Source organism: Peromyscus maniculatus, chromosome 23, assembly GCF_049852395.1.
Source record: "Peromyscus maniculatus bairdii isolate BWxNUB_F1_BW_parent chromosome 23, HU_Pman_BW_mat_3.1, whole genome shotgun sequence".
Classification (NCBI taxonomy): domain Eukaryota; kingdom Metazoa; phylum Chordata; class Mammalia; order Rodentia; family Cricetidae; genus Peromyscus; species Peromyscus maniculatus.
In genome coordinates this window covers 56,960,053-57,030,497 of record NC_134874.1, presented here as the reverse complement: position 1 = coordinate 57,030,497, position 70,445 = coordinate 56,960,053, and the positions used below count along the sequence as shown (strand labels likewise).

General features: G+C 49.5%; 2 protein-coding genes across 6 annotated transcripts; one reads left to right on the top strand and one right to left on the bottom strand.

The window, feature by feature from the left end:
* Positions 1 to 34,150: 34,150 nt before the first annotated feature.
* On the top strand, positions 34,151 to 56,190 carry Gtf3a (general transcription factor IIIA). Its single transcript, XM_076560372.1, has 10 exons — positions 34,151 to 34,199; positions 47,488 to 47,849; positions 49,574 to 49,674; positions 51,475 to 51,571; positions 52,164 to 52,252; positions 53,334 to 53,407; positions 53,804 to 53,884; positions 54,368 to 54,597; positions 55,664 to 55,723; positions 55,933 to 56,190. Exons 1-10 carry the CDS (start codon positions 34,151 to 34,153, stop codon positions 56,095 to 56,097), a joined length of 1,308 nt encoding a protein of 435 aa, XP_076416487.1. The 3' UTR covers positions 56,098 to 56,190.
* Mtif3 (mitochondrial translational initiation factor 3) lies at positions 56,140 to 64,104 on the bottom strand. 5 transcript variants are annotated; one of them, XM_006979635.4, is made up of 5 exons: positions 63,994 to 64,104; positions 61,920 to 61,966; positions 59,818 to 60,251; positions 57,350 to 57,507; positions 56,140 to 56,385 (listed from the first exon to the last, which is right to left on the bottom strand). In XM_006979635.4, exons 3-5 carry the CDS (start codon positions 60,248 to 60,250, stop codon positions 56,170 to 56,172), a joined length of 807 nt encoding a protein of 268 aa, XP_006979697.1. In that variant the 5' UTR covers position 60,251; positions 61,920 to 61,966; positions 63,994 to 64,104; the 3' UTR covers positions 56,140 to 56,169. The 5 variants fall into 5 exon arrangements, with proteins under 5 accessions (XP_006979697.1, XP_042123755.1, XP_042123758.1 ...); XM_042267821.2 differs by lacking the exon at positions 63,994 to 64,104 and adding an exon at positions 63,389 to 63,752; XM_042267824.2 differs by lacking the exon at positions 63,994 to 64,104 and adding an exon at positions 63,476 to 63,722.
* Between the last annotated feature and the right edge of the window lie 6,341 nt (positions 64,105 to 70,445).

The following is a 70,445-nucleotide window of genomic DNA, read 5'->3' as shown; positions in this document are numbered from 1 at the left end:
GAGAGACATTGGATAATAGAAAAAACTACAGAATTAAATCGGCCTATATACTTTAAGGATGTGCTGACCTCAGAATGGAAACCAGGGTATGTATTACATTGGGGACGAGGTTTTGCTTTTGTTTTTACAGGAGAAGATAAGCTGTGGGTACCATCAAAATTGATAAAGGTTCGATTTGAACAAGAGTGACCTCTTAATTGAGGAGGTGATAGTTCATCTACCAGCATGAACATCCAATTTAAACTAACTTGTATCAATAACACATGCCTTTTCATTTAATCAGATAATAACTTGTCAAAAGGAAACATCCCCAAAATTAGTCTTGGGGAAAGGTTTTTGTTTTTGTCTTTTAGGAGAATGAAGGTTAAGGAATCTGAAGAACACTGGACAAATGAGACAACTGAAGAAAAGGGACAAATCATCTATCCCAAGAAACAGAGTGAAACGATGTATGGGTATATATTATCTAAAAAATTTTTATGTCTTCCTAAATGTTTGTTTCTGCTTTTCTCTAAAGATTTAACACTATTGGTCTTCTAATAGTCCCAGTTCAATTAAAATTTAAAGCTGACTTTGGAGTTGGAGAATGGCTCTCTCCTTCTTTAAAATCAAGCATGTTGTTAAAAGGAAAATTCACACTCCCTGTATCATGCCAGAATAAAAGAGCCATCTTCTGCTATGGTACAGGACAAAAGCAAAATTAATTAAGGGACTATTCTATTACTAATCTCAACTCTTTGATTCTATTCTGATTCTTTAAACTTTTCTCAAAGTATAAATTTTATATCAAAATTTACAAGATTAATATATATATATATACATTTTAAACTTTGTTAAGATATGAATGGTCATATAGAGTACTAACTAATTCTAGAAAAAAGGCTAGCTGCATATATATGTTTTTGTGTTCGAGTCTCTTATCAGTTTTCTGCAGGAAATCACGGCCAGGCCTAACATCAACTGAAGTCTCCAGAAAGAAGATGGGGCCCCACAACAACAACAATTCCACGTGGACAATAATAATATCATTAAGCTGACAAACATCATCCACAGATCAGCTTTGAACTACAAGGTGCTCAGAGCAATTTTGAGATGACTAGCTGAGATGATCCAGTCTCAAAGACTACTTGAATAAGGACTTGAGATAAACCCTGAACTTCGGCATTATACACAGACTGGATAATGAAGCATATAGTTACCTTTCCTAGAATTTGACAATTAACCTAAAATTTTTCTTTCAGGATAAAGAAAACTTCGCCCATACCCAGCAGGAAGCATTTTTAAGACTACGACGCCCACATTCCCAAAGAGGTGGTGTGGGGCGGGTGGTTTTTTGGTCTTTTTAATGGGTTTTGGGTCTGGGATAATTTTCAGTATTTAGGGGGGTTGGTTACAAGTTATTGTCAAGGGTTAGGAAAAAGGCTAAGCAAAGGAGATTAGATTTAAGGTTCTTGTTTAAAAAAAAAAAGGAAAGAAAGAAAGAAAAGAAAAAGACAATTACTAGTTTTAAATACTTTACATTGTATTGAATTGTTTTATATTGTATACAAATTTGAAACTGATATTGTTAGAAAATGCTATATGTATATTTCTAATTGTATTTATACCATTCATTTAACAATGTAATACAAATTTCTGATCCTTGAATGTTATTATTACCAACTATTAGGATATAAAGAAATGAAAGTTAGTAGTTAGACATTACAATAGAACTTGTAGTCATATTAGATATGTTTTAAAAATTGAGCAGAGATGTTTTAGACAGGTCATCTTCAAACCCTTCAGAGATCTACAGAATATGGCATTTAAAATGTTTTAATAACTTAGAAAATTTTTCTTTTTTGAGACATGTCGGCTCCTGGCAGTACCAATCTACTTTAGAGAAAATATGGGCATTGAAGAAACTGCATATGGAGTCAACTTTCATTTTGGCAAAAGTTAGCCACTAGACAACAAAGTATCCTCGAATCAACAGGACAAAATGGACAGACAGAACACGAAACAAGGGACTACTGATCCTTGCCAAAACAAGTGTGGTTATGGCTTTATCAAAAGGCATCTTCTGAGGCCAGGACAATATGGCCCCATCCCTGAAGTGGCCTTTGCATCCGGAAAAGGTACGGTGCCCTTTTCTTCGAAGGCAGCTTAACAGGCAGAGGGCCGGTGGCTTCTGTTGTACAATGGAACAGCAGCTGAAAGCTCATGCCTCTCGAAAGTAGACTGGCATTTAATAGAGGGATGTGGAAAAGAAGGGGATGCTGAGATGAAGCCATATATACACAGCCAAGAAGAATGGACAGCTGAATTTAAAAACTGTCAACAATTTCCAGAATTTAAAATCCTGAATCATGACAGGACACTAGTGGAATTCAGGTGTTTCTGGTACATGGACTGCTCTCACCCAATGTGAGGTTGAACTGTTGACCTTGTGTACATCCTACATCACAAATGAGTCTGTCAGATACACTAAGCCTATAGGCTGAAGATGATGCCCCAACACTGCGGAGAAACCTCAGGTGACTGCCTAGGCAGCTGGCTGTTTCTGTCAACTCACAAATTTTTTGGAAGTTGCTTGCATGCACTTCCTGTTTTTATTTTTGTTAGCTAATATTATTCCCTTCTTGGGTCTCTGAGGGAGTTGAAGATTAGTTAGTTATGGTTGAAGATTAGTTAGCTATAGTTGAAAATTAATTAGGATAGAAAGTACATTAGATACATCTTGGAATTACCAAAATAGGATAGATAATGGAATTATTTTCTCTGATTTGTCAAATACCTGTTTAGGTATTTATTACTTGTATATATTGTATATAGTTATTGTACTTTTGTATATAGTTTTTCTTTTGTTAGTTATAACCTTTTGCTTTTTTTTCTTTTTATTAAAATAGAAAAGGGGAAATGTGCCGGGCGGTGGTGGCGCACGCCTTTAATCCCAGCACTCGGGAGGCAGAGGCAGGCGGATCTCTGTGAGTTCGAGGCCAGCCTGGGCTACCAAGTGAGTTCCAGGAAAGGCGCAAAGCTACACAGAGAAACCCTGTCTCGAAAATCAAAAAAAAAAAAAAAAAAAAAAGAAAAGGGGAAATGTGGTGGTAATCTAATTGTACTGAAATGTGATTTTGATTGTATGTTAATAAATAAAGTTGTCCGGGGGTCAGAGCTATTAGAGCCATAGCAAGAGTGTGGCGGTGGTGGCACACGCCTTTAATCCCATAGATCTCTGTGTCTTCAGGGATATAGCCAGCATTGGAGACATATGCCTTTAAGAACTAGGGGGCTGTACATTCAGACAGTGACGAGGCCGTCACATGTTTGGGTTTACAACCAATGAGAAGGCAGAACAATAATACTATAAAAAAGGCGTACAGACAGGAAGTAGCCCTCTTTTCGCGAAGCTGGGACAGCAGGAGGAAGGGTGAGATTTTAGCTCTGAGCTCTGACCTCTCGGCTTTCTCTTTTACATTGTTTCTGTGTTTCTTATTTAATAAGACAGTTAGTTACATCTATAATTGGCCATTCATTTTTAGACAGGCAAAGTAACACAGCTTCACAGAGTCAAACAAATGCAACATAAACAAAAGTTACCCACTTAAAATAATATCCCCCAAGCTGGGCGGTGGTGGCGCATGCCTTTAATCCCAGCACTCAGGCGGCAGAGCCAGGCGGATCTCTGTGAGTTTAAGGCCAGCCTGGTCTACAAAGTGAGTTCCAGGACAGCCAAGGCTACAGAGGGAGATCCAAGACAGGCACCAAAACCCTGTCTTGTAAAAACCCAAAAATATAATAATAATAATAATAATAATAATAATATCCAACAAGTAGGTGTGCCCAAATGCTGATCAAACAAACAAAAATTGTGTGCCATTTGTGAACAACCTTACAAGGTAGATAGCTTTTTTCTTTTTTGAGATTGTAATATAATTACATTATTTCCTCTCTTCCCTTTCCTCCCTCCAATGCTTCCCATGTTATGCCCGCTCCCACATTCTCTTTCAAATTCATGGCCTCTTTCCTCTTAATTGTTATTACATATATGTGTGTAAATATATAAATATCTTTAAATGTGAAAGTACAACCTGATCAGTCCGAATATATGGCCAGGTGGCGGCGGCGGCGGCGGCGGCGGCGGCGGCGGCGGCGGCGGCGGCGGCAGCAGCAGCAGCAGCAGCAGCAGCAGCAGCAGCAGCAGCAGCGGCACACGCCTTTAATCCCAGCACTCAGGAGGCAGAAGCAGGTGGATCTCTGTGAGTTTGAGGCCGGCCTGCTCTATAGATTGAGTTCCTGGACAGCTAGGGTATATGTATATAATGTGTATGCACACATGTGCATATGTATGTGTATATATATGTATATTTAACATGTATGATATATTAGTTATGTTATATATAACTCATAGGTTTGTATGTTTTCAGGGCCGATTTGCTGGATAACCTACCCTGGGAAGACGATTTCTCCTGCTTCCAGCATCCCTTAGTTACCGTAGTTCTTTATCTCGGGTTGGGGCCTCATGAGCTCCCCCAGGCTCCATCCACTTTAACACATCTATTGACGTCACCCTTGTTTGGGTCATATTTAGGCCGGCGTGTTGGTGAGACTTCATGGTGTAGCTTCTCCGACGTTTCTAGGAGCCACAGCCTCACAGCAGACTCCCTGTCCCTCTGGCCCACATAATGTTGATGTCCCTCTTCCTCAGTGATCCCTGAGCCTTAGGTACAGGAGTCGTGTTGATGTGTCCCTTGGGACGGGGCTCCACAACCCTGCATTTGGATTGGTTGTGATTTTCTGTAATGGTCTCCATCTGTTGCAAGGGGAAGTTTCCTGGATGAGGGGTGAAGGTAGGTAGTTTCATGTTGAAATGGGGGAGGGGTTCCTCACAAACTGGATGTAGCCCAAGCTGCCTTTGAATTTGTGATCCTCCCACCTCAGAACCCAAGAATGTTCAATCAAGCTAGGCATAGTGGCACACACCTTTAATCCCAACACTCAGGAGGCAGAGGCAGGTGGATCTCTGAGTTCAAGGCCAGCCTGGTCTACAGAGGGAATTCCAGGACAGCCAGGGTTCAGTTCCCAGCACCCCCATCAGGCTGTCCACAACTGCCTGTGTGTAACTCCAGCTACAGGGGATCTGATAATGTCTCTGACCTTTTCAGACACAGACACACACAATTCAAAGTCATTTTAAAAAATAAAAGTTTCCTTTTTACAGAATGAGCACGTGCTTTTTAGGGTCCCCTTCTGCTTCTTGGGGTCCCATGCTGCTTCTGTCAGTAGCCACAGAATGGGTCCGCGGCTGCTTCTAAACAGTCCTGCTTTCTCCTCCATCTTCCTCTTTTTAACCATATGTAGATGGCTAGGGCAAGCATCACATGATAACCAGACACCAAGTTTATTCTGAGCACGCTCAGGATCCAGTCACAGCCGCTCTTCTAAGAGTGCTCCTGTCCGTTCTGGTGACTGGTGTTTTTCCTTCTTGTGGTATTGAGACAGGGTCTCTGTGTCGCCCTGGCTGTCCTGGAATTTGCTGTGTAGACTACACTTGCCTTGAACAGATAGCCTCCTGCCTCCACTTCCCAAGTGCTGACATTAAAAGTGTCCAAATATTTTAGATAAGAGTGTTTTAGATGTTTACACATCCCCGACAAGGACATTGGTCATTTTTGAGTCTACAGCGCCACCTCGTGGCTTCACCCAACTGGCCTCACCTGCGCACAGGTTATCTTGGGACTCAGCGCTTCAGAGGCAGATGGAATTCTGTGAGTTCAAGGACAGCCAGAGCTTCACAGCCAAATCCTGTCTCAACAAACAAATGAATAATTTAGTTCTTGGGACGGAGGCCAAGGGCACTTCCTGCTCCTACAGAGCTTTATCCCCTGCAGCCACATTGTGTAGCTCACAATTTCCTATACCTCCGAGACACACATTTAAAAAAAAAAAAAATCCTACCATTTTTAAACTAAACACAATCTATGACTTAATTCCTCTGTAGCAAGCCACAACAACGGAAATGCTCGTCATCTCTGTCCCATTGGAGTTTCATCTGGGGCAAAGATGAAATGAAACCTTGAAATCGCGCTCCAGCAACATAAACAGGACATGTCTGGTTCTTCTGTATAGAAGTGCCCCAGACACACAATTGCCTGCTCAGCTCAGCTCCCACGCCTTTATTCTGTCTCCGCTGTACTCTGAGGTTTCCCCTTCCTCAAGGACACTGCTGTAGGCAAGGCCTTCCCCGACCTAGCTGGCTCCTTAGGGTTAGGTAGGAACACTCCCCACTCCCATCCCACACCCCAGGAGACCCCTCCACACCAGCCTCTGTCTATTAAAACACACACACACACACACACACACACACACAATCTCACATGGTTGCTTCCCTTCAAACAGTACAACTACCAGGAAGTGTACTTCCACTACATTGGCCTCACACCATTTACATTCCGAGAGCCTCTTTGCCTCGTTGGTATCATAGTGCCAAGACATGGAAGCCCTCGGCTCCTACTTGTTGAGTGAATCAATGAATGTCCGCTTTAAACACGATCTCCTCTGCGATGAGGCAGGGGGGCCCGTGCTGATGCCAGGTCAATGAGTACCTGGCAAGAGGCCATGGGACCACCAGGGATGTGGACTGGCTTGTCTGTGGGACGTTCATCCAACTTCATTTCCCAGCCCCCTGCACGGAATAACACCAAGGCCGGGTCTCCACTGAGTGGGGACAGATCTACCTCCTTTCCAGTAAAGTTCCAGGAGGGTCACCCAGAGCGGACCCTTTGTGGCTGGCCTCTACCAAGGTGTGTCGACACTGAGGTGAGGACCTTCACTGTTTGGTTGGTTTTATTTGGTTTTCGAGCTGGGGAATGAACCAAAGGCCTCTTGCGTGCTAAGCAGGGGCTGTCTTCACCCAGCGCACTCCCAGCCTGAGGAACGGTATTTTGGTAGGGACGCTTCATAGGTGATACATCCTGTTTTGAAAGCTAAAGGTGCCCAAGGGCAGGTGAGGATTGTGGATTAACCACCCCACCCCACCCCCTCGCTGTTGGGTGGACGCTGTTCTCACAGCTTTAAAAGTTTATCTACGTAGTAACAGTGTCTGCCAGTAGATGTCGCCAGAACCTAAGGGATGAAGTACCACTCCTGCAGGTGAACCTCGAGGGTAGCACAGAGCTGGGCAGGTAAAAGGCTGCTTCCGGTTTCAAGGATGAGTCCGTGATCTCTGGGAGCCGTCAGGTCCTGACTTTTGCTGTTGGAGGTCACAGTTTGTTTCGTTTGCTTCGTGTGGGCCTTTAGCATCCTTTCCTGCTCCATTTCAAGAGATCCGCATGCCGGTGCCGGTTGTCACTCGTTGGTTGGCACGGGACAGGGACTTCCGGGCGCTGCCCCAGCTGAGCTGTCCTGTCTTCCAGATGCCAGATCTGGGTGGGGCATGTCCCAGGGTGCTCCACTGCCACACACCTGTTCCTGGACCCCAGACCCAACGGGAGAGAAGATCTGCCCCGTGTCCACCTGAGATCAGTTGTTTTAACTCTACTAATCGATTCACAGAGCAGACCTCACTTAGGCTGAACCTCTCAGTGGCTTCCAGGGCCCCACTGGAGAACAGACATAATTTCCATGGTGTGTTTGCTGAAGTCTGTGTTTAGAGACAGCTAATTCTATTTAGGAAGCAATTCTATTTAGGCTGGTGCTCGATTCCACTTTTTCAATATAAAGACTCAATTTTGAGCCTAAATGAGGAAAAGTCAGTTTTCAATGAAAACAACTCAAACAGAAATAAAAAGTTAGTCGGGAGGTGGTGGCGCACACCTTTAGTCCCAGCACTCGGGAGGCAGAGCCAGGTGGACCTCTGTGAGTTCGAGGCCAGCCTGGGCTACAGAGTGAGTTCCAGGACAGCTAAGAGTTACACAGAGAAACTCTGTCTTGAAAAACCAAAACCAAAACAAAACAAAAACACACGAACTCAGACTGGGGAATGAAGCTTGATTGCAGAGTAATTATGCAAAGCCCTGGGTTTGATCCCCGGGACCCTCAGAAAGCAAAACTGTACTGGGAAGTAATTAATGAGTGGAACTTTAAAACATGGCTCCTACAGAAGCTGAGAATAGACTCGTGGTTATTAAGAATGAGCTGGGACAAAGCCAGGTGTGCCCAGCAGATTACTGATGGCCCCGTGGGTGGCTAATTATATTTGCATAACCTTTCAAGAAATGGCTTTGGAGCCAGCCAGGAGGGGAAAGTGCAACACTCGCTGGGTCCCAGCAGGTCCAACTCGCAGTACAGACTCCCCTGCCTCTTCCTCCAGTCCTTGAAAATCATTTCCAGTGTTAACAGGGCTGTCCATCAATCTCCCAATCACTGGTCCTGGCTGCGTACTGCCTCCACCATTGGAAATGACCTCTCAGACACTTCCCGAGGCTAAGGATATAATAAACAGCTGGATGCTGGGGAAGCCGGGCTGGCAGCTGCTGTGCCCAGGTGTTCCAGGTAGCTCTCCTGGGCGTGTTTCCTCTGGCTCACTGGGAAGGGGCTACCCACCCATCCAGCAGGTGCCAGCAAGTCCTTTTGGGAAGCCAGCCATCAGCAGCTGGCAGCCTGCCTGGGCCTCGCCAGCTTGGAACCTTTCGGGGTCTTCATGAAGCTGCACGCTGGCTTTGGCTCTGTTTAGTCTGTGAGAAAAGCCAGGGAGCCCCAGGAAGCTCCATCGCCAGAGCCCGGCTTACTGTTCCACCTGCTGGCTCCACAGCTCTGACCTGGAAAACAAGACACCGCACTTGGTCACGTGCCCGGCAGGAACAGGGGCTGTGCTGTGTGCAGCTCCGCTTTGTTTATCTTTTTGTTGCTTCAGAATCTGAAATGCAAATGAGCTGATTGACCATGCAACCCTCTCTCTGCCGTTAGTGAGCTTGATGGAGCCCAAATACCAGAGCCAAAAACAAAAACAAAAACCCTGCTTGTTCATTTCTGCTCTTGGTTGGTTGGTTGGTTGTTTTGAGACAGAGTCCCATTCTGTAGACCAGGCTGGCCCCAAAATCCGCCTGGCTCTGCCTCCCAAGTGCTGCGATTAAAGGTGTATGCCACCACCCCTGGCAGAAGTTCCTGTCAGAGCTGCTTTGGTCTATCAGATGACCTTGTCACCCTAGTGACTGAGAATAGAACACCTTCCAAATGACAATGCAGTCTGGGGTCTAGCTCAGGAATAGAGTGCTTGTGTGGCATGCACAAGGCCTTGGGTTGGTCCCCAACAATGAAAAGGGGAAAAAAGTTTCTAAAATCTGACAAAAGGATAAAGCAGACAGAGTGTGAATGTTGTAGGTAGATGGATGTGGGTTCATTTATTCACTCAACAAACCTTAATTGAGGGCTGCTGGATACACTTGTGCAGCCCACGTACTGGCTGGGCCACTCCCCGAGGATTTTGTGTCTGGTCACAGAGGCCTCTCGAGAATGAGGGAGACAGTGTTTCCAGGGGCTTCCACTGAGATCGGATGGCCACATGTCAGGGACCACTTCCTTCTTTGGGGCCCATGGCCAGGGGGCAGCTCTGGAGAACACCCAGATGGGTGACCCTCACTCGGGTTGATGAAATAAGCATTCTCGCACGCTTATCAGCACGCGGACGCAGCGAGGCCTTCCGAGGAGACTCCGTATCTTCACAACGTTGACTTTACCTGGGCAAACACGAGCTATCAAAGAAACAAACAAGAGAGCCACACAAGTTCAGTTACTCCAGGTGGAGTCAACTGGACTTAGCTGAAGTCATCAGGTGGCGTGTGGATCGTCAAGTTTTCATATGCCGAGGGGAGCGGGCGAGGGGCGGACTCCGATCAGCCACCAGGAGGTCTGGTCTTGACCCCAGCTGGGCCATGCTTACTCAGGAAAGCAAGCACCTTTGGCCTTAACCTTGTGGCCCAGGGATGTCCTTTTGTCTGAACAAGGAGGTGTCAAGCGTAGATGGGTGGTAGATGGTAGAGGACTTTTCTCTCCCTCCCTCCCTCTTCCCTCCCTCCCTCCTCCCTCCTTTCCCTGCCGACAGTGCATTCTCCCCCTGCAGCTCCTCTGCGTGTGAACCTATGCTGGACACTGGGGAAACTGAGGCCAATCAGAAACAAACGGAGCGCTCATTCTATCTAGCTGAGCTTTCTGTGCACCGCAGATGCTCGAAACCTGGTCTCAGGGTCAACCTCACGTTCTATACATGCTCGGAACCTGGGGTCTCATCCTCACGTTCTCCACAGGGCACCTGCTCAGAACCCGGGGTCTCATCCTCACGTTCTCCACAGGGCACCTGCTCAGAACCCGGGGTCTCATCCTCATGTTCTCCACACAGTGCACCTGCTCAGAACCCGGGTCTCACCCCCACGTTCTCCACAGGGCACCTGCTCGGAACCCGGGGTCTCACCCTCACGTTCTCCACAGGGCACCTGCTCGGAACCCGGGGTCTCACCCTCACGTTCTCCACACAGTGCACCTGCTCAGAACCCGGGGTCTCATCCTCACGTTCTCCACAGGGCACCTGCTCAGAACCCGGGGTCTCACCCTCATGTTCTCCACAGGGCACCTGCTCGGAACCCGGGGTCTCATCCTCACGTTCTCCACAGGGCACCTGCTCAGAACCCGGGGTCTCATCCTCACATTCTCCACAGGGCACCTGCTCAGAACCCGGGGTCTCATCCTCAGTTCTCCAAAGTGTACCCGCTCAGAACCCGGGGTCTCATCCTCACTCTTAGCTCTTCCCTCTGGCTGCCAGGTGTGGTGGTGCCCACATTTAATCCTGGTACTCAGGAGGCAGAAGCAGGCCGGTTCCTGTGAGTTCGAGGCCAGCATGGTCTACAATGCAAAATAAATCAGCTGTCCTATGGGGCCGGGGGGCGGGGGGAACGACAGGGAAGGACAGGTGCCTGGGAGGCCACAGGACTCTTTTGTGTATGTGAGGACCTCAAGAACACAGGTCTTAGGAAGCATCCCATCTCCACAAGGGCAGAATGACTGAATGGGCCCATTGGTCTACAGACTGGTCATCATGCCTTCTGCAAACTCCCTGCATCTCCTCATGCTGCAAGGACTTCGGGTACTCGGTCTCAGGTGACTTCCTAGTCTCTGGTAGGACACACGCCCTTGCTCGATCACTCAGTTTAAATTTAGACCACGGCCTTGATTGACAAAAATCTGCACAACATAAAGTCCACCATCCTATGTGTGCTTGAGTGTGTGCCTGTGAGTATGTGAGTATGCATGTGAGTATGTGTGCGTGCACAGGTCTCTATGTGTGCATGTGTGTCACTGGAGGTTCAGTCCAGGACTTTGCACATGTCACTTGAACCCTCTCCTAAGCTACGGCCACAGGTGTTTTCTCACTTTCATTTTTAAGAAGGTCTTTCTAAAGTGTGCAAGCTGGCCTTGAACTTGTAATCTTCCCTCTTCAGCTTTGAGTAGCTGGAAGTTCAGTCCTATTTTGTTTTCTCTACTAAAAGTTGTGCCTCCTCTGCCGGCCACGGGCTCCTCCCCTGCCGGCCACAGGCTCCTCCTCTGCCGGCCACGGGCTCCTCCTCTGCCGGCCACGGGCTCCTCCCCTGCCGGCCACAGGCTCCTCCTCTCTTCCACTCCAGCACTGGGGCTTGTTCATGGTGCCCGGAGCCACACGGCGTTGGTCTGGTAGGGTCAGTACCCTATGCTCATTCCACGAGAGGGAGGGAAGACTGGACAGACCCGTGGCATAGACCACAGACTGAGCTTGAGATGGTCCTTAGTTCCCGCTCCCAGAGTGGCTCTGTAGTCAGGCAGAAGACCAAGCTGGCCATGGAGAGGGGCAAATTTGATGTACAAGGGGCTACATCTGCTAAGCGGGCAGCATTAGCCCAAGGCCAGAGTTACCACGGAGACTCAGTTCTTAGGACCACCTCCATGGTCGGTCCACTAGGACAGAAAGGAGCAGCTCTGGAACCAGCCAACTTCCCGGGCCTCCAAGGGGACCTGTGCCTGCCGGCCCAGCACAGGTCACCCCCACATGCGGCCAATGCCTCCAGTCCTGGTGAGTGAGTGGTGTAGGAACCTGCCCTGGGAGCTGCTAGCCACACCAATGGCCTCCGTGGAAATCCTCCTGATGAATGGACCCAGTCAGTTCCCCCTCAGCAGGAGTGGGGTCTGATGCGTCCACACTGTTCGTCCCAGACCTTGGCAAAGGCGGACACACCTGTCCTAGATGGGGCTTGGTCACTCGGTGGGTGAAGGCAGAGCTTTCCGGAGTCTGAAGGAGGTGAGGTAGCTGGGCTTCGGAATCTAAGCCAAACTCCAGTTTGGGCTGAAGCCTGACCGCGGCCAGATACCTGGAGAGTAACAAAGCTTGGCGGCAGGGCACCGCTGCCTCACCCCACAGCTGAGACCACCCCCTGGAACTGGGAGAGTCAGTTACTGAGTACTACTGCCAGGCATTTCCAAATGTCAGGGTGCTGCTGATCAGGGAGCAGCGTTGCAGAGAAGGGGGTATGACCCTGCTACAAACACTGTGTGTTTGTTGAATGAATACTCGTGGATAATAAAGCTGAAACACTGTCAGCTGCCATTTAGTGAGCATTAATTCTGGACCAGGCACTGTGCTCTCTGGTTTTTCCCTGTAAAATTCCATTCCCCTTTGACAATTCTACACATAGACACAGGCACACACACACACACACACACACACACACACACACACACACACACAGACTATAAAGGGGGAAAAAAATGGATGTTTAAGTGATGTTCCATGCCTGCCTGGGCTCTAGGGTAGGGATGCTAAGCCTCAAACCTGGAAGAACTTGCGTTCCTACAAGGTGACGTAACTGTAAACAAACACTTAATACCTCCAGCAAGCTCCACCCCCTTCCAGCTCTCCCCCTTTCTGCAAATGGACCGTTTAATGCCAGAGGTGTCAAATGGCTGTGGGCGATTGTCCCGCCGGGAGCAGACCGCAGAGGCAAAAGCCGCACATTCCTGGGCCACTCCCGTTTCCCACTGGGGCCTGGAGACATGGTTCCCTCCAGGTCAACACTTCCTTGCGGCTTTATCGGTCCCGGGTCCCAGGCCCCGGCCGTATTTGTCCAAATTAGAGTCCGTTTACTTTACAAACCGCACTCAAGCTTCCCCGGACACCCAGCAGCTGCTCCCCTGACGTCCCCAGCAGGGCCCTTGTTTGCGATCAGCAAACAGACCGCCCTGAACAAGCCACTGGGTCGCCCGGGATGCGGAGATGGGCGCAGCAGGCAACCGGAAGAGCAGGCAACCGGAAGCTGGAAGCTGCCCACTGCTTTACACAAATAGACTGCTCTCTCTGTTCCCCCCCTCTCTCTCAAAACAAATAAACAAAATAAGAATCCAGAAATGAGGGAAATGTGCAAAGATGTCTACACAAAGCGGAAAGAGAGATCATGTAAAGGGTACCCACCGACCCATGTTACTATGGCTGCTTGGTTCTTATCCCATCAGGCCACGCCCTCACGTTCGCCTTAGACTTAAGTGGAATAGACAGCTTTTAACAAGCTTGAGCCAGATGGATGGTGTTGAGGTCCTGGTTCCCCTACAGGAGGTTTCCGCTATGTGCATCCAAGTGTCCTCATGTGTAGAGTGGCTATAAGAGCCGGGCTATGGTGGCGCACGCCTTTAATCCCAGCACTCAGGAGGCCGAGGCAGGCAGGTCTCAGAGTTGGAGGCCAGCCTGGTCTACAGAGAGAGTTCCAGGCCAGCCAGGACTACACAGAGAAACCCTGTCTTGAAAAACCTGAGCGAATTGGATCTAGCACCCAATCCACTCTCACTATCCGTTAGCATCTACGGCTGCTTCTTAAGCAATGACCAGACTGTGCCTCAATAAATCTACAGCACGTTGGCATACCGTAAGTGGAAAATACTGTGATCTACACACCCCGAAGAAACCCACAGCAGTGGCATGTAGCTGTGACCCCGAGTGACCAACTGGGAGCTGTGATTGCTGCTGTCCCCAGGGTCATGAAAGAGCGTCAGGTTGCATGTCACTAGGGAGAAGAGCCAGGTTCCAAACTTGAAGGAGAGTTTCTCCTGAGTGTGTCTGGCTTTCACCCCATCTGGTGGAGCCGCCCTCAAGTGGACCACTCTAAGTTAGGGACCAAGCTCTGGGGTCGCCTGTTACAAGGCTGGTTTTGGTGTGGGTGTGCTGTTAGGGATCCTTGCAGACAGGGAACTAACTGGTGGCTTGAGATGCCTGTCTGTACCTTACTCCGATGTGACGTGGAGTTTGACAGGAACCCAGAGAGGCTGAGCACCCTCACTCGGCTGCTCTGGGCCACTGCGGCCGAACGATCCCTCTTGGGGGGCTCCCTCCAGCAGACCCCACATGCTGTTACTTTGCCCTGTAGGGACGAAGACACGAAGGGAGTGTCTGTGTATCCCAGTATTCTTATATTTGAGCAGCTCAAGGATTCAGTGGCCCGTTTATTGTTTGGTTCCACCTGCAAAATGCCCACAGGTCTCCTCAGCCCTCCCCAGCCCTGACATCTGGACGTCTGACAACAGACACAGCAAGCTGAGTGGGAGTCACTGAATACGGCCCACCGGGATGATACATTGCTAATTAAGCTTGCATTGCCTGCACAGTGGCCGGCTGCCATCTCTGCCTCAGCCACCAAGATGCCTCGCCTACTCTGGAAAGCCCTGACTTGGTCACATGGGCCGGGTAAGGGAGGCCTTAAAACGCCCCTCCCTCGGCTCCTGAGAGTCTTCTCTGGAAAGGCTTGCTAGGAGAGGTGCCTGTCTGTGAGTCAGCGAGCAATAGGCTTGTCATAGCCCAGGCTCCTAGCCCGTCCCTAGACAGCCTGGTGCCTAGGAGTGTCGGTTCCTAGAATAATTAAGGAGAAGGCCACTTTCTCCTTGGTGTTTCTGATTCAGTCGGCTCTTGACCCCCAGAGCACACAGGCCCAGCCTCAGGAGAGAGTCTTGTCTGTGAGTCAGCATGTGACTCCAGCCTCCCATTTTATCGGATGGCTCCCGGTGGGCAGACATTTGTAGATGCAGCCAGTCCTTTGAGGTGTCATTATGCTCACAAGTCACGGGACAAACTCGCACAGCCACACTTCTCTCGTTCTCCTGGGCTGGGAGTCGACTCACCGCTCCTCCTTGATTTCACACCGGGCTGTTCTTTACTCCGGGAATGAGCAGTAGGTGGCGCTGTGTGGCCACAAACCGCTTTCCAGAGCTCTGTCGTCCAACCGCCCCTCAGGCTAGGGGACTGGTTTAGGGATCCTGCCCTCGGGGATGCTCAAGTCCCTTGTGTGACCCTTAAAGATCCAATACAATTCTCCCATGTTCAACCATTTCGGGATTTCTTGTAAAGACTAACGCAGTGTAAATAAAAACCAGCAAGACAAAATCTGTACACATCCAATATACGTTAATTTTATTATTGAAAGTTTTGTTTTGTGTTTGAGACAGAATCTCACTATGTAGCTCTATCTGTCTTGGAAGTCACTATATAGACCAGGCTGGCCTTGAACTCTCAGAGATCCACTACCTCTGCCTTCCAAGTGCGGGTTTTAAAGGTGTGCACCACCACCCCAGCTAACTTTTAAAAAAGATTTATTTCATATGAATAAATAGTTTGCCTGCATGTATGTATGTGCACCACGTTCATATCTGGTATCTGAAGAAGTTAGAAGAGGGTGTGGGATCCCTTGGAACTTGAGTTAGGTTGTAAGCCACCGTGTAGGTGTTGGGAATTGAACCTAGGACCTCTGCAAAAGCAGCCAGTGCTCTAAGCCCTGAGCCACCTCTCTCTCCAGGCTCTCCCCTTTTTAAATTTGAAATTGGTTGGCACAGATTTGGAACCCGTGGGGATGTTTCCCAGCTCCTCTGCCACTGGACAGACCCCCTCAGAGAGGCGGCTCGGAAGCCTGACTTGATCCTGGACCCCTCGCACATTTGCGTGAAATTTTGAGTCAACACCATTTCCCAAAGTCAGGGCAACCCTTCCAGTTCTATCTACTCTAATCGAAATGATCGATTCCTTTGATGCTGAAGTGACATTGATTTCATTAGCTAAATGATACTGCCACCAACTCTCCACACCACATTTCCTCAGTGAGTTTGAAACATAGTCTGTTTGCCTCAAACAAGCTTAGAACATAAAAGGACACTATCCTGTTAAAAAATAATCTCTCAGTTGGGTGGTGGTGGCGCACACCTTTAATCCCAGCACCTTGGAGGCAGAGGCAGGCGGATCTCTGTGAGTTCGAGGCGAGCTTGGAGTATAGAGTGAGTTCCAGGACAGCCAGGGATACACAGGGAAACCCTGTCTCAAAATCCAAAACAACAAAACAAAACAAACCTCTCATGAGAGTATTTTTTAAATAAATCTTTATTAACCCTTTAGAATTTTATACTATGTACTTTGATAATTATTTTTACCCTTAACTCCACCTGGACTCACGCTCACCTCCTCATACAGTCAACTTCATGACCTTTTTTGCCTTTTAAATTTAAAAGCCCATCAACTCTGATTTGCGCTATCCATATACTTCTGGGCGTGGGGCCATCTACTAGGGTGTGGTCAGCCTGCCTGAACCACAACATCTATCCTTAGAGAACTGTCTTCAGTAATCCTTTCTGTGGGGTTTGCTTCTTGGCAGAGGATCAAACTCAGGGCCTCCCACCAATTAGCTTCTGGAGAAGGAGACATTTGGCCATCGACGACAGTAAACATTGGGTACCACCAACGCCAAAAAAAGGTGTAAGGCAAAGAGGTGCCGTCAAACGATTGGTCATGTGCCCAATATACATTGGCACTGTTAGGAGAAATAAATGAGATGCTGTTAGAGAGAGAGAGTGTTGTGGATTCTAAATGTCTATAATGGGACCAAGAGAGTTAAGTAGTAGTACTCTAGGGTGCAGGATAGTGCCCCCAAAGGGGAGTTTCCTGGAAAACCCAGGCACCTGCTGAACACTCTTAATCCAAAAGTCCGAAGCCAAAGCTGCTCTGAAATCTAAAACTTCAATGGATAAAGCCTGCGGAAACATTTCCAAGTCAGAAAAACTCCAAAAATCTGTTTGTACAGCGGTCAGCTGGCCGACCTGGGGCAGCTCCTGACATGATCACCTCTCTCCACCAGGGGGCTCCACTCCCCTTCCCGGACTCCACTCCATGTGAGATTGTGGATCCCTTCGCTCTTTCCTCCATGTGGAAGGCTCCATCCACCCCTGCTCCCCAGCTCATCCGTGATCTAGATTAAAGCTCTAGAGAAGCCACAGATGGAGAATCACCAGCCTCCGCTAAACCGGAAGCCCCACAGAAATGCTGTCCAGGCTGGGTGTCCATCAGAGGCCTGCCTGGTCTACCTAGAGAGTCTCAGGCTAGCCAGGGCTACTCAGGAGACCGTGGGGAGGGGGAGGAGCTGTTCAGTCGTATGTTGGTTTGAATGAGAAATGTCCCCCATAGGTTCACATATTTAAAAACCTGGACCCCAACTGGTTACATTGTTTATGGAGGTTTAGGAGGTGTGACCTTGCTGGAATATGTAGGTCCCTGAGAGTGGCCTCTGGAAATGTCCGGTTTCAGCTTGCTCTCTCTGCTTTGAGCTTCTTGCCCCGCCCACCATGCCTGCGCTTTGCTGCCCAGCCTCACCACGTCGGATTCTATCCCCCTGGGATGGTAAGTCCAAACAAACCCTCCCTTCCATAAGATGCCTTGGTCATGGTGTTTCATCACAGCAACAGAAAAGTAACTGAGACAAGGTGGCCGGGCGGTGGAGGCAGAGGCAGACGGATCTCTGAGCTCAAGATCAGCCTGGTCTACCGAGTGAGTTCCAGGCCAGCCAGGGCTACACAGAGAAACCCTGCCTCAAACAAAACAAAGCAAAACACCAAACAAACAAACAAACACAAAAGAGTTCACCTCTGGCCTCATGTGTGACACAGGCCAGGGAGGCTAAGAGCTGCAAACTGGGCTGGCCTGGGCTACAATGAGACCCTGTCTCAAAACACCGAAAAGCTAAGAAAAGGAAAGAAAAAATCCATTCTGATGGCTTTGAATAACTTAAGAATCATAGGAGACCCAGCCATCTGGGTGTCTTGATATTTCCTTTCTGTTAGACCTCCTCACATCTCAACAAAAGAACACTGGCTTCTCATAATTTTTCAAATCTATTTTCCATGTATCTTAGGTATGTATTTTACATGGTACGTTTTGTATGTGTATGTATTTAATAGCTTCAGGGTTCTTCATGACTGTTAGGATCCTGCTCTCACTCTTCCGGGTCTAACATCTTACGTCACCAGGGGGGCGCAGACACCTGCGAGATGCCCTGTGGTCACGCAATCTCCGCCTTAAAAAGCCGCACACGGCCCCCACCCTCTCTCTTTTCTGTTTCCCCTCTGCTCTGCTCCTGCCTTCTTTCTGTTCCTGCAGGCCTGGTTTCTTCCTAACTCTGGTAGTCGTAGCTGTGGCTGTAACTTTTCCCCGCGCCCGCCGACCCACCGGCACCGTTAATCCTTTCAATGACTGCACCAGTTACATAGGCTCCATTTTCACAAAATGAACCAAGTTTCACATAATAAGTGGCGTTGAAAGCCGTGAGGTACTGAAGTGAATATTTACTGACTATTTAGGGGCTGGAGAGACGGCTCAATAGGTAAGAGCACTGGCTGCTCTTCCAGAGGACCTGGGTTTGATTCCCAGCACCTACATGGCCGCTCACAACAGTCTGTGATTCCGTTCCAGGGGATCTGACAGCTTCTTCTGGCCTCCATGGGCACAAGGGATGCATGGCGCACAGTCATACTTCCAGGCCAAACAACCATTCACATAAAAATAAAATCAAATGAGTGAATGTCTATCTAGAGGAAAAAGAAGAATAGCAAATGTTTATAGGCTGACAGATTCAAACATCTCAAAATCCAAGACATAACGTATTTAAATGTATTAACTACTCAACGAGATGTTCCCCCCTGTAAGATTAAAAAATTGTGATAGAGCTGACTGGTGGGCTCGGTGGGTAAAGTGAACTTGACCCCTGACCCTGGAGGAAGGAGAGAGCTGACCCCTGCAAGCGGGGGCCCCACCTCTGCGTGCGCACTGTGGCACACGTGCTCCACACATGCACACCCCATCACACAATAAATAAATGTCAAAAGAAAGAGACAGAACATATAAGCCATAAAATTCGCCATTTAAAAACTGTCCGCGAGGATGTTTCAGGGGCATTAAACCTAGTCACCTTGGGGCATGGCCATCTCCACCATCCAGCTGCAGAAGTTTTCCATCTATGAACCGAAGATCTAGTCTCACCAGACAGTGACCCCCCGCCCCTGCTTCCTCACAGTCACGGGAAAGCACCCTGCCCTGGCCGTCTCTGTAAAGCTGAGGGGCTCACCCTTGTTCCTTTGTGACTGACTTATCTCACTAAGCACGAGGTCTTCAAGGCTCATGGATGCTACAGAAACGTACTGCAATTTTCCTCCTTCCAAAAAGGCTCAATGATATGCATTATCTCACTGCTTAACCATCCCTGTTCATTGATGGACACGTGGATCGTTTCCACCTCTTGGCTATTTGAATAATGATTGTTGGGACATATAAATGTTTGAGTCCCTCCTTTCGTGTGTATAATACCTCTTTGTCACTTGCTGTCTGGACCCAGCCCATGGGAGCTCCCCTGTTATGGGGACACCAGATTCTACTGCAGACGTTAGGGCCCGTCCCCCAGACACCCATCCACACAGGCCTTGAGTTAGCACATCCTCTGGACCCCCATGGCAGTGACTGTGTGAAGTGTAGGCTTGCCAGTCTGGCTGAAAATACAACAGAAGACGAAGAACATCTTTGCCCCGTAGCTGGGCTGGCCTGTCAGAGGTTATGGGGTAGAGATGCTGTTTGGTAAGCCCCATGGAGACATCCCAGAGCCCTCACGGTGACATGCAGAAGCCTGACCTGAGGACACTCAGGGTCCCCCTGCCCGCCCCATCTCACACCTCCCGTCGGATCAGCCAACTTGCCGCTGAGGGGAACCAGATGTTTGGAGTCGGAAGCCCCCAGCAGTCGGCTGGGAGGGCTCTCCCAAAGGGCCTGTGTGTGTACCTGGCGCTGGAGGGGGTGGGGGAGGCAGGAAGGGAGCTGGAGAAAATGAGACAAAGGGAAGACCACCATAAACCAGCAGCATGTCTGTAATCACCAGAGCCCTTTGTTTGGCGCACTTTTAAACAAGTCCTGGGTGCCTTGTAAGGGGAGGCCATAAACCCGAGGGAAAATAAAAGTGTTTACAACACGGGGGAGCCAGGTGCGGCTTCGTTTGGCCAGATCAATGGGGGGGAGCGGCGGCTGGGGTGGGCCGACCCGGCTGAGAACCGGCTTCCTCTCGGGGCCGATCCCGACATCACAGGCTGCAGTGCGGATGGGGGAGGAGCGCCCCTCCCCCACCCGCTCCAGGCGTCCAGGGGCTACCCCGCATTCCGACCTGCATCGGGGGGGGGGGCGGGGGGGCCAGGGTGGGGAGGCCAGAGGGCTGGACGTCAGGGCCTCTGGGCTTCCAGGGAGCCACCCTCTAGGTCAGCCTCTATTCTGTAAAGTCCTTTATGATGGACTTGAGGCTGCGGACAGCTGTTTCTCTCGCCCCCCCCCCACTCAACAGCTGAGAGGTGGAAGAGGTGGTCCACTGGGGGCGGGGCGGGTCCTCCTTCTGGGAGCGGCTGGAGGTGCGGAGGAAAGGCAGATGCCCTGCGATTTCTGGACGCCTCACCGGGGCAGCATGGGCACACCTTCTTTCCCACTCATCCGAGATGCTTAAGCCTCCTTGGCCAACTGTTCATTCCACACATCTAAGACGCACCTGTTTTAGGCCAGTGACAGCCAGTGATACAGGACAAGGTTTGGGTTTAAAAAAGCAATGCGTTTGGGGGATGGCGCAGCAACAACACTTCCAGGGCACGAAAACACGGAGACGCTTGTGTTTTAAACACAATTAGTTCTCAACTCGTCTCAGGAATACGTGTGTCCCTGCAATGTGGCATCAGGGGAGAAGAGCAACTCTGGGCACATCGGTGTGATTCTTGGTCATGCCGCGTGAGATGCCATCACACGGTCTCTGGACCGTGCTCCACCAGAAAGGCTGTGGGGCTGTGGGGAGGGGGTTGCGGGGGGTGGGGTACACCACACCGAGGCCACGTTCATGCTAGTAAGGAAAACAATGGTCACTTCTGACCTTCAAACACGTGTGTCTTTGACCTTGCAACAATTCTCAGTGGTACAGAGAAGTGGGAGTCCCCTCCGACGGATATGTCAACATTTCTAGTTGGAAATGTCCCTGACGGTCAAATACTGGATTCTGGGAACTCTCCGGTACCAGCACCTTCCCAAGGCCATGGCCTGTTCTCTGGACACATCATCCTGGTGTGGTGTTGGCCCAGCACCCTCCACACACAGGCCCAGGGGTCTGGCTGGAACACTGGTGGCCAGGTGCCCTGGAAGCTGGGAGGTGGGGGAAGAAGGAGAGAGAAGAGGGGAGAGGAGAGGGGGAGGGGAGAGGAGGAGAGTTAGAGGCAGGGGGAGTAGGGGGTGGGGGGGAGGAGGAGGAGGAGGAGGAGGAGAGAGAGAGAGAGAGAGAGAGAGAGAGAGAGAGAGAGAGAGAGAGAGAGAGAGAGAGAGAGGAGAGAGTTTTCTAGCAGATCGAAACAGGGCAGTTTGGTGGGCATCTTTGCAGTGGTTTGACTGTGCGGCTGGCCTGCCATCTGCTCACAGCGGAGGTGAGAGTCCCAGCAATAGAGTCAGGTAAAGTGATAGGGAGCCAGAGATTCTCCTTTCCTGTCCCTGGGGGCCCATCCTGATTCTGACCTAATCTCCACTCCTGGGCCTGTCTGTTGGCTACCTTTCTTCAGTTATTTAGAGGCTAAGATGTTCTTTTTATTTTTCCCCTTTAACATGTACACACACACACACACACACACACACACACACACACATACACACACATGCCTGGTGGTGGTGGGGCATATCTTTAATCCCAGCACTCTAGAGGCAGAGGCAGAGGCAGATGGAGCTGTGAGTTCAGGGCTAGCCTGGTCTATGGAGCAGAGTTCCAGGACAGCTGGGACTACACGGAGAAACCTTGTCTCAAAAAAAAAAAAAAAAAAAACAAACAAAAAAAAACAAAACAAGATACATTTTTATTTTATATTTGTTCAAATTAATATTTTTAGTTACCATGCAAAGTCATGAGTTTCCTTATGGTGTTTTCATACATATGTGTTATTATTTGTTCTAATTGGCTAGGATGTTCCTTTAAATTTTGTTTGTTTGTTTGTTTTTGAGATATGGTGTCTCTGTGTAGCTCTGGATGTCCTGGAACTGGCTCTGTAGACCACATTGGTCTTGAACTCAGAGATCAGCCTGCCTCTGCCTCCTGAGTGCTGGGATTAAAGGCATGCGCCACTACCATCGGCTTAGTTTTTCTTTTTAAACGTGTACCTGCATGAGGTTTTATGTGCACCATATGCATGCAGGTACCTGTGACGGCCAGAAGAGGGTGTCAGAACTCTTGGAATTGGAGCTGCAGGTGGCTGTGAACTACCATGTGGGTGTTGGGAGTCAAACCCGGGTCCCCTGTAAGATCAACAAGTGCTTTTAACTGTTGAGCCATCTCTCCAGCTTCCTGGCTAAGATATTCTTTTAAAAATAAAGCTAGGCATGGTGCCATACCCTTGTAAACCCCGGACTTGGGAGGCCGAGGCAGGAGGACCGGGAGTTGCAGGCCGGCAACTAACCACGCAAACAATAGGAGAAAGCAAGGAAGACATGCTGCCCCTGAGGACCCTTCCTCTTCCTGGTTCAGTTCCAGGCCAGTTTGTTCTTCTCCTCCTATGCCCCCAGCTCATCCTTCCCCTAGATTATGCTGAAGCAAATCCAGAGAGCTCATCACCTACCTATTTTCCCAAGTATTTTTTTTAAGATTTATTTATTTATTATGTATACAGTATTCTGCCTGCATGTGTCCTTGCAGGCCAGAAGAGGGCACCAGATCTCATTACAGACAGTTGTGAGCCACCATGTGGTTGCTGGGAATTGAACTCAGGACCTCTGGAAGAGCAGTCGGTGCTCTTAACCACTGAGCCATCTCTCCAGCCCCCCAAGTATTTCTAAACAACAAAGATTCTAAAAAAAAAAAAAAAATCTCACACCCAGGTGGTGGTGGCACACACCTTTAATCCCAGCACTCAGGAGGCAGAGGCAAGCGGATCTCTGTGAGTTTGAGGCCAGCCTGGGCTACAGAGCAAGATCCAGGAAAGGCACCAAAACTACACAGAGAAACCCTGTCTCGAAAAACCTAAATAAATAAATAAATAAATAAATAAATAAATAAAATTATCACCATGGTATCAGCTCACCCAAATATAAGCAAATGTCCCCGGTAACATTCAGACACAGTCTACACTTGTATGTCTCTGGGTTTTCTTTCTCTTTAACGGTTGGCTTATCTGAATTGGGAGCCACAGAAGCTGTGAGCTTGTAAGGATGTGTCTCGGGTGTTTTCGATTCTTTGGGATAGAGCAAGCCCTCCCTCAGCAGCACTTTGGTTACAGAGGTCTGGGGTCTGTGACAAATGAGGGTGGGAGGGTCCTCGGCGCTGTCCCTTGTTTTTGCTGGCTGCTTCCTCGGCACCCTCTAGGCCACCACATGAGCTATGATCGTCGTGAATGGCCTGGTGTCACTGTGAGGCTAGTGACCGAAACAGCAGAGCTTGTTTTCCACCCAGTGAAGTTCACAGCCTTGATAAAAAGGTGTAGCGTGTCCTGTCCACGGACAGTGAGAGGCTCCTCAAGTCACCCAAGGAGACAGCCAGCATCCTTTCTTCCTGGCGTGGGAAGTACAGAAAGTGTCTTTCCCCAGAAGTGGCAGCCGGGCCAATTCTCCAAGTGGAGGACCCCTGCTCTCGACGGAGGATCTGAGTGGCGGGAATCTACATGCTGTGGCCACAGCTGCTCCCAGAGCGCCATCTTCTCCAGGCCTTTTTGTGAACACAGCCAGAAAAGATGTACTTTTTTAAATTTTATTTTATTTTTTATTCTTTTTGATTTTTTTCAAGACAGGGTTTCTCTGTGTAACAGCCCTGGCTGTCCTGGAACTCGTTCTGCAGACCAGGCTGGCCTCAAATTCAGAGAGATTCTCCTGCCTCTGCTTCCTGAGTGCTGAGATTAAAGGCGTGGGCCACTGTGCCCAGCTGAAAATACGTACTTTTGTATTAGAGATGAAGCTGTCATAAGATGTAACTCTGAGACTGCATCTCCAGCCAGGGTCACAGGGGTCTCTGTCTTCATGACTTCCTTTCCCACACAGGGAGATGCTCTCAGAGGCACCAAAGGAGGGTTCATTAAATCCCTCCCACCATCCCCCAAACAGAGCAACACTCCGGAAGGAGCCAGCATTGCGGTTGCCTCCGAAAGCCAGGAGGGCTTATCTGTAGGATGCTCCTGATTCACAGACTGGGTTGAAGATAAGGCCCTACATAGTTCAATGGTAGTGCTTTTGCCTGGCATGTACAAGGGCCTGGGGTTAATCCTTAGTGCCAAAATAAATAAATAAATAAGATTTCTCTCTTTTCCTAAAGACAAAGATATAGCATGTTAAACAAACAAACAAACAAACAAAACCCCGCTACCTTTTATCTTCTCCTTGCATCTTTTTTTTTTTTTTTCTTCTTTTCTAGACAGGGTTTCTCTGTGTAGCTTTGCGCCTTTCCTGGGACTCACTTGGTAGCCCAGGCTGGGCTCGAATTCACAGAGATCCACCTGCTTCTGCCTCCCGAGTGTTGGGATTAAAGGCATGCGCCACCACTGCCCGGCTCTCCTTGCATCTTTAAACATATTTTATCATCAGGAAGTGGTGGCGTACACCTTTAATCCCAGCACTCAGGAGGCAGAAGCAGGTGGATCTCTGTGAGTTCGAAGCCAGCCTAGTCTTCAGAGAGAGATCCAGGACAGGCACCGAAACTACACAGAGAAACCCTGTCTCAAAAAACCAAACAACAACCCCCACCCCCAAAAAAATTATGGCATGTGTCTAGGTGTGAGTCCATCGGACAAGTACATGCAGGTTCCCCAGAAGGCCAGAAGAGGGCGTGAGATCCCCTAGAGCTGTAGTTACAGGTGATTGTGAGCTGTCTGATTGAGTACTGGGACCTGGCATTGTTCTTTGCCAGCTAAACGGATCCACTCATCGTTGACTGTCGCCTCCCTTCAAGATGAATAGCCTGAATTGGATAGTGCTGATGAGGCTCACGAAAACAGTGTTGGTGGGCCACACCAAAGAACACACGCATGTTTTAGAAACCAGGCTACCAAAGGGCCTGGGCAAAGGCGTCAACGTAAATCACAATAGTCAGCTGGAGAAACAGAAACTTGTAAGGCAACGAGGTAGCCCGGAGGTGACTGGCTGTTGCAGCAGGAAGGGGAACTTCCTGGGAGGGGACACGTGGAGCTGGAAGTGCCTCATTTCTTGCCTGGGTTGGTGAATGACAGGCATGCAATGAAATTTATTAAGCGGAACTCTCGGGCCTTGCCGTCTGCCCTGCACGCTCAGAAATGCCACCACGTCTCTCTGTGCTCTGGGGGTACCGAACTCTGCTGTGGCTTCTGTCACCCCATGAAACACTGTTGCAGGGACACCAGATTCCCTCAAAGCAGCAAGTGGGTCCCTGCACCCAGCCAGGCCTGACAGAGCACAAGGTTGGTGTCTGAGGAATTCCGAGATATCCAGAGCAAAAAAGACTTGGAGACCAGGACACGGGGACAGCAAGATGCTCAAATAGACGAGCAGGTCACCACTAGAGCCCAGTGCCGTGCTCCGAAAGGGCCTCTCACCAACCCTGGAGTCCCGTCCACCCTCCTGTCTCCACCTCCTCAGTGCTGGTGGGCCCTGGTGTGCCTGGCTCTCACGTGGGTGCTGGGAATCTGAAGCCAGGTCCTCATCTCTGTGTAGCGACCACTTTTCAGACAGGGCCATCTCCCTAGCCAAAAGCATAAGAAGCAGGTCTTATGGAGGTAACCACAGCTGGTGAGAGTTCCCGTGAGCAATGGCCCTGTCATGTCCAGAAAATAGTACTCATGGTCCTCCTTCCCCTTTCCAATTCTTGCATTCTCTCCTTCTTCCTTTTCTATGATGACCCTGAAGCCTTAGAGGGGATGATCTGAATGTACTGTTTAGGATGGTTAAATCTTTTTATCATCTAACTTAAGTTGTTGGGTGATGTTTATGTATTGCTGAGTTACCGATTATTTCCTGTAAATTTAAAGTAATCATGTGTTAGATTATATTTTTCAATTACAAGGAGTTAGGATTAAAAAAAGAACTGAAATTCTGTTCAAAAGCTGTTTTCCAGAGATTTTTTACAGTCTCAGTTTAAAGAGTTAAAATGTAGGGGGCTGGAGAGACGCCTCAGCAGTTAAGAGCTCTGAATTTGATTCCCAGCACCTACATGGTGGCTCACAGCTATCTGTAACTCTAGTCTCAGGGGCTCCAATACCCTCTGCTGGCCTCTATGGGAACAGATACCTCCATCGTCCACAGATCTACATGCAAACAAAACACCCATACACATAAATTAATTTTTTTTTCTGTAGTCCCTGTAACTGGATTTATAGATAGTTATGACCCACCGTGTGGGTGCTGGGAATTGAACCTGGGTCCTCTGGACGAACAGCCAGTGTTCTTAACTGCTGAGCCATCTCTCCAGCCCCCACATAAATTAACTTAAAAATTCCCTTTAAACTTTTAAAAGTTTTAAAGACTTTTTGCCTAAATGGGTCATATCCATTCGTGCTTATCATTTCAGAGATTAAAATGAAGGGATTTACAATAGTGATTTATTAATTTACTATAAAACAGTCCTGAGGGGTTGGGGATGTAGCTGAATGACAAAGACTTTCCTAACATGCATGGGCCCCATGTTCAACCCTTAGCACTACAAAGCCAAATTAGAACAATTACAACAACAATAATAAGTTCATTCCATGTTTACATACATATTTTCATGATAAATAATTGTATTTTCCAAAGCATCAAAACAGAATAGCATGGCTTCTTATTTTTACAAATCTCATTGATGCCTTGTTTTCTACTTGGCAAATGCCTGTAACATATATGTCTTATGCATGAAAGCATATATACGCTACACACACACAGAGAGAGAGAGAGAGAGAGAGAGAGAGAGAGAGAGAGAGAGAGAGAGAGAGAGAGAGACAAAGAGAGAGAGAGACAAAGAGAGAGAGAGAGATTGATGGATTATCAGGGAACCCCTGAAAGACTCTTTGTCCCCTCAAGGGCTCGTAGACTTTGGGAACTGTTAATATGAATTTGCATGAGAACACACTCAAGCTGGACTTTTTAAGTCTTTGGAGGAATGGATAATTTTGGAAAAGTTGGAGAATAATCAACTGAGAAACAGCTCATTCATCAAGAGAGACATCTATTAGCTGGGCATGGTGGTGCACACCTTTGATCCCAGCATGGGAGGCAGAGGCAGGAAGATCTCTGTGAGTTCGAGGCCAGCCTGGTCTACAGAGTGAGATCCAGGACAGCCAGGGCTACACAGAGAAACCCTGTCTCAAACAACAACAACAACAACAACAACAACAACAACAACAACAACAACAAAAGAACGTGAGAGAGAGAGACATCCATGTTCTCTTAAAAGGAAGATGGGAGTCCGTTCAGGAGACCCCAGACTTTGGAGGGAATGATATAGTTGGGCAAGCCCGGAGCCGGGCACTCAGTGATGCTGTCCTGGGAAAGGGGAGCCCGGCACCAGGTTAATGCGGTCCTGCTTTAGCAGCTGTGGAAAACAAGCCTGGTTCACCGAGCTTCCTCCTAACAAGATTCCTTTGCTTTCCCCCCATCTTTGTATCACTGTCCCGTGGGCCACACCTTGGGTCTCCTGGTAATGTGATGAGCTGGTCTGTGGCTCACACCCAGGAAGGAGCCTCCTGCGGCAAAGCCCTCTTCGAATGCTCTCTTCCCCAGAGCAGCCGCGTGTTCACAGCGTTGTTAGCGCTGGGCTCAAGTGGAGTGGGATCTTTACGATGCCCCTCTGCTTCCCCCAGCCCCATAGATGCTGATTCAGGGAAGAGGTAGACAGGAGGCCGATGGGCTGCCTTCCCTGGATGCTGAGCAAGCCCTGATTCTGTCATGACTTTTCACGGTTCCGTGCAGATAGATGCCTCTCCTGACTTTGAAAAAGGAGCGGAAGTCAAATACGGGCGCGTACCAAGGATGCTTTAGGAATCTGACCAGCCACTCCAGCTGGCTTCCAACCATCCTTTAGAGGACATGGAGTAGGCAAGTATCACTTCCCATTGCAAGGGTGTAGCTATTCTTCTCATGTTTTCATTCAAGATTTTATGTGTCCCTACAAAACACAAAAACGTCTTATTGGACTGTGACTGTCTTTCCATAAACCCTTGATGGTTCAATAATTATTTTAAAGGCAATACATACGTACTTACGGCGAGAAGAAGCTGGTAGAGACTGTAGGCTCCTGTTTATTATCTTTTAATGAGCATCGATACACCCAATTACCTCTAAAGGACACATTTTAGTGGTTTCGATCATTTAGATTAAGTTAAATAGGAAAATGCCCGGGGTATGGCGGATTTTCATGTCCACAGTGCTGAACCCGCACAGGCTTTGGGCCCCGCTCGCTAGGTTTGATGCCCGTGACGTACAGTGACATACAGTGACGTACAGCCTACACATGGGAGCGGGGCGTAGGGGAGTGGTGAAGAGCTCCGAAGACTTGTCCCAAAACTGATAGAAAAACTGTCGAGTAGGCAGAGACCCAAACATACATCCCAAGCGGAGAACTCGCCTCTACCTACAGGACCTGTCCAGGTGTCCCTTCCCCCGGGGACAGCAATGGTCAGTGTTTAGCAATCACCTCTTTATGAGAATAGGCCCTGGTTTCCAGTGCTGTCTGTTCCTGTGGGGTGAACACTCCCCCGGGGCTGATTTTCATCTCCCACGGTCACGGGGCTGCACTTGGAGTTGGGAAGTGAAACCCTTGATGGCCCCTTGCCTCCCAGGACTCACCCTGGTGCACCTTGCATGTGACTCTCTCTCTTTCCCCTTAGTTCTGAGTCAGATGTCCACATGCCTCTCTCTCTGGGGACACGAAGTTTGGAGGAGGCAGAGTGTCCCCAAAGTCCTTGTATCGCTTATAGTCGGTGTCAGGCTCAGCCCACACCAAAGTCCCCATAAATGGTCAACCGACCCCATCACGACTGCACTTGCTGTTGTTATTGTTAATATTCATCGTGCTAAATTTTACTTTTCCCAAAAGACTCACCAGTATAGACTCATATTGGCAATGATAAACAGAAGGATGAATTGGAGAGGAATAATGTACATGTTGGAAGGATAAAAGGGTTGATGCCTCCTCACCTGTGCTCATTCAGGGTTGGGGAGTTGGGAACCAGCAAAGGCAGCTTACTTTTCTTCCTTCCTTCCTTCCTTCCTTCCTTCCTTCCTTCCTTCCTTCCTTCCTTCCTTCCTTCCTCCCTCCCTCCCTCCCTCCCTCCCTCCCTCCCTCCCTCCCTCCCTCCCTCTCTCTCTCTTTCTTTCTTTCTTTCTTTCTTTCTCCAGACAGGGTTTCTGTGTGTAGTTTTGGCGCCTGTCCTGGATCTCACTCTGTAGCTCGGGTTGGCCTCAAACTCACAGAGATCCGCCCGGCTCTGCCTCCCGAGTGCTGAGATTAAAGGCGTGCGCCGCCACCACCGCCACCCGGCTGAATTTTCATTGCATCTTTTCATCTTTCTGACTCTACAGAGCATGTCTTTCTGTCTCTTTCCACACATCCCTTTCCTCTGCTGATTAATTATGCACATATGCAAATATTTGCACAGGACACTCAGTTGTTAGACCCCTAAAATTATTTCTCCTTCTTCCTCTTCCTCTTCTGTTTTGAGGCAAGGTCTCTTTATGCAGCCCTGGATATCCTGGAAACATGTAGCCCAGGCTGGCCTCAGACTCACAGAGATCTACCTGCTTCTGCCCCAGGAGGCTGCAGAAGGGCCCTGGGTCGCCTGGAACTGGAGTTACAGACATTTGTGAGCTGCCCCGTGATGCTGGGAACCAAACCGTGGTCCTCTGAAAGAGCAGCCAGTGCCCTTAACTCCCGAGCCATCTCTTCCTCCATTCCCACAGAGCCCTAAAATCCTGCATCTGACCTGCAGTGATAACCATCTTCCTGAATAACCAACCATCTTTCTAGCGAATGTTTGCCTTATCACGGAGTTAGAGGAATTTAAGCATCTCAAGTCAAATCACATGATCCTCCTGGACTCTGAATCCCTGGAGACTAGACAGAGGATGAGATTGAGGACATTTCTCTCTGGTCACTCCCAGCCTCAGAAGGTTCTCTGAAGGCCGCTTGGGAGGTGCTCCCAGAGTCTCCAAATCACAGACAGAATGAATCAGAAGCCTAGAGGCTGGCTTTATTGTGCCATCTCAAACACAGAATTATAAACACCAGAGTATTTCCTTATAGTCATTCAAAACACTTCCATGCCTTAAACTTTAAATATGTGAAATGGTACTTCCAAAGCACGAGTCTGGGGGCTAGAGAGATGGCTCAGTGGTTAGAGCACTGGCCGCTCTTGCAGAGGACCAGGATTCCATTCCCAGCACCCATATGGCAGCTCACAACCATCTGTGAGTTCTAGTTCTAGGGGATTCCATCCCTTCTTCTGATCTCTGTGGACAGTGCATGCCATGGGGCACAGACACACAAGCAACCAAAATACACACATACATAAAATAAATAATAATAATAATAAAGCAGGAGTCCTGGGGAGTTGAGGGCTGCTCTGTACATGGGCGGGCTCACATAATCAGAGAGGTTGAGAACCTTCCAGAAGTTATTACATGGGAACTGAAGAGCAGGATTGTTTTCCTTTGGACTTTAGACCAGTGAGTTCATGGCTGATGTAGGCTGGTATAGTTTTACCCTACCGATCCAAATAGGTCAAACATCATTCACATTAACATGTTTATTTTCTTACGTGATTATCTTTTTTATTTCCTCCAACAACCCTATCAAACCAGCAGTATTGTCCTCTTTATGCAGGTGATAAAAGACAAGGTCCAACTAGGTTAAAGACAGTTTCCATGAGAGTCAACATGGAGCATACAGTTGCTGTTCGCACCCCACGGTGCTGCCCATGGCCAGAGCCAACGCTGTCAGCCATTGCCGTCAGCATCAATGCTGTGATTGCCGTCTAGAGGGTGGGGACGGGGATGGAGTGGAGGGGAGAAGACAGAGCAGAATGGGACAGGACACGACGAGACACTTGGTGGGCACATGCCTCTCTTTTTTCTAGATATCTTAATTTGGAGTTGACAAGAGGCACGTAAGAAAGCGTGTCTACTTCCTTGAAAATTCGACAGTCGTGGATGAGAGGCAATGCACAGAGGGGCCAATATGGAAGCAATGAACCAAAATTTATTTTGTTTATGCCTAATAATTTATTCACTCTTTATTTTGAGGAATGAATGCTTGCCATTAAAATGTTTATTAGCTGTTAAATTCCCATGCATGCTGTATGCAGGGGCCAATGAGGGAAATTATATGTCTTTGAAAATACTGGAGCTTTATGAGAAATGTGATTCAAATCATATTTAACTAAACCTATTACTATTATCATTATTATTATTTTGAGACAGGGTAGCACTATGTAGTCCTGGCTGCCTTAGAACTCACTATATAGATCAGCCTGACCCTGAACTCACAGAGATCTGCCTCCATGTTAGAAGTGTCTTATGGAGTAGCCCAGACTGGGTTCAAACTCAAGATCCTCCTGCCTCAGCTTCCTGAGAACTGGGGTTACTGGTGTGTGTCACCGTGTCAGGCTAAACCTGTGACAGTCCTTAGCAACGCCCCAGATTTGGTGCAGGACATCTCATCTGTATCTCTGCAGTGCCTGGGTCGTGCCGAGGTTGCAGGAGTTTCTGGCGTTTGTTAAATGTTTTCCCCTAGCTTGTATTAGTTGGGTTGCTGTTTGTAAATTTACCCTCAGAAGTGAAATTTGGATGATAGAGGTGGGACTGTGTAAATAAGAACATTATTTCAGCTGTTTCAGCCATTCGTCTATCATTTTGGGCTGATATTCAGAGGACTTTTTTTTCTTGTAGCTTTTGCTGTGTGAAATGACTATTCTGGATTCATACCTAGTCTCACCAAAGTTCTGCTCAAGGAGGCACCATTTTACTCAGGGCCTTTCCCAAAAGGGACTCCTGTCCATTTCCTCTATAAACCTCAGGTAGGAGTTTGGACAAAGTGTCTGTTGATCAAGACTGGAAACACACCAGCTCAGGGAAGTCTTTGGTTCCAACAGCCAGGTTTTTTTGTCGTTGTTGGCTTTTTTTTCTTTCTTTCTTTCTTTCTTTCTTTCTTTCTTTCTTTCTTTCTTTCTTTCTTTCTTTCTTTCTTCCTTTCTTCCTTTCTTCCTTTCTTCCTTCCTTCCTTCCTTCCTTCCTTCCTTCCTTCCTTCCTTCCTTCCTTCCTTCCTTCCTTCCTTCCTTCCTTCCTTTCTTTCTTTTTTTCTTTCTTTCTTTCTTGTTTTTGTTTTTCGAGACAGGGTTTCTCTGTGTAGCACTAGCTGTCCTGGATCTCACTCTGTAGACCAGGCTGCCTCAAACTCACAGAGATCCACCTGCCTCTGCCTCCCAAGTGCTGGGATTAAAGTTGTGCGCCGCCGCCCGCCGCCCGCCGCCCAGCTCCAACGGACAGTTTTATAATCGCAGGTTATAGAGTTCTGTCCCCACCTCACCTGGGACCTGGGGCAAGATGGAATCAGTAGCGTGGGGAGGGAGGTTTACAGGCCTGGTTTTGCTGGACCTCAGAGATAGGAGGGGAGCAACTGCTTTGTCAGGACTCCCATAAATCATGGAGATGGGGGACTACGGGGGAGCAGACCCAGGTGGGGCGGTTCCAAGAGCTGTCGGGAGATGTGGACAAAATATAAAACTCGGAAGCCTGCTTGTTGGATCTGAAAGTGGCTATTTCTGCTGGAATACAGACAGGAGGGTTTCGATCTGCCTGTCTTGGGGGTTCTTAGGTCCAGAAGCCCGTGGTTTGCTGCTGATCATCCCATCATTAAAGACCCACGTGAGCAGACTCAAACATCTAAACGGATTGTCCAGTTGTGTCTCACAAAGGGCAGGTGTTTGTGTTCGGCAGCCCGGGGTGGCTCTTAAACGGTCATTTTAAAAAGAGCTTGTTCTCCTCGGGAGACCACAGATACAAGTTCTGAGAAAAGAGCCCCAGACGCTGATGGGAATAGCAATGCATTAGGAGCCAGACGCCGGGGCAGGTCTAGAATATTCCCCAGCAGGAGGACCCCAGTCCCCACCAACAAAAAAAAAAAAAAAAGCAGAAGTGGGAGGTGAGGCAATGTGTTAACCCTTGTTTGTGTTTTCTTCCTCTTTTGGAAGACCTGAAGATCGGATTTTATTAAGAAGATGACACCGAGGCTGGAGAGATGGCTCAGTGGTTAGAACACTGTCTGCTCTTGCAGAGGACCTGGGTTCAGTTCCCATCACCCACACAGAAACGCAGTCATTTGTAACTTCAGTCCCAGAGGATCCAGCGTCCTGCTCCGGCCTCTGTGGGCACTGCACACACGTGGTGCATAGACATGTGTGTAGGCAAAACACACATAAAACTAAACAAATAACTCGTAAAAAGGTGACATGGGGGGAATCAAACTTTGAAAAACCCACACTTGACTAATAAAGAAGACGGATGCAATTATTCATGGGGGAAGGGAGAGGGAGGGAGGGGGAGGGGGGAGATGGACTTTTGGCAAAAGCATGAAGTCAAAAAATGTGTAAATTACATGTGTACATCTTTGGAAATCACTTTGAAAATGGAATTGGAGTTTTATGGCTTATAATTAAAGTTTGGGTTAAGATTCTTCAGGGAGAGAAAATGAAAGACTGTTAAAGGCCACACCTCGGTTCTGGAGAAGTAACCTGGGGCAGGTTTTTACGGCCTCGGGAGGCTTTAGTCCTGGTAGCCACTCTTCCTAATTCCCAAATTGCTGCTGGCCTTTCTCTTTATGGCGGGCTGGGCTTCCTGTACTGGCTGAAGTGTGGACCTGCCCTGGCCCATCTCAGCGGCACATGGGCTGCACTGAGCTCATCTGCAGCGCTGGCCACATCGTGGTGCCTGGTAAAGGCGGTGGGTAGGCTGAGCTCGGGAGCCGCTGTTTAAATGATCAAGCCAGGGAAACTGGGGTGGGAACAGAAGACCGAGCAGCCTTTCTTCAGTCACAGCCGCTCTCTGTGGAGTGCCAGAGCTGGAAACTGGTCGGAAAGGCTCTTCAGGAATCTTCTGTGCCAAAAACTCAATATAATCACCATTTATCAAGATATACACATTATAACCCAGGGGCTAGAGAAACGACTCTCAACCCACAGTGCTCGATGCCAAATCCTGAGAAGCAGACTTCAGATTCCAGTCCCCACCTAACAAACTGGGAATCCTGGAAATGCCTGGAGCTCCAGCTCTAGGGGCCTAATACCCTCTCAGCCTTATGTACCTGCGTGTGCACGCGCGCACACGCACGCGCGCGCGCGCGCGAGCACACACACACACACGCCCAAACACTCACACACACACACACACACATGCCCAAACACACACACACACACACACACACACACACACACACACACACACACACACGTTTGTGACTTAGAAACAGGAGCATGAATAGATGGTGCCCATTGCATGTTAAGGTGAAGCTACAAAAAACGGTACCGGCAGATTCTGAAAAACAGTACCAAGTACCAAGCAAAGAAGCCCACCTAACTATGGAGACAGTAAGGTCACATGAACAACAGGAAGTTAAACTAAAAAAACAAAAACAAGGACATCTGTCATTGTAAAGACGGCATCAATGACAAAGCTTGCCCCTCCAGGTTGCAGGAATTCTAACTATGCTGTGCTGTGTGGTTCAGAGGCAGTCAGCAGGGCTGGAAGGAACCTAATCCTGCTAGACCTCTCAGTCAGCTCTACTTCCGCCTAATGTTAGAGCATGAATAATTAATTGTGCTTAGTGACTAACTGCTCAGGTTGCAAATAGCTGGACACTGGTCATCGAGAAAAATGAAAGCGTTAGCGCTGTCATTTGCATATGAGATGCTCGTCCCTGCTAAGGAGAGGCTTGTCCCAGAGGTGGCTCAGGACTCCATTGCATCTCTGATGTCCCGCTGTTGTCCCAGCTCAGGGTCATGAAAGCCATTCGTGAAGCATCGTGCCCTCTGGAGAGCCAGCTGGCGCACTGCAGCTGAAGCTGGGGCAACCCCAGAACCTCTGCAGATCACTCGGGACGGGCCTACCTGAAACTCCGTGGATCTCCGAGACTAAAGAAGGGTGGGTTTCCGTGCCCGACCACTGCGGAGGCCCGGTTCTGCTGCAGGCAGGGCAGTGCTTGGAACATTAACCGTGTATCATTTCTGAGGAAGGCCAAGTAGCTGGCGATTAGCACAGCTCTGGGAAGTCTGGATTGGCTTCCTCATGTGCTCGAAAGAGTCCATCTAGCTGGGCTGTGGTGGCCAATGCCTTTAATCCCAGCACTTGGAGGCAGGCACAGGTGGATCTCTGTGAGTTCGAGGTCAGCCTGGTCTACAGAGTGAGTTCCAGGACAGTCAGACGTATACAGAGAAACTCCTGTCTTGAACTACATCGCCCCCCGACACACACACACACACACACACACACACACACACACACACACACACACACACTATGGGAGCCAGAACAGCATCAGCACCCGGAACTCACTCAGCAGCAATCCTTCCTTAGTCTTGGGGGGTCAAAGGTGACACTTTTTGAGAAAGGCTGTAAAACATTAATGGTGGGTAAAGTTCTTTCTCGATCGCCCGATTCATGAACTGGGTGGTGTTTGCCCTGTAAAGGGTAATTTGGAATTGGCAGCGCGAATGCCCCCTTAGCTTCCTGCTGCACTGAGATAAGTGTGACAGGTCAGTCACATCAGGAACCCGGGAAACATCCTGGCGCTCTCAAGGCTGGAGTTAAGCAAGCGCCCCTGGGGGAAATGCTGAATATTTAGTGAGAGCAGCTGGAGGTTTGGAGCCACGAGGACTCCCCAGAGCCTGTCTTGTTATCAAATTGCTCAGACACAAATTCTCCAACAGCAGCGTAGAGGGCAGAAGGATGCACCCCTGACAGCTAACCTCCGATTTCCCACTGGTCTAAGTGACCTTGGACACAGTCTGAACCTAGGAAGTGCTGTGTTTGTCCTCTCTCTCTCTCTCTCTCTCTCTCTCTCTCTCTCTCTCTCTCTCTCTCTCTCTCTCTCTCTCTGGCATGGGAGAAGCTCACAGTGAGCATTTACTGAGCAAACAAACGGGAGCTGCCACCTGCTCCGCACAAGCGGCCTGCTGCTCCTGAGGCGAGGCACTCTACCTCCTGCTAGGGAGGCATGGGTGTTATGTGGCGTGGGTGGAGCCAGGATGAGGCCGGTGGAGCCAGGAGCTGGCACATAGGCACTTAAGCACTCCCTACAGGAAGTCAGTGAGTTCAGAGGCCCATGTGAGGCTGGCAGGCACCTGTGTGTCTTCTGGGCAAAGATCAGGTTGCCTCAGGTGTTGGGGGCTGGGTGGGTGTGGACAATTAAGATATGCCTTCAGGATATGGGAAACTGGGCTTTAGAGATTGGTCTGATTCTATTTTAGCCTTTCAAATAAACAGCCAAAGAGTAATCTGAGTCTGTTAATGCCTGAAGCATCAGTACCATACCCAGGTCTTGCTGTTTCCATGGTTTGTAGTCTTGAGACATGGCCTTCACCAACACAGACTAGCAAAGGCCACTTCCTCCCAGCATCAGGCGGGATGTGGAGAAGTCATCTTCATTAATGGAAGCATCTATTGGGTCCTGACAACCCTTTAGTCAGAGGGAGAAACACTCTAAAAAAAAACTGTCACATTAAATTTTTTTTAAAAAGAAATTTATGTGTATGGGTGTTTTGCTTGCAAGCCTGTCTGTGTACCACATGAGTGCAGTGCCTGTGGAGGCCAGAAGAGGGCACCAGACCCCCTGGAACTAGAGCTATAGGGATCAGCCACCATGTGGGTTTTAGGAATAAATGGTATCAGCATCTTCAGCAACAGCAGCAAAAAAAAAAAAAAAAAAAAAAAAAAAAAAAAAAAAAAAAAGCTCTTTACTGCTGAGTCAACTCTCCAGACCCAATTGTCACCTTTTTTTTTTTTTGAGGTGTCTTTTATCACAAGTATGCAAGAAGAGAATGTGTGTCCAGCTTACACAGAAGGCTGCCTTATTTGAGGACTGAAGTCTGTATGTAAAAGGCACACACTGCTTCACTAGTCACAGCTGAAGCAACCTAAGGAGCTTTCCATTGTTCTAGCTGTTTATGACAGCCTGGACCCGCAGCTCCCAGGACTGTGTGGAGATGCGGCCACCCAGGCTCAGGCAGCTGCTGCTGGGCCATTCACCCTCTGACAGTCTGACCCCAGGCAGGCGGCGGGCACGCTCGCCATGGGTCACGAATCTCAGCTTGTGTCGCTCCTGTGTGTGAGGCAATGAAAGGCTTGCATGGGATGATGGCGGTTCCCGGAGCAGCCACAGGAACCCTGAAAGCAAACAAACTGATATATCTCAGCGCCGGTGGAAGGAATCCCGCTGATGGATCCCATTCATAAGGAGGGCGTGGCTGCCCCGCATTTGGCAGCGTCACAAAGCAATCAGACTAATTAGTTATTGTCTCCTCATAATATAAAAACCCAAAGCCCACCATTGAAGCTCAGAATAAATCTTCCTGGATCCTGATTACACAGTTTGGCTGTTTACTTTAATCCAATCGTAAAATAATGATCAAATTTGGATTTGATTATGTGCCTATAAAGATAACCGGGGAACCCAGGGAAGAAACTGTCAGTCAAAGTCTTCTCAGACAATAGCCGGCATTACAACATGCCAGTGACATTTTTATCAGGTAGTTAAGTTAATTACTTGTGGTAAATGTGTGAGCGGGACAAGTATAGATGGCTGTCAACATTTGCTGACCACTTTAAAATGCTGCCGACCATATGGGAGGAATTGAGGGCGTAATAGCATGCAATTTATTTACACCTGCTAATGTCATATAAAATCCAATAAAGAACTATGATTGAAACACGCGTATCCTTTTCTGACCACAAGATGGCACTGTGTTTTTTTTTTTTTTAAATTCTCTTCCCTCAGAAGCAACATCAGGACAGCAGGAGCTGAGGGGCCGTGGCACCATCAAGACAAGACACTTGAAGGGACTGATTTCCACCTGCCAGTCCTCGTGGAAAAAATCCCACTCCTCTCCCTGTCCTCAAAGCGCCTAAGGGCCCTTGGCTCTCCCCCCCACCCCCCACCCCCCACCCCCGCATCCTGGATTCAACACGGCCTGGATGCTGCTCCTTCTGCAAGAGCTGGGTCCATTTGGTTTGCTCTCTCCTTTTCCCAGAGCTTAAAGCCATGCATGCAATTCTATTTAGAGACTCTTTTTTTTTTTTTTTTTTTTTTTTTTGATGGAGAAATAGAGGGACGGACAAGATGAAGAGATGGCCCAGATCCACAGCCGAGAAGCAGGATAGAGTGAGAAGCCAGTTCCAGGTCATCTGATCGCCATGTTGATCATGTCTTTCCTCAGAGAAGGGGGATGTGTGTGAGATATAGAGAAACCATTTTAAAGTCCATTGAAAAGGCAGTTAGACCCTTGGGGCGCTACATATGCACGGATAAATGCTAGACTGCCGGCTGCCTGTTCACCTCGGTACTGCTGGGGGGACCCCACTCCCTGAATAACAGAAAGTGTTATTCACACAGCAGCAGCATGCACTGCTGCTCCCTGGGCACACATTCTCACAGCACCCTGGAAAGGTCAGGCACCCCCAGGACGATGCAGGTGCCATACTTTTGGTTTGTAAGGAGAGTGGTAACTGTAGAGATGTAAGGATAAGCTGATCGGGGAAGAGTTTTGCCTCTGCAGGGCTTGCCTTCTCTGTTGGCTAGACCGCCGGTTCCTTGAACCTGTGTCCACAAGCTCTGAAGAACCAGAGAGCAGAAAATCCAGACGGAACTTCCTGTTCCAGCTGCAGCGACGCGTAGGCATTTAGATTCCTTTTCCCTCTGGGAGAGGGGGCGGGCCCATGGTCAGATGAGCCAGCAGCTGTCCCACATCTGCTCGAAGCCCTGTTTTTAGAAGTCACTCCGTAGAGCCCAGCTGCGTGCTCTTTTCTGTGGTAAACAGATGTCAGTAGTGGTCCTTTTGAGATTTTTCAGGGAGTTGGAGTCATCACACAAATGAGAACCAGGGTTTCCAGGACACAGCCTGCCTGTCTCCACCAGGGCCCTAGATATCTGGAGGAATACACAGACCCTCCTGCTTCCTTCTTCCCATATAACCCTCCACTCTGAAGAGAGATGGTTCTAGAAGCTGAGGCGGGCCCCGAGACCAGCAAGAAAGGATTGGTCTCATGGCTCCCCTAAATATCCATCTCCTTTCATCTTGTAGTATTGGCCAGATGGGCACAGAGGCTAGGGATCCCTTGACCTTTGACCTTTGACTTTGGAATAAGATAAGGCCAGGGGTTGGAAAGTTCCAAGAGAAAGAAAACCTGCTTCAAGCTTGAAAATCTGCCAGGCAGGATCTGGAGGTCACCAGATCGTTGGCAATCCAGGCCAGGAGTCCACGCTGCCCATCCAGTACTCTAGTATCTCTTGGCTCCCAAGAGAGTCCTGGCAATGCCTATAGCACCCTCCACATCCTCAGGAGGGCTGCCGGAATCAGGTCCTTCTGGGTGTTGCATCTGGATCTAATTGCTTCTATCTGACACCCCCTCTGCCTGCCCTCACCCCACCAACAGTACCAACGGCTGCCTGGAGGAGATGGTAAGATCCTTGGAGGAACTCACTCCTAAGCAGCCTCCTGGTAGGTGGGTGGGCTTTGCAAATTTTGAAGGATGGAGGAGGAAGGAGTCAGTAAGATAGTACGGTGGTCCCTGGCCCCAAGACCGCTGAGGATACTGAACTACGAAGATCCTTGAGTCCTTTATGTAAGATGGCATGCATTGCATCTGCAAAGAACCTACACATGCAGTTTAAGTCATCTCTAGGCGCCTTGTGGTGCCGACCGGAATGCCTATGCTGTGCAGACAGTCGCTGTACTGGACTGTGTAGGAATCACAGCAAGGAAAAATGTTCGTTTCAGTCTAGGGTTGGCCGAGTTCCTGAATGTGGAACCTGGGAATAGAGGGTCTACTGCATGGCAGTGGGAGAGGGTGAGTGTGGCTAAGGAAGGCAGCGCAGCCGAGCGTCCTTGCACATCATGGCGGTGTAAGAAATGAGGCCTGGAGACACTTGCAAAAGGTCCCGTGCGACCTTGCAAAGGCACCAGGGAGGAACTGTGACTCTATCCCAACAATAGTGGGCCATTCCTCAAACTGCTGGAATTTGAGAAAGATCCCCGAGGAGCAGCAGTGGAGAGAAAGGCTCAGAGATGATGGGTACAGATGCTAACTGTGGCTGAGGTCAGATGTGACCATGCTAAACTGGATCAAAATGGCATCGGGGCAAGGGAAGAGAGATGGATGGATCCTGCCTCCAATGCAAACCAAGAAGCCAGGCAGAAATGGGGCAAGGACTCCCCCAAAGATGTCTGCTCATCGCAGCCAGGCACATCTCTGCTGGCTGTCAGGGGAAATTATCAAACACAAAACCCTTGCATGTACTGCAGATGGAGACTGCGTGTTCGTGAGCCTGACCCCAAGAGTAATCAGAGAGCAATTAAGCCTCACTCGCTCGCTAGCTAGACAGACTCCGGCTCCCTCTCCCTCGGACTGAAATGGATTTGAAGTGGAAGGCAGTGACTGAGCATGGGGCTTGTGGCAATACCCAGCAGAGGTATTAGGGCTGCAGACCAGGATCTGACCAAGGGAGGCGAGGGCTAATCAGAAAAGCCGGGTGGAGTCATGTGATCGATCGGCTGATAATGAAGAAGACTAAATGGAAGCGCGCCTCAACACTTGCCTGCGTGATGATTCTAGATAAGCAGACATCACAGGGAACATTCAAAGAATGGGTGTGGAGATGGCGAGGCATCTGCTGATGGTGTAGCCAGGGGCAAGGATAAGCCACAGGTGAGAGCTTGCCCTCACTGAGTGATTCGACAGAGACTCCTCCAGCCTTCCTGGAGGACAGGGGCACAGTGGGACTGTGGCTGCCCCTGAGGTGTGGTGTGGCAGGGGACTCTCTCCTGCTTAATCCACAGGCAAAACGGTTAGATTCTTTTTTTTTTTTTTTTTTTTTTGAGTCTCCTAACTCATGTGATTTATTTAGCACTCATTCATCCAGGCACTTTTCACCCGGTCCAGAACCCATGGTCAGCGTAAACCTGCGGTCTACAGGCACACAGCATTCCGTGACTGACACGTGGATCACAGAAATGGTGGCAGCAAGAGTCGATGGCCTCAGAACAGTTCCCCTCGGCCATGTGCTCTACCCGGGTTAGTCAAGCCTTGCTACCTGTGAGGCTGCTGGTGGGGCCACTGAAGTACAGGGGTCACACAGCCTGCTGAGCTGGCCAATGGAGCTTGAAACAGCTGTGTGAGGGAGGCGGGACGGGGTGCCCTCCACTCTTTAGATGAGCCCGTACAGGGAGGGGACGGCTGGCCGAGTCACGTGCAGGTGGTGACAAGTGGAGCCAACCCAAAGAGCTTTCTGCTGTACTACCCCAGTCACAAAAAGAGGAGAGAACATACTGGGCATGATGGCCCATGCCTTTAATTCCAGCACTCAGCAAAGAAGCAAAGACGGGCGGATCTCCTGAGTTCAAGACTAGCCTAGTCTACATAGTGAGTTTCGGGCCAGCCAGGGTAACACATTGAGACCCTGCTTACTGCTCAAAGAAGAGGAACAGGCTGACACTGCGGCTCATTTCAGGGCACATTTACGGATAACGCCTTGTTTTTGATTTTCCAGCAGTTAAAACAAAGCAAAACTGGCATAAGTGGGATCACACACTGAAGGATTCCTAGGGCAGAGCCTACGGGAGATTGTGTGGTCTGCCCTAGGAAATTAGGTACCTTACCATAAAACTCATACTTAGCACGGTATATGTCTGAGTTTCAGTTAGGAAGAGACAAAGTGGTTGAATGTAGGCTGAAGAGCTGGTTTGATGGTTAGGAGCACTGGCTGCTCTCCAAGACGACAGGGATACAGTTCCCAGCACTCACGTGGTGGTACAAACCCCTCTGTAACTCCAGTCCCAGGTATCTGCCGCCCTCTTCTGGCCTTGGTGAGCATGTACACACATGATGCACAGACACACATGCAGGCAAAGCACCCATACACATAAAATAATACAAAATTGTATTTATTATTGTTTTGTTTGTTTGTTTTTTGAAACAGGGTTTCTCCATGTAACAACTCTGGCTGTCCTGGAACTTGCTCTGTAGACCAGGCTGACCTCGAACTCACAGAGATCCGCCTGGCTCTGCCTCCCGAGTGCTGGGATTAAAGGCGTGCGCCACCAGCGCCCAGCCCGACTAAATTTTTTAAATGACCAAATTCTGTGTCCGAGTCTTCCCTGGTTCCCAGAAGGTCCCTCTTCCTTCTTGCTCAGCTATTCTCTCCTTGGTGAGAGTTCAGCACCACTCTGTCTAGAGTTTTTTTGTGAAGTATAAAACTTGGGCTCTACATGTTAGTTGTGCCAAATAATAAACTCCCCTCTTACTTGGTGGTCTAAACCACCACCCACTTCTGTTTGCTTTGTTTTCCAACACGCATTTAATTTTTTGTGTTTGGTTTTGTGTTTTGTTTTTGAGACAGGGTCACTCTCTATAGCTCTGGCTGTCCTAGAACTTTCTATGTAGACCAGGCTGGCCTCGAACTCACAGAGATCCGCCTGCCTCTGCCTCCCGAGTGCTGGTTGATTACAGGCGTGTGTCCCCACCATGTCCAGCCCCACAACCAGCATTTCTTATCACGTGGGGCAGGAGTCTGGACACAGCTGGTCTCTCTACTTTGGGTCTTTCCCGAGCTGCAATGAAGGAATGAGCCAGGGTGACAGTCCTTGTCTGAAGGTGTGACTGGGACAAGATCCTTCAGGGCTGCTGACCAAGGGCCCAGGTCCTATCTGGCTGCTGGCCAGAGGCCACTGTCAGCACTTTCCACAGACTTCTTCAATATAGAGCTTAAAAAGCATACAAGCCAAGAAGCTCGTGGAAGGCAAGGAACTTCCCCAGAGAGATGGAAGTGTCAGCTGGTCTAGATCTGAAGGGTACAGATAGCTGTGCTCTAATTCCTTAGTCCTGTGTTAAGCATCGCTCACAGGCTGATCATCTCATACAATCCTTACAACTGTGGGCTGCTGACATGATCATCGTAATTTATGGAAAACATAGATTTCAGGGAAATTAATGAAATATCTGCCTCAAGGTCAAATAGGAGACAGGCTGCAAAGCCAGGTCCCGGAACCCCAAAGCCCACACCTCTAACCAGCATGGAAGCTGAATCACCCACTGCATCTAAGCCTTCTCCTTCCCAGCTGCGTGGTTACCCCCTCAACACCAGACCTCCAAGTTTGCTGATGACAAGGTCCTCTTAGTGTGCATTCAGTATCCCACAACTTCCTTTCCAACCGACTACACCTCCACTTCTTCCTTAGTAGCATATTTACCCTGTCAAGGGTTGGCTCAAAAAATGATGGCTATCGATCTTTGTAATCATAGACAATGTTAGACCTGGAAGGGCCCAGCTTCTGGAAGGGACTTCTTCCTTCCTCAGTTATGGAGTGTGGTGTGGTGAGAGAGTAATCTGTTTTCAATACGCCCTACCTGATACAATCACAGACGTCAGATGGTTTTGAAGGTCTCCATGGAATGACCAGAGACCAGAGGATAAACTGGAATAGTTTGGGGAAAAGAATAGCCCCTAGTAACAGAATTCTCTTCATGTAGTTGAGGGCGGACTGGTCTCCCTAAATACCCCCTTTCTGATGGAATCATGGCTCAGCCTAGGAACTAGAGGGCCAAGTTCTTCCTTGGGCATAATTGAAAATGAGTAAGTACAATGTATGATGGGACATTTATGGTCAGTTGGCGGGTAGACTGTGGAGGCACTCACAGGGGTAAGATGAGATTCTTTTGGATAGGCTGGGCTTAAGGGTATGTGGGTCTTTGATTAGGAATGGAGACAGATGCAACCAGAGTGACCCAAATTTGGTGGTGGCTGAAGCTGAGTGAGAGGTCCAAAGGGCTCTGTGTCGTGTCCATTCCAGTTTGGGGCACGTTTAAAGGTTTCATGATGATGATGATGATAGTGATAATGATGATGGTGGTGGTGGTGGTGGTGATGAAAGTGTGAATGGACAAAGAGGAATAAGTTGTTTTTAAATGATGTGGGTATGAAGGGAAGGGGTATAATCAGTAACGAACGGAGTAATCATTGGGATCTAAGAAAGATTTGTTAAAAAGATGACAGAAATAAATGAGTATGTTTGTTGGCTGAGTGTTGCAAGATATTTGATCACAGTGTGTCATTATGATTGGTTTAATAAAAAGCTGAATGGCCAATAGATAGGCAGGATTTTCAGGCACAACAGAAGGATGGGAAGAAAAAGGGAGGAGTCACGAGGAGACACCAAGGATGCAGAGCAAGCAGTATGGCCTTTACAAAGTAAAGGTAACCAAGCCGCATAAAAGAATGTAGATTAGCCAGGCGGTGGTGGCACACGCCTTTAATCCCAGCACTCAAGGGGTAGAGCCAGTCGGATCTCTGTGAGTTCGAGGCCAGCCTGGTCTACAGAGCGAGATCCAGGACAGGCACTAAAACTACACAGAGAAACCCTGTCTTGAAAAAAAAAAGATTAAAAGATACAGGTTAATTTAAGTTATAAGAACTAGTTAGAAACAAGCCTTAGCTGTTGGTGGAGCTTCCATAATTATTAAGAAGTCTCTGTTGTTTTTGGTGAGCTGGTGGCACAAAGAAAAATCCTCCTACAGCTGAGCATGTTTCTTATATAAACACAAGCCAGCCAGGGTGTATTGGCTGTTGCTAGCAAATCACTGACCGAAAAACCACTCTACAGCTCAATGGCATATAGTCATGTATTGCTGCAGATCCACGCTGGGCTTGGCTGACATGGCTGACTGGCTTATCCATGCTGGCCTTGGCTGGTATTGTGAAGGCAATACAGACCCCATCTTAGGGTAGGGCCACCATCTCAGACCACCTGCTGTACTCAGTTCCAGGAAGGACCTCAGGAATGTGCCATGACAACTGAACAGATACAGGGCAGTATGCTCCTGTAGACATTCTGTCTGCAGTTTATGGCCCTTGATGATATCTAGATGATCCTGCTGACCAGCCCAGATATCCTGTTCATCGGGTTGTGCTTTCCCGCCAAAAGTACAACCCAGTAGTTTCAAATGTGGCTTTGAGTCTAAAGCCTAGACCAATAGTTTCAAAAAATCACCCTGCCCCATATCCCTTCTACCCAATCCCAAGTTGCCAATTCCCAGGTTGCAGTTTTTCCCTATAAAAACTCTCTACACCTGGGCTCGTGGCCGCCACCACATTTCCTTCCATCTGCCATGCGGTGCCCCAGGTTGAACCTGAATAAAAGGACCCTTATGTGCTTACATCGGAAACTGGCTCCTTGGTGGTCTCTGGGGGTTTTGCAAAAACGGGTACAACAGTATGGCCTAGCTTTGATCTTCTAGTCTTTTCTTGGGACAGACTGGCATAGAAACTTCATCTTTGGGCCAATGGCAAAGGTACAGGGTTCACAGACAAGTTTCTGTGAGACTTAGGCTTGGAAACCACACATGGTTGCTTTCGATTTATAGCGCCAAAGTAGCCTCAAAGTTGGGTTCAGAATCCAAGGGCCCCAGCCCCCTTTGTGATGAATAAAGTCAAGTGATTGAGAAGACTAGTAAAGGAAAGCCCCCAGCTAGTCAAGTGATTGAGAAGACTAGTAAAGGAAAGCCCCCAGCCAGTCAAGTGATTGAGAAGACTAGTAAATGAAAGCCCCCAGCTAGTCAAGTGATTGAGAAGACTAGTAAAGGAAAGCCCCCAGCTAGAACATGAATACAATAGTTCTATGTAAATCCTCAGCTTTGACCCTCGTGACTCACAATCCCGCCCTTGGGGCACTGAGAAGAGCCTGATCCTAGCTGGGCCCCACATTGTCTAACCAGGGCTTTAGCTAAGAGGACAGGTAGAAGATTATGCAAAGAGAGATTGTGCTGAGACCCAAACCGCTGGAAAACAACAGTCACGGACGGACGCAGGACCTCAGAATCTTCTTGAAGCTGATCTTCAGAGAAAAGGAGAGACAGACAGGTAGGGGGAGGGCTGGGGCTGGAAGGGAGCATCTGAAGCTGGAGTGGAGCAGATGAAGGGTGAGAAAGGGGAGTGGGGAGGGACTGACAGAGAGACAGCCAGCAATGCACACATGCACAGGGGACACGAATAGGAGGCGCAAGAGCGAGCATGAGGAGATCCCAATAGCGACACAGAAAATGCCCTGTGAACAAGTTTCTCGTTCCAAGGTCTTTCTGCAGCTGGCTTGTTGAGACCCTCTTGTATCCCTCCAACCAACCCCCCACCCCTTCTCTTTTGGTTTTTCAAGACAGGGTCCTGGAACTCTTTCTGTAGACCAGGCTGGCCTGGAACCTGCCTCTGTCTCCCTTAGTGCCGGGATTAAAGGTGTGCGCCTAGCCCATCAACCCCTTTTCATGTGGATTAGTTTGACTGGGATAAAGTGCGTTCAAAACATTTTTCCCCCTCCGTGTATTTCTGGAGCCTGTCCTGGAACTCGAGAACTTGCTCTCTAGACCAGGCTGGCCTCAAACTTCCAGAGATCCGCCTGGCTCTGCCTCCCGAGTGCTGTGATTAAAGGCGTGCGCCACCGCTTCTGGCCAAAACATTCTTCTGTAAAGATATTATTCATGGTCATCTTCACTCAACTAACAGTAAGATCAGTTCAGCCGACGCACACCACCTTGCTGGTAAGGACTCAGAAAGGGTATTTTTCAGTCTCTGCCAATACAGAGATTGAATCAAGAGAAGGGAAAGAGGAAAGCCGACGGCTGAGAATGGCCCCCAAACACCTGGGGCCTCAACAACAAAAAGTCGACAGAACAGTAACGAGCACATTCGCTCTCAGAAATTAGTTTAACTGGCCCTGATAAGCTCTGGGCTTTGGAAATTTGAAAAATCTCCACGTGACTCGAATGAGCAGACAAGCCTGGGATCCACTGTGTCCTGGGGCTCGTGGCAGGAGGCAGAGGGCGAACCTGGCGTGTGCAGAACAGTCTGTCTCAGGTCAGGTTGGAACTTGGGACGCGCAGGCAGTGCTTCCAGTTTCTGCAAGCCGCCACGGCTGAGCACACACGCCGTCCTCGGGACGCCTGCGCAGCCGGGCTGGGCCTCTCGGAGCATGCGCAGTCGAGGCGCTGGCGGCTGGTGGGCGGGGCCTGGAGCCCCGCGAGGCCGCGTTCCCGGAAGTGTGGAGAGTCTCCGGCCGGTCCGCCGGTGACCCGCGTCCGGCGTCCCGGGAGCCGCACGTGGCTGCCCCGCCTCGGCCCGGGAGCGGCCACGTCGCCCTGGAGCCGCGGGTCTCGGTCGCGGAGGCCGTGTCGTCCCTGACCATCGCGGACGCGTTCGTTGCGGCCTGTGCGGGCCCCGCCCCGCCGCGCCCCGCGCCCCCCAGCCGGTTCATCTGCTCCTTCCCCGACTGCGGCGCCAGTTACAACAAAGCCTGGAAGCTAGACGCGCATCTGTGCAAGCACACGGGGGAGGTAACCTGGCCGCGGATGCGCGTGGCGAGCCCGGCGCGGGGGCTGCGTCCTGGGCTTGGCCGGGGAGGGCGATGAGCGAGGACGGGGGTCTAGGGCAGCCCTTGCCCGGGTCATCTTTAGTAGCGGGGTCGGACCGGTACCGGGATCTGGAAGTCAGCTACCTCTAGACACACCCACCCGCCCAGAGAATCTCCGCCTACTAGAGCTCCTGCAAGGGGAAGCCTAAGGTTCCCTGCAAGCAACAAGTGTGCACCCTTTTAATTGCTGGAGGGCTTTGGTCGGGTACCGAGGCTGGGTAAGGGGTGGTCAGGTAAAGCCTTCCTGTTTGGCTTTTTCTCCGGGCCCCTCTTGGCAGACTTACCCACTACTGCCATCCCTCATAACCTCCTCTTCAGCCCTTGCCCGTTCTGTTCCCACGTTTGTCCCTGTGTGCCTTTCCCTCTAGACCAGAATGCTGCACTTTGGTTGGACACTAAGCTGTGTTTATTGTCCCACAATAATTTGACTAGTATCGACCCTCCTCTGGGAACTGGAGCTGAAGAAGGTTCTTGGACTGTTCAGGGCAGTACGGCTCACCTATGTCTTCCTGTCCACTGGCTGTCTAGTACTCTGATGGAGGGCTTGGTATCACCCTCCTGGATTTCGGAGTATTTCCGTAGTTAGGTACACCAAATTGGATGTTGGGACATGATATAGCTTTACTGTGGATTCACCAGATCTTCCCCTCCCCTCCCTCCTGGGTCCCAAAGGGAAATTGCTGTTAGGGCTGGGAGCTGTTTGCTCGGTTGCCCTTGCACCTATGAGCGTTTTCAACGGTGACACATTTTTCCTGTATCGGTCCTTATGGCACCTCTTAGTACAGACACTGAGCTCTCCTGGGATGAGACAGCCTGCTCCTTCCTCTGCCCTGAGTTCTTTTCAGTTGGTAAACTGATGCTGTGGGAGCGATGTGCAAACAGGCCACATCCACATGTGCTCATATCAAAGTAATCTTGAAAAGGGCTTTGCTGGGGAGGCCTGGTCTCTTAGAGGAGCAGGTCAGCCTGCTTATTTCAGATGCTGTCTGTCTTAGGGTTTCTACTGCTGTGCTAAAAACTCCATGATCCAAAAAGCAAGCTGGGGGAGGGGGGTTTATTAGGCTTATACTCCAGCGTTGCTGTTCATCACTGAAGAAGTCAGGACAGGAACTCAAACCGGGCAGGATCCCGGAGGCAGGATTTGATGCAGAGGCGCCGCTTACTGGCTTGTTTCCCATGGCTTGCTCCACCCACCTTCTTATAGAACCCGGGACCGGCAGCTTGTGTCAAGTTGACACACAAAACCAGCTGTCTATCCACAAACCAAGTCTGCTTACTTCAGAGGCCTTATGAGAAGATGGGGTGTTTATGGTGTGGAACTTGGTACAGCAAAATGAGCTCTTGCCTGCATGTAGCAGGTGCCTTCCTGTGTGGACGCATCCCTGGGGTGGAAGTCCACGGCGTTTGCCTACCACAGATCAGACTCAACAACAGAGCCAATGGGGTGGCTCAGTGAGGAGGGGCACTTGTCAGACCTGAGGACCTAGGTTCCTGGAACTCAAGGGTAGTAGGGAAGAACTGACTCCCCAAAGTTGTCCTCTGACCTCCCCATGTATGCAGTGTACACACATACACACACACACACACAATCAATCAGTCAATCAATGTACAATCTTTCCTTCCACTCCTTCTTTTTCTTTGTGCCAGAGGCCATTTGTTTGTGACCATGAGGGCTGTGGCAAGGCCTTCACCAGAGACTACCATCTGAGTCGCCATGTCCTGATTCACACCGGGGAAAAGCCGTTCATGTGAGTAAGGGGGCCCTGGCAGGATGATTGCTGATTCCTAAGTTAAGACTGGAGGATGGGCTGGTGAAGTGGCTTAGGCTTGATCTTGGGAGCGTTGTTCGTGGCTCCGACTGGCTCCTCTCACGAGCAGGTGACGGACAGCAGTGGTTTTGCACTCCCGGTGTATGAGGTCCGCGCCCCTCATGTGTGGTGATGGCCTGCGCTCCTCTGCACTTTCCTCCTTACCCTCCCCTGGGTGCTTGGCCCTCAGAAATGAAGCTGTGGCCCGGCTGTACTGAATGACAACCTTTCCACTCCAGTTTGCCAGGGTCCTTCTTGCCCCCGCCATTTGGTTCCGCCAGGATTTGTGACCCTGTCCTCCTGTCCTGCGCGTGTGTTTAAATGTCTGTGATAGAGTGAAGAGTGAAGAGAAGATTAGCACAAGGCGCTCACCCACTGGGCTTTCTGGGTTCTGACTGGAGTGCAGAAGTAGCATTGGAAAGTGTGGGGCACTCCAGGGTCTTCGGGGACATGGGCTCCAAACTGAAGACTGCCGTTCTCATCTTGGGGCTTCAACCCCGTGGTCCAAGACGCCTGTTTGGTGCCCAGCTTTTTCAAGGAGGGCACTGGACATGCTGTCCCCATTTACGGCACTGTGAGTTGAGTAGATGGCCTGAACTTGGCCGAGTGGCCACCTCCCGTTGCAGGGGCAGTTGGGGAGGAAGCTCAGTATGTAACAGGCCTGCCGGGTGCTGCTGTGGCCTCTGCACTGTACCCCTCATTGTGCTCACTGATCACCCGACTCCTTGCCCAAGCGCACAGTGTCTGAGGGAGTCTCCTCATGCAGTGAGACTGGGAAAGGGGTCCTCGTTCATTTGAGGGCCACGAACTCTTTCAAGGACAAGATTCCAACACAAGGGGAACTGGAATGGCCTAGTGACGTCCCGAGGGGACAGTGGGTCACAGTTCTGTGCCAAGCATATGTTTTACTGGAGCCAGGCTCTTTCCCTTGTTGAGAACTCAGCTTATGATGACGTTTCTCACAAAAGGAGGTTATTAGATTAAATTAAAGTAGTTGAACCTGGGCACCACTGCAGCCTGAGCAGCATTCAGGCGTCCGAGGCCAGTGTTTCCTCCCTTTGCCAGTGTCCAGGGACGGGTGACCCAGTGTCCAGGGATGGTGACCCAGTGTCCAGGGATGGCGACCCAGTGTCCAGGGATGGTGACCCAGTGTCCAGGGATGGTGACCCAGTGTCCAGGGACGGGCGACCCAGTGTCCAGGGAGGGATGGTGACCCAGTGTACATTTTACCTTGAGTGCAAGTGCAGAGCATTCTGTTGCACATCTGTCCAAGTTGAGGCTTGCATGACATGGTTTGGCACTTGGGACTGTCCCCACCCCCACCCCACCTTTCCACTGGGCCACAGTCCCATCTTGACACTTTGGAATTTACTGAAAGGCTACTTTATAGTGTTTTTTGCAATCATCAGCTTTTATAAAGTAGAAGGATGTTCATATCTTAAAAAAAAAAAAAAAAAAAAAAACTATTATTTTATGTGTATGAGTGTTTTGCCCGCATGTATTTCTGTCTCGTGTGTGTGCATGGTGCCTGTGGAGACCAGAAGAGGGCGTCAGATCCCCCGGAAGTAGAGTTACAGACAGTTGTGAGCCACCACGTGGGTGCTGGGAACCGAACGTGGGTCCTCTGCTAGAGCAGCCGGTGCTCTTACCCGCTGAGCCCTCTCTCCGGCCCCACATGTTCACACCCTAAACCTTCTTTCGCCTTGGTGTGTCATATTTTGTTCATACAATCTCCTGCAGTTGTGAAGATAATGGCTGTAATCAGAAATTCAACACGAAATCGAACTTGAAGAAGCACATTGAACGCAAACATGAAAATCCACAGAAACAGTATATAGTGAGTATGGCCTCATAGGTTTCAACTTCAACTATTTTTACATTTGCTACCAAAGTGAGTTTGCGTCAACCCCATTTTCTCTTGCTGAGATGTAAAGTCCGGCACTGGCTGTCCTCATCCTGCAAGCTTTCATGTTGAAAACTCCCTTGGGGCACATCTGTGTCACTGCCGACTACCCCGGCTTCCACCCCAGCAGGAGCATGCTTTTCTGACTGCCACTGCTCTTAGTTTTTGAGATGAAGCGTTTCACAGGGACTAAGAGGGTGAAAGTTTATGTTCCCCGAGGCACTTAGGTCCTGAGAAACCGTTGTTTAATTTGAAAAAGGTTCATATTCATTTTATGTGCAGGTGTGTTGCCTGCGTGTGTACCTGCACACCACATGCATGTGGGTGCCTGTGGGGGTCAGAGGGGTGTCGGTTCCTCCGGAACTGCAGTCCGATGGTTGAGAAGCACCAGGTGGATGTGGAATCCGCACCCGGCTCCTCCGAGAGAGAAGCAAGTGTTCTTACCTGAGCCGCCTGCAGCTCTGAGAGGACGCCAGCATCTGTCGAGTCTCTGCCTTTACTAAACGGGGCATTTCTTTCTTCACAGTGCAGTTTTGAAGGCTGCACGAAGGCCTTTAAGAAGCACCAGCAGCTGAAGACGCATCAGGGCCAGCACACCGGCGAGCTGCTCTTCAGGTCGGTGCTTGGCCGCCACTGAGTTCAGATCGAAGGGTCCCGCGCCAGGCTGGCCTGTGCGCCCATGGAGACTCAGCACTTAGATTTGTTTCCGTTTCCCTAACAACCAATTTTCACGTGTGGGGAACAGCTTTTGAGAGCCGGGCAGCTGTGGTTAAGCTTGAAGGGAAGGTGAGGAACTGCCTCATGAGGACTTTTTCTACAGAACAGAAGTAACTGGGCTCCGCCTGCACTGGGCCTTTCCTGGGTACTCAGGACACATGGGGGCGGTGGTCGGGTGTGGTGTCTCCCTGCACCTGGGGCCGCCCTTTGCCCAGGCGCTGCTGCAGTGACAGGGTGGTCTCAGCCACAGGCTTGTGGTTGCACTGGTGTGCGGTCTGCACTGGTGCTGAGGATGCAGCGCACTGCCCTTTCCCCAGGCACCTGAAGCCCTCGCCTGCTCCTCCCTCCCCCTTGGCTTCTGTTGTCTCGTTTCTTTTCTTTCTTTCTTTCTTTTTTTTTTTTTTTGGTATTTTTGTTTTTCGAGACAGGGTTTCTCTGTGTAGCTTTGCGCCTTTCCTGGAACTCACTCTGTAGACCAGGCTGGCCTCGAACTCACAGAGATCCGCCTGCCTCTGCCTCCCGAGTGCTGGGATTAAAGGCGTGCGCCACCGCCGCCCAGCTCTGACACCTTTCTCTTTGTTGTTGGTGTTTTTCTGGTGCTGGGCCCCCCTGAGCTGCACCCCAGCCCGTGCTGTGTTCCCATCTGACAGTGTAGCACACTGGTCATACCACAGACCAACAGCTCAGGATGGTCCAGTGTCACCAAGTCAGCCAGCCTCCTGACGTGGTTTCTGTAGCCACAAAACGGTATTTTCAGAACTATGAGAACTTTTAATTTGATGACTTAAACAAAAGATGTGTGACTTTTTCTCGAAAAGCTTGCTCCAAAGCTGGCCAGGTCACTGGTGTTTGTATTTAGGGCTCCCCTGAATGTTTTGGTGACAGGTTCGGTGTGGGATCGATGGGCTGCGGTGAGGGCATCTCAGCCAAGTTCTCCACCGGAAGGGACCAGCTAATGCTTCACGTGCTGCTTTCCCAGGTGCACCCAGGAGGGATGTGGGAAGCACTTCGCCTCACCCAGCAGGCTGAAACGGCACGGGAAGGTTCACGAGGGTACGTACAGATGGTCACCGTGCAGCCCTGAGGACACCGGCAGCAGCCTGTGCTTGCCACTCGGGCTGCTTGGCATCCTTGGTCTGCCCAGCGGTCACACCGAGCACCGAGAGCTGTGTGGCAAACAAAGGACACTGTTGTGTGGTTTGGGTCTTGGCCTCTTGTTGAGTTTATTAGTAACTCCCTTTGTAGACCGCTGTGCGTCTCCTTTTCTGGTTAGCTAGCTACTCTAAAGTGTGCAAAGGTTTAGCTAGTTGGAGTTCATTGCATGCCGCAGAGCGGCACATTTTTGAGAGGAGGAAAACTAGAGGGCATGCAGTTCCTTCCTGGCCGTCTTCAGGGTTCGCGCTGGGTGTTCAGAGCAGGCAGTGGGTAACTCTTTGGTGTTTTTAACAGGCTATCTGTGTCAAAAGGGATGTTCTTTTGTGGCAAAAACGTGGACAGAGCTTTTGAAGCACATGAGAGAAGCCCATAAAGGTAGGTGGACATGGAGCTGAGGAAGAGCCCTGGCCCTGGGGAGCCGATGGCATGATTTGAAAGAGTGAAATGGATACGTGTGCTGTAAGGGAGGCATCCTGCATCACCCGTGTGTAGGGCTGGCGTGTGCCGTAAGGGAGGCGTCCTGCATCACCCGTGTGTAGTGCTGGCTTCCTGGGCCGCGGTGAGGGGCCGCTGTGGGTCTCTGAGCTGCTGCGGCCATGCACTCCGCTTTCCTGGGGCTCTGCATCTCTGCAGGGCTTCTTGGGAACTGCTGCTGTGCGTCAGGACGGAGGCGGACGCCGTGACATTAATTCCGCCTGCCTAGTCACCTAGTTGAGAGCCAGGGGAGAACTTGGGGTTCGGGGCCAGTGAGGTGAGGGGTTGGCGTTTCCCCGAAACCCCTGGTTTGTGTGAGGTCACAGGACTGGCCGTTGTGTGGTGACAGACAGGGAAGGTGGTTAATGAGTGTCTCCCCGCCAGAGGAGGTCACCTGCGCAGTGTGCCAGAAGACTCTCAAGCGCAAAGACTACCTTAAGCAGCACATGAAGACGCATGCCCCGGAGAGGGACGTGTACCGCTGTGTGCGCGAAGGCTGTGGGAGAACCTACACAACCGTGTTCAACCTGCAGAGCCACATTCTCTCCTTCCACGAGGAGGCGCGCCCCTTCGTGTGTGAGCACGCGGGCTGTGGCAGGACGTTCGCGATGAAAGTGAGTGTCCTGCCCCCGGCTGGGGTCTCCCCGTGCAGCCCCAGGTTTGAGAGCCAGTTCTCAGGGAGAATGCAGGACACTTGAGAAATGCAGAGTCCCGGGTGCCCATTCTGACCCAGCTGGGCCGGAAGCCCTGGGGTTGGGAAGCGGACGGCTTCTTTTGACCAGTGCTCTAGACTAGTGCTTCTCAACCTTCCTAACACTGCCACCCATTCATACCGTTCCTCGTGGGTCCTGACCCACAGGTTGAGAGGCACTGCTCTAGGGCATTCTGGCTGTGCTGAGTGGGGGAGCCAGTCCTTTATCTTAGAGAGCCAATACTCTGGGCTTGTAGACCATCATGTAGGGCCTGAGAAAAGAGGTGGGGAACACAGATGGGCAGCCTGGGGGCTGTGGGATCTTGGCTTGATTTTGGCCTGATTCAAGGGTCAGGTGGGAACATGGTTCCTGGCGGGGGACTGTGCAGTTTGCTTCAGCCTAGCTGGTGTCTTCAGGGCTCTTACTGTGGATTTTCAACTCGCCAAGCATAGCTCGGATCAGTCCCCACAACAGGTGCTGTGGTGACCACTGTCGCCAGCCAGCAGGGCAGAGGCCACACTTCCATCTGGTGTTTAGGGATGCAGCTGAGAGATTCAGCTAAGCAAGCATGAGCTTGCAAGTTCAATCCCAGCTTTCCCTTCTCGGGAAAGGTCTAAGTCAGTAGATTGGGTTGGAGTCAGTGCCCAGCATGCTCCTTGGAAGACTGTGAAAGTCACTGCTAAGGAGTTGAAGTCTCCCCTAGGCTCTGGGCAGGGAGTCGGGTGGAAGTCAAATTCACGCCACAGAAAGGCAGCTGTAGTTTATTGCACCATCTCACGACATTTTCATGTTAGCAGACACCAAGAGCTTGTGATTGTTTTAAAAGATTAGTTAGTGGAACCAGCATGGAGGTGGTTGTGAGCCGTCATGTAGTTTGTGGGCACTGACCCCGGGGCCTCTTCGAGAGTGGCACGTGCTCTAACCACTGAGCCCCCTCCAGCCCTGAACCAAGGGTTTCTGAAGCAGGCTTCTTTTTCCTGCACTGCAGCAGAGCCTCATGAGGCACAGCGTCGTGCATGATCCCGACAAGAAGGGGATGAAGGCCAAAGTAAGTGGGGCTGCTTGCCCCTGGCCCCCCCCGGCCCCCCCCTCTGCCTGTCCCCTCCCCCCCCCCGCCTGTCCCCCCCCCCCACCGCCCTCCTGGGTATGTCCGCCTGTTGAAGGTGCGACTCCATCAAGGACTGTCACTGTCGGGGTGTCGTTGTGATGCAGGTAGTTCTGATGGGGATGGGGATGTCTCTTTCTTTACTCCCAAAGGTAAAACTGCCTCGAGCAAGACGGAGCTTGGCCTCTCGCCTCAGTGGGTACTTCCCTCCTAAAAGGAAACAAGAGCCAGACTCCTCCATGCCCACAAGTGCAGAGTCCAGCAGCAGCCCGCAAGGCAAGACGCTCCCGCCAGCTGCATCCCTTACCCTCCACTAGGCACCCTGGCCGCGTGAGCGACTCCAGGGCAGCCAGCAGGGCTTCTGCAGAGCCTGGGTTTGTTTATTAAAATCACTGACACAGAACGTCTGACTCCGTGGTCCTGTGGTCTGTGTTCAAAGTGTCCCTTCTCTCGGCCTCTTGAGAGTCTCTGTACGCCTTCTCTTCTTTCCTGCTCAAGGGGCGGAAAACACATGTGGAGGCGGTTCCTCCCCTGACGGCTTTCGGTCTGCTTGAGAAGGTTGCTAGTCCAGGCATAGTCTGGAGGATCTGGTTCAGTATCTCATCCTACAAAGGACAGCAGTGCAAGATTAGTTTAAACCTAGTGTCTCTGATGCTGTGGTGAGACTGAGCGTGAGCCCTGGAGCTGCTGTGACAGGCTGGTCAGGGTCTGCACAGGAACTCCATGTGCCAACTACCACTGGCGCCTGCAGCCCCTGCTCGGCTCTGTCACAGCCCCAGGGGCTACAGCTAGGCACCTGTGCTCTCCCAAAGTCAAGCACTGGGGTTGGGTCTTGGCAGAGTGCCTTCCTAATTCGGGAGGGAAGGAGGGAGGGAGGAAGGGAGGGAGGTTCCACCTGGACTCCACAAAGTCTGAAGCAGGTGAGTTGTACCCTGCGAGTATGATGCAGGCAGCCTGGGTTGAAATCCCACTGTACTGTGCAGCCTTTGGTGGTGGTAAAGTGAGCTCGGCTTAAAGGCCACGCAGCATGGACACTCCAGGGATGCTAAGAATGGAGTTCTCTAGAGAACAGGTGAATGGAAGAGTCTCCTGTGAATCATCTACTTTTTATATTTTAAATGTTAGCTCTTTGGCAGTTTTTAAAAGACAATATAGCTTTTATATTACAATTAAAAAAAATGAGTATGGTGTTCTGCCTGCATGTATGTTTGTATGTGCACCATGTGTATGTGGTACCCACAGAGGCCAGAAGAGGGCATCAGAGTCCCTGGAACGGGAGTTACAGACTTGTGAACTGCCATGTGGATGCTGGGGACAGAATGTGGGTCCTTGGTAAGAGCAGTGGGTGCTCTTGACTACAGAGCCATTTCTCTGGTCCCCAGAACAGTTTCCAGGGGACAAGTTTGCTATGACGGAAAACACAGTAAGTGTACAGTTGGACACTAGGAAGCTGGCACCACACAGGGCGGTAGAATCACTAGTCAGTTTCTTTGCTTGTCAAGGTCTTCCCAGTTCTATAACTTTTTGCATCAGACAAGCAGGGCCCAGCAGGTGCTCACACCTCCTCACCGTCTCGTTCTCTGGCTGGTCAGCACTTTTCTTCTTCTTTACTGTGACTTGAACGTGGTATCTTTTCTCAATCCACTGCTGAATCTGTTTGCTCTTTGTGTCCAGATCATGCTGTCCAATATTTGAAGAAAAAACGAGTTCCTTTACCACAGCTGGTCCTGGTGGAAACAGTGAAGTTTATTGCTGGGTCTGTTCACTGCTCTGACCTCAGCTTCCGCCCACGGGTGACTCTGACAGCCTTCATCTCACTCCAGCCTCGTGACCACCAGCCGCTTTTTAGTGGGGCAGACAGGCATAAAGGTGTGTGTTTTTCATGTGCTAAATAATAATAGTTCATACCTGCTAAGGTGTGTGTGTGTGTGTGTGGTTGGGACAACCTCACCACCTTGAGAAGAGGTCTCGATTTCACACTACACCAGGGGCACTGGCCTGTGACCTTCCAGGACTCTCCTGTCTCCTGCTCCCATCTCCCCAGGGGGCAGGCTTGGAGTGCACACACTGGTGCTGCTGAGACTTTCAAACTCACACTTGTGCACAAGCACTCTGACCCAGTGACCCCTCCCTCCCCCACGCCCTGTGTTAGACTGAGCTATGAATCTGGAGGAAGATCATCCGAGAGAAACATGGGCGCAGTAGGTAACTCAGAGATGCGCCTCAGACAGCAGAAGGGCAACCTTAGGACGTGCAGTGGCTCCTCACTGTCACTGCGCTGACCATCAGTGTGACAGTACCGGGAACAGAGGAGCCGCATCTGGTGCTGCCATGGCAGCCTGGCCCATTCAGGTTCACAGAACCCAGAGTACACATGAGCATTCCTAAGACTGAAGAACTGGGAAGAGGCCAGGTGCCATGGGAATGGATTAACCAATCAGATCAGTTCCTAATAGCTTACCCACAGCTATCCTGTGAACATGGGCTGTGCACTTAAAAAAGAAAAGATTTATTTATTTATTACATGTAGTGTTCTGCATGTATCCCTGCAGGCCAGAAGAGGGCGCCAGATCTCATTACAGATGGTTGTGAGCCACCATGTGGGTGCTGGGAACTGAACTCAGATCCTCTGGAAGAGCAGCTCTAATCTCCGAACCATCTCTCCAGCCCCTGGGATATGCCATTTTAAAAAACATAATTTGCATACTGTTTCTGAACATCTGTCATATTAACATTGGCTAAAGTCCATGAGAGCACACAGGGACATCTCTTTGGAGGGTAGAAGAGGCTTCAACTTTTCAGTAATGTTTAAAATCTGAATCACAGCCAGATTCACTGATTTTGGATGATAGACAATTATTATCTTTTCTTTTTTCTCTCTCTCTTTCTTTTTTTCCTTTCTGTCTGTCTTTTTTTTTTTTCCTCAAGACAGGATTTCTGTGTGTAACATCCCTAGGCCTCGTAGCCCTCAATTTGTGGACCAAACTGGCCTCTGCCTCCTGAGTGCTGGGATTAAAGGCATGTGCCACCACACCTGGCTTTATTACCTTTTCTTATAGGCCTTTAAAGTTTCTAGCACCCCCTTGTTTCCCACCAGTTGGCTCTGGGTCTCCATCAGAGTGAGGTGAAGCCCGACTCTCCAGGCTCTGCAGTCTCTCCCCATGTTCTGACTGGGACATGGGCTGACATGCTGACTCCTGACCCCTGGTTAGCTTCCTATGAAGGTCTCTTTTCATGTTAGCGTCCCTGGGGTGTTAGAAAGCAGCTTTTCTTTCCTCACGGCGCTCGGCCTCCTACAGTGGGGCCAGCCCCCAATCCTCGTCACGGCATGAAGCCCACGGAGCAGCCAGTCTTCCATACCTGGAAGCCGGAAAAGTCAGCTAATCCTCACTTAATGCCCAGTGCCTGGCCTCCGGGTGGCTTCCGTGACCGGTGCCTGGAGGCAATGGCCATGTGCACAGGCCAGGGCTACTGTGAACCCTTTCAGGATTTACAAAGTGCTTAAAAAGCAAATGACAGGAAGGAGGCTGGACGTGGAGAGCATCTCTTTCAAGTGCGGCTTCGATGCCCCGGTGGCCACACGGCTCGCCAGTGCATCTGCAGCCCAGGCTACAAGATGAAGGCGACTTCTGTCACTTTGGTCTGCGTACCTTGTTTCTCCCCGCACTTGACAGGTTTAAAAGAAGAGGGGATGGACATGGGACATCAAAAACGAGGGGGAGGGAACGGGAATGGGGTGAAGGAGGAGCCAGCCTCCCTGCAATGACGGCGAGACCAGCCATATAAGAGTTGAGGGCTGCTGTGTTGTTCTGAAGCAGTGGTCCTCACCCTTCCTGACGCTGTGCCCTTTAATACAGTTCCTCATGTTGTGGGGACCCCGACCGTAACATTACCTCATTGCCACTTCACAACTGTGATCTTACTGTCTTGAACTGCAATGTAACTCTGATATGGAACCCCTGTGGAAAGGGGGTCTCGACCTACAGGTTGAGAACCACTGTTCTGATGTAGTCAAGGCACAAACATCAAACACCTACCAGTTTTGGGGCTGGCCTTTTCGTCTTCCCGCAGCCTTAGCCGCTCCTGGTGGATCTGTGCTCCGGTCATGAGCTGGTACTCCGGTGGCTCTGAGTTGGTGTTCTTCTTCACCAGCCTCAAGTCCTGCTGGTCCATGAGTCTGATTACATCCGCTCGGTGCATCACCCCCAGGTCGCTGCCTTTCTCATCTAGGACGCGGATAACCCGCTCACTAATCTTCCTGCCAGTGTTAGTGAAAGCGTCTTTCCTCTTCTGTTTCTTCTGCCCGTGGCCGTCTTCAGCAGTACTAAAGCCTTCTGTAGAAACCAGGTACCAGAGCTTCGGGGTGGAGGCGGTCAGGGGCAGCTGTGCCGGGGCTGGCTTCATGATGTGTTTTCTGAAACATCTTCCAACTGAGGTTTGTAGCATCAGCCTGTTCAGAAGAACAGCCATCCTGAAAAAGAAACAGGGAATGGGTATCACAACTCAATCACTGATGCCATGGTCTGCTAGTATGGTTCAGTGTGGCACAGGGGAGGCTGTGCAGCCTCATGGCACACAGACCACCAGATCCACGTGTAGGAAGGCAACACCAACACATGGACTGTTGGCTGGTGCTGCCCCTGGTGCAGCCGGAGACCAGACTGAGCAGCATGCCATGGTTCTTTGATCTCTACTCTTCTCCCTTACTCATAACTGTTTTTCCTAGATCCTATAGTGCCAGCTCCAAAGTGACGCTATCTAAGGGTTTGTCTGTGAGAACGAGGTAGAAATGCCACTTCAGGGGCTGCAGAGTTGTCTCTGATGTTAACGGTCCTCTGCTCTCCCAGAGGACCTGGGCTAGATTCCCAGCACCCACATGGCGTCCAGATGTTCAACTGTAACTCTAGTTCCGGGGATCTGACACCCTCTCCTGGCCTCTGAGCGGACTGCACACGTGTAGTGCACAACCATACATGCAGGCAAGCACTTGTAAAATAGAAGAAATGCAAAAAATTGTAACAGCACTTCAATTTTTAAAAACATTCTTCTTTACCACAATCAAACAATGAAAAGTGCTGCTCTCACTTCTCATGGTAACTTCTTGCACACGCCTTTAATCCCTGCAACTTGGGAGGCAGAGGCAAGTAGATCTCTGAGTTCCAGGCCAGCCTGGTCTACACAGTAAGACCCTGTCTCAGGAAAAAAAGTCATAAATTCATAATTATTATTATTCAGAATCTTTATAGGTGCCTGGGAATCTGGCTCAGTAGTAGAGCATTTGCCTAAAATGTGCAAGGCCTTGGTTTAATCCTCAGCACGGAGACACAGGAGCAACAATCCTGGGAAATGTGTGTGGAGAAACAATGTAAATGAGCAGCACCTGCTGAAACCGGTTCCACCCTCCACCCACAACCGGCGAGGATCTGCTACAAAGTGGCCAGTGGGCCATCAGCAAACACTGCCATGCAGCTCTTGGGTCTTTTTAATGATCACAGTCTGGTCCTGACAGGCACTCGATTTCCAGATTTCCCTGAACACATTATCATTTTGTTTGGTGGTGACGTTTCATTTACAGTTTGGCATCATGAAGGAGCTCCCTCTAGCCAGTTATATAATTTAAACATTAAGGAAAATGGCTGTAATTCCTTTCGACACTGAAAACGCAAACATCTATGAGGCTGCTAATCGCCACTGTGTGTCACTGTCACACCCCAGCTCCACTGGAAGCGGGTAAATTGGTAAGGAAACTGAAAGAGCTGAGCATTTATTGTCTTTTTAGGAAAAACTGTGCCTGTCTATGTTGATGAGGAAAAGCTCTCTCCCAAGTATGGAGCTAATATAATACTAAAATCATCATCATCATCATCACCACCATTTTGCCACCAATGAAAATGGCACATTTAAGCAACAAACACCTTCAGGTACAAGGATGATGCCAGGCGGTCACACACACCGGATTAAATATGTAAAAGTACTCTGCTGAGGAAGAAGCTGACTGTCACCTTCATGACCAAGGGTCAGAGTGGCATCCCCACCAGAGGACAACTGCACACCCCAGGCACGTCTCCTGATGAGCTACAGCAGACACCCAGTGCTTCCCACCACAGCCTTGTCCCGAGGTCATCCAAAGCTGGCCTACCTCTCCACAGCGCTTCAAGCACAAGGCCAGGTCCAGGGAGGAGTGACCTGGAAAACACCACAGGGAAGTGAAATCACAAATCCAGAGACAAGGCTTGGTGAGGATGGAAAGCTAATTTTGAATAAAAAGATAAGGGAATTACAAAAGGAAATGTGTTTGAGAAAAATCCTCCGAAAAGACGAACTGGGGAAATAGAAATGCAGATTAGGTATTTGGAACTATCAAAAAGTACCACTGATATTCTCAGTGTGAAAATCAAATTCCCAGGAAAGAAACACTGATGTATTTAGGATCACGATTGGAAATGGTGCAGCAGGAAATAGGAGTTAGACGACGCTATTATGGCAACATTTACTGACTCTGGCTACATGGCTGCTAGTTCTTCATCTCCCATTCTTTGGTTTAAATTACTTTTGTAATTAAAGTTTAAAGAAAACAAACAAGAATTGATGGCCTAAAAGAAATGGGCATGTCAGTACACTAATCCAGCCTGCAGATCATGTTCATCTTACTGAAACAGACAGCTGGCTTTGTGTGCTGTCCTGGTTAGATCTTTGGGGATTTTTGTTTTTTTATTTTTATCTATCTATCTATCTATCTATCTATCTATCTATCTATCTATCTATCTATTTATTTATTTTTTGAGACAGGGTCTCTCTGTGTAACTGCTCTGGCTTTCCTGGAACTAGGTTTGTAGACTATGCTGGCCTCGAACTTACAGAGACCCCCCTGCCTCTGCCTCCCGAATGCTGGGATTAAAGGCGTGTGCCACCACTGCCGAGAAATCCTGGTTAGTCCTTTGTCCACCTGAGTCATCTTTGTCTTGATGACCTTTGTCCCAGAGTCATCTGGGAAGAGGGAACCTCAGTTGAGTAAATTCCTCCTTCAGGTTGGCCTGTGGGGACATTTTTCTTGATTGATGATTAATGTAGGAGGGTCCGGTCCTGGGCCTGTAAAAGGCAGGCTGAAAACAAAATGAGGAGCCAGCCAGTGAGACTGTTCCTCTGTGGTGTTACTTGTTTCTGCCCCCGGGTTCTTGCCCTAACTTCCCTCAATGATGGACTATATGATCAGGACCTGCAAGCCAAACAAACCCTTTCTTCCCAAGTCTTTGCTTTTTGGTTATGATGTAACTGTCCGATGTGCCTGGGCACCCTCGCCCCGGTGCCGGTACAGAGGTCAAAGGACAACCTTCCGGAATTAGTTCTCTCCCTCCACTTTTAGGTAGGTTCCAGACACTGAATTCCGTTTTTCTCTGCTTTGGCTACTGAGCCATCTCTTCAACCTGATGGTACTGATTTTTATTTATGCATTTTTGGAGACAGGATCTCACTGTGTAGACCAGGCTGGCCTCCAATTCACAAGAGATCAGCCTGCCTCTGCCTCTCGAGTGAGGGCTAGGACTGAAGCCGTGCACCACCACACCTGCCCTGACGCGAATCTGTTACACTCCGTAGTCACGAGCTTACCGACACCTATCCACTCCAGAAGGAACAGGTTCGAGTAGATTCGTGAACTCAACTCTGGCGTCCTGCTCTAGCTGTGAATTTTCTCACCCTCACTTCCAGGAGGAGTTTCAAAAGTCCTGGCAGGGTGACGCACGCCTTTAGTCCCAGCACTTTGGAAACTGAGGCAGGTGGATCTCTATAAATTCGAGGTCAGCTTGGTTTACAAAGTGAATCCCAGGACAGCCAGGGCTTACGGAGGGAGGCCCTGTTTCAATAACACAACAAAACAAAAAAACAAAACAAAACAAAACAGAAAAGCTTCACAGGGCGTCTCTAAGGGTCGGCAGCGGGAACGCCCACCCGAGGGACACGCCCACCCGGAAGCCAGAAACACACTAGCCCCGCCCCGCCCCCACGAGCCCCAGGCCCCGGGCACGCGCGCGTGCGCACGTCGCGGCGAAAATGGCCGGGATCGCGGGTCGGTGGCTCCGGAGCGCGGCAGCTGGGTTGACCCCGAAGCCTGGGGCCACCGTGCCCCGTCCGCCTGGGGCGCTCTGCATACACTGTCCCCAGGACACGTCCTCCCGCCTCAACCCCGCGCCGCCGAGCCCCCGCCTTAGCCCTACCTGGGCCTGGGACGGCGAGCGGGAAGAACCAGCAGATCGGTACACGGGCTCCGCGGATTGACCGCGTCGGCTTCCGTCGCGGGCGGAACTTCCCGAGTCCTTAAAGGGAAGGTCCACTAATAGAATAAAGTCCTCCGGAAAGAAAAAAAAAAAAAAAAGGTACAGAAGTTCTGAGGAAGAAACCGAGGAAATTGCTGCGTACTCACCTTCTGCTGCTCCTGAGAACGTTAAAATGTGCAGTCCCCAGAGCAGTCAGTGCATCGCGTTCGCCAGTTACATTAATACCAACTTAATAAAGTGTTAAATGCCTGGTACAATGTTCCAGAAACATCTGGACCAGCACTCTGCGGTATGGAACACTGCCATCTGCATACGAGCAGATCAGGCTCGTGAAAGCTCTGGGTAGCAAGGTATAAACCCCTAAGACCACTCTCTGCCGACGAAAAGTGATGGATGCAGGCTCAAGCGCTGTCAGAACCGGGGGAAGTCAGCGCCCGTCCCCAGGCGGATGAGTCAGGAGGAGGGCAGCCTGAAGCTTCACGCCCCTCTGTGTCACACCTGCTGGCTCCTGGGGCTGGCACCCGCGCCACCAGGCCGCTAACTGCCCCCTGCTTTGGCGTCAAGTTCTTCACCAGGGGATTCCTTAGCGGGGGTACCTACCTTCCTTTTATGTAGGGAAGCCATAGTATTTGTAGGCTGTATGTTAAACAAGGCAAGACCACGTTGTCTTACTTAATTCTCACCAAATAACTCAACCAGGGTAATACCTGATTATAGCTATTACTCTTGCATCAGGAAACTAGGGAAGCCTTAAATAGCTTCTTGAGAGCCACATCTAAGTCTTCCTTTTCTCGTCAGATCACAGCCTCTGGCACATGAGCCTTGTATCTGGCCAGGGCTGGGGCCTGCATGTCAGCCATTTCCAAGTGAAATGAAGAATTAGAGGCCCTTTTTATCCTGCCAGAATTAGTCCTCATCGGGAAGATGGAAGAATAGCTGTGGGGATAAAGTATGGAGCCCACCCTCTGGGTAGCTGGGTCCACACCGGCTGTAAGTGCCCACGTTTGTGGTAACATTTATAGACGTACCATACTTCTAAACACATATCGTGTATCAATTTAGTTTAATCCTCAAGACACCCTCATGAGAACCGCTGTCATTACCCATTTCATAGATGAGCGGACTGAAACATGAAGATGTTATGTAACTTGTCCCAACATCACATAATCAGCAGAGTCAAGCATGTAAAAAAAGAAGGCTGGGAAGCTCAGTGGTTAAGAGGGTATTCCTCTTGCAGAGGGACTGGGTTCTGTCCCCAGCACCCACAACTCCAGTAACTCCAGTTCCTAGGACGCCAGTGCCTTGTTATTACCTTGGAGGCACCTGCATGCATGTGGTGTACATGCAAATGTGCAGGCACACACACATACACACACATAAGCATAAATAGAAATAACTTTAAAAAGATTTTAAAAGAACAAAAAAGAAAGAGTGAAGGGCATTGGGGAAATAGTTCAGTGACAAGTCTGTCTCTTATAATAATGCTGTCTCTCGTTTCTCTCTCATAAGAATGCTGTCTCGTGGCTCCACAAAAAGTCCTGTCAGGATGTAATTTAAACTAAGAGGGCAGGTCTGTAAATTCTCAATATTTTTTTCCAAATTTCACTTTTATTAAAAAGGTCACGCTGGGCAGTGGTGGCGCACACCTTTAATCCCAGCATTCAGGAGGCAGAGGCAGGACGATCTTTTGTGAGTTTGAGGCCAGCCTCCTCGATAGAGCGAGTTCCAGGACAGCCAGGGCTACATAGAGAGACCCTGTCTTGGGGGTGGGGGGTGGGGAAGGTCTCCATGAAAACTCTTTCAAAATCTCTGTCTCGAATTAATTTCAGAACAAGTGGTCCTTATACACCAAAGAGAAGGACACTGATGTCCATGGCAAGCCTGCCAAGGAGTCCAACCTCCCAGAGGAGCTGCCAGGCCCCCCAGGGTAGCCAGGACACCCGTGAGGGCACCCTGGGAGAAGCCAATGAAGAAAGGGTCCGCACACACCGGTGTACCCTCCCTCTTACTTGGTGTCTGGGGGCGGTAACAGTTTTAAAAAACCAACCACATACTAGTAAAATTCTTGGGTTTCTTTTGAAATTGTATAGATGCTGTCAAGCCAGCGTGGGTCCATGGCAGTGCCTCTGTCAATACAGAGTGGGTTTAATGCCTGAGAAGACACACCCTCACCTTCTGCCTACCAATATGGCGATAGGGATGTAGGAGACAAGGTGTGCTGGGGTGGGGTGGGCTTTGGCCGAGTGTTAGGAAAAGCGTTCAAGATGTCCTGAAGACAGCCAGCCCCATACAATGAGACCACTATCGTGAACCCATCAGTCTAGCATCATAAACTGTCACGCTAGGTCATCATGTCAGCCATTTACTCTTAGGCGGGACCATAGCTCACCCACTCGAACCTGTGAACACCCATATGTTGAATAACAAAACAAAACGAAAACATCAGTAGTTTAGCTGCGCTTTCAACCTGTATTGGACTTGAGAATCACCCTTCGTAGGACTTACATTTATTACGTGGCTGCTTAGGCAGGTCCCCCAGGAGACCTGGAGAGCATCTGGCAGCCACATCTGTGTTGCAGCCCTTCATATTCCCTAAGACTGGAGTTAGATCCATGATACATTTCTTCATCATGTAGGAAGTCCCTCACACTCCAGATCAAGTATTTCTTTGGTCAAAAACTGATGACGCTAATTATTAAAACACACCCATAACTGTAAATGAGCCCAGTAAGCATGTCGGAGTCTACACATCATGATGAATGTTTCAAAAGCTTTCATGTGTGTTAAAGGCAATGTTTACAAATGGAGACGCATTTCTCTTCCATGTATAGTCTTTTTGCCCAGCTGAATGAAGCAGAAATGGGTTCAAATGTCTCCTTTGGAAAAGCAAGATGGTGGTTTTTGGAGTGATTTAGCTAACTTTCATCATTGATGTGTGTGTGTGTGTGTGTGTGTGTGTGTGCGTGTGCGTGCGCGCACGCACGCACACACACACAAATATGTAGGACCAGTGGACCAGAAATCAGTGTTGGCTGTTGTTCCTCAGGCACTATTCTTTTGACAAATTTGACCGTCTCTCATGGACCTGGACCTCTCCCACTAGGCTAGGCTGGCTGGGCAGGAGGCCCAAGGATCTTCCTGTCGCTGCCTCCTCAGCCCCAGGATTGCCAGTGTGCACCACCACACCCAGCTCTTTATATGGGCGCTGGGAATTGAACTCAGGTCCTCACACTGGCAAGCACTTTATCAACTGAGCTATGTCCTTAGACCCGACTGCCTTCATTTTTGAAACTGGTAAAGTAATTCCCACTGCTCACATATCATGTCATACTGAAGGACGAAGACGATGAAAACTTACAAGACATTCCATGCTCTCCACTGTGGAGGTCACAGCAAAACATGACCAAGATCGCACCTGGCGCCTACATTTCACATATAGCACAGCCCTGCTTTTCAATGTCACGTGACATCGTCTGGTTACTCGCTGCTTAAGGAGGATGGGTCGGCCACTAAGTGCATTGATGATGGAATAGTTGGACGTCACTCTCCCTGAGGCAAATAGAATTAGAGGCCAATTATTGTCCTTTCACAAGTGCCTGGGGTGTGGAGTTTTACATGTGCGCTTACAGAGAAGACTGTCCCTGTCCGTTGGAGTCATTGTTTAGCACCCTCCCCCCACAAATTGCTAAGTCCCCCCCGGCACAGATTTTAAAGGCTGCTTTGTTGGCAGCCCTATGCATCCATGGCTCTGCCAACGTGGAAGTGAAAACTGTGGTTTTTTTTTTATCTCTTTCTTCTTCCTTTTTGCAACAGTAAATCTACCAATTTTACAGTCAGCTGAACAGCAATAGATTGATTTGTGTAAAGTCTGCGCTCACAAAGGAAACCTGGACTTGAGTCGCTTGAATGCCCGAGTCTGCCACGTGATCCTTGACGGGTAGACACTCTTACAACTTGCTCTAGAAGGATGCAGGCAGGCCACTGTCACCTGCTTCTCGGCCCAGGTGCTGACCCCTCGGGCGACCAGGGGGCCTCCAGGCAGGGTGGCAGCAAGCCTGGGCCATTGTGTGGGACAGAGGAGCCTTTTCCAATGCAGGAGCCAGTTTTCTCCAGCAGCCTCAGGAAGCACAAGAAAGGAGAGGTGAAGGTCACCTTCTGGGTCGCAGTGGGTTAAATTTAGTTAACATCAGCGGTTACTGCGTCTAACAAGGGCTTCAAGAAAACTTATTGGAAGATGCAATTTGTTCCTTTTTTGTCCATCATTTTTTTTTCTTACTCTATTGAGAGCGACAGCTTAACCAAGTTTTTTGCTTGCTGGGGGCTTTCATCCATTAGAGAATAAAGGGCCGTGTTCCTAAAAGGAGGCGCAGGCGGGAGGCTTTAGAGAGCACCCATGATCTTCAAATTGCGAGCTTTAAAATAGGCTCCCTGCTTGGCTAAGTCAAAAATAATCTACAAGGGATGCCGAAGAACGTTCTCATCAGAAAGGAGGGGCAGTTCATCAGAGGCAGAGCCCCGTCTTCCAGAAGATTCTTTGTATTTTCCCCTTAGGCGTCTTAGGATAGAATTTCTAGCTATTGAGAAATTCCCAGGGAACTTCCCTTACATTTCCATGGGGGTATAGCTCTCTAAACCTGGAGCATAATCCTGGGCAGGAAGTTTTTGTTTTTGCATTTCTATATAAGCCAAAAGAAGAGATAGAGATTTGTGAACAGCTCCTCTGTTCTCTCTCTTATTATTAATTTTATTTGTACATGCATGAGTGTTTTGCCTGCATGTATGTATATGCCCCACGTACATTCCTGGTACCTGTAGAGGCCAAAAGAGGGCTCCAGATCCCCTAGAACTGGAGTTACAGGTGGTTGTGAGCCACCACGTGGGTGTGGGAGCAGAACTCAAGGTCTCTGCAAGAGCGGCCAGTGCCCTTAGCCAGTGAGCCGTCTCTCCAGTACTTTCTCTTGTGATTTGGCTGCTCCACAGTCTGTATTCAAGGATGGACTGCTGTGGAAATTCGCCGAGTCTGTACGCGCTCACCCTTCAGTTGGAAATGTGAGATACCTGCTAACCTGAGGTCCTTTATCCTGCCCAGGCCTCTGGGACTATTCACCTGTTTCTCTGTCAGCAGGAGGCTTGCCTGGATGAGGTTCGTACATTCGTACAATATTTATATGAATATTCATTCACACAAGTAATGGATATCTTAGCACAGTGAACTTGGATTCCCAAGCCATGCTTTCTACTCAGTGGTCAGCAAAGTAATGTGCATTGGAAAACACATTTGTTTCAGGTAAGGCTAGAATTTGTATAGTTATTATTTGGGATATGAGATGTTTTGTGTAAGAGAATCTTCTAGACACCTAAACTTAACAAATACAAAATTTTTTATACTTAGCATTTTAAAAGGTTTGTTATTTTTATTATTTTTAATTCTGTGTGCATGTGTATGTATGTATGTATGTATGTATGTATGTGTGTGTGCTTTTGTGTGTATGTATGTGTGTGTTTGTATTTATATGCCTGTGTATGTGTATGATTATGTGTGTGTATGTGTGTGTGTTTGTGTGTATGAGTGTGTGTATAAGCATGTGTATGCATGTATGTGTGTATATGCGTGTGTCTGTGTAATTGTATGAGTATGTGTGTCTATGTATGTGTGTGATTTTGTGTATATATGCATATGTATGTCTGCTATGTGTATATGTGTGTGTGTGCATGTGTATGTGCATGTGTGTGTATGTTTGTGTGTGTGTGTATGTTTGTGTGTGAGCATGTGTGTGTATGTATGTGTGTGATTTTGTGTGTATATGCATATGTGTGTCTGCATATGTGTATATGTGTGTGTGCATGTACATGTGTTTATGTGTTTCTGTATGTTTGTGTGTGTGTGAGCATGTGTGTGAAGGTTCCCAAGGAGGACAGAGGCATCAATCCCTCTGGAGTTGGAGTTACAGGCAGTGTGAGCTACCTGATGTGGGTCCTGGGAATTGAACTCTGGTCCTCTGGAAGAGCAGTATGTGTTCTTAATTCCTGAGTTATCTCTTCTGCTCCTATACTTAGCATTTTTTGAATACTCCCTATAATAATGTTCTTGTGTTCTGTAACGTAAGACTTCTGAAGGGCAGCATCATCATGACTGTATTATTAGAAGGTGGCATTCTAACATCATCACTCCTGTGTTAAACACTGCTGTGCCAAGTGGCCATGAGGTCATGGTTTTGAATTTGTGATTCTTTTTATGTGTTGTTTATTCTTGTCTGCTGTCACACTATCAGCTACTGCTTATTTTTTTTTTTTTCAAAATTATGTGTCTGTAGAGAGTGGTGAGATGTAGGTGCCCAAGGAGGCAAAGGCTTCAGATGTCCCTGAAGCTAGATTTACACGTGTTTGTGAGT

Coding starts and splice junctions, on each gene's coding strand:
- Mtif3 (XM_006979635.4), bottom strand. CDS start 60,250: ATGGCTGTTCTTCTGAACAGGCTGATGCTACAAACCTCAGTTGGAAGA. Junction 57,508..59,817: donor AAAGGCCAGCCCCAAAACTG/GTAGGTGTTTGA, acceptor TGTTTCCACCAG/GACCAGCTGTGGTAAAGGAA. Junction 56,386..57,349: donor ACCAGCCAGAGAACGAGACG/GTGAGGAGGTGT, acceptor TGTCCTTTGTAG/GATGAGATACTGAACCAGAT.
- Gtf3a (XM_076560372.1), top strand. CDS start 34,151: ATGGGCTGCACTGAGCTCATCTGCAGCGCTGGCCACATCGTGGTGCCT. Junction 51,572..52,163: donor ATCCACAGAAACAGTATATA/GTGAGTATGGCC, acceptor CTTTCTTCACAG/TGCAGTTTTGAAGGCTGCAC. Junction 53,408..53,803: donor GCACGGGAAGGTTCACGAGG/GTACGTACAGAT, acceptor TGTTTTTAACAG/GCTATCTGTGTCAAAAGGGA.